At 52.2% G+C, this 70,687-nt stretch overlaps 3 protein-coding genes across 6 annotated transcripts; all 3 read right to left on the bottom strand.

Moving 5' to 3' along the window:
* Nucleotides 1–16,786: 16,786 nt before the first annotated feature.
* Nucleotides 16,787–24,269, bottom strand: cysltr3 (cysteinyl leukotriene receptor 3). 2 transcript variants are annotated; one of them, XM_088911399.1, is made up of 2 exons: nt 24,076–24,269; nt 16,787–19,877 (listed from the first exon to the last, which is right to left on the bottom strand). In XM_088911399.1, the coding sequence occupies exons 1-2, from the start codon at nt 24,083–24,085 to the stop codon at nt 18,676–18,678; spliced, it is 1,212 nt and encodes a 403-aa protein (XP_088767525.1). In that variant the 5' UTR covers nt 24,086–24,269; the 3' UTR covers nt 16,787–18,675. The 2 variants fall into 2 exon arrangements, with proteins under 2 accessions (XP_088767525.1, XP_088767527.1); XM_088911401.1 differs by lacking the exon at nt 24,076–24,269 and adding an exon at nt 23,553–23,737 and having other exon boundaries at nt 18,596–19,877.
* Nucleotides 24,270–33,122: 8,853 nt separating this feature from the next.
* On the bottom strand, nt 33,123–47,799 carry srrt (serrate RNA effector molecule homolog (Arabidopsis)). Of its 3 annotated transcripts, XM_088909887.1 has the most exons (20): nt 47,665–47,799; nt 45,415–45,577; nt 44,461–44,589; nt 44,175–44,324; nt 43,767–43,955; nt 40,684–40,853; nt 40,124–40,302; nt 39,670–39,771; nt 39,347–39,497; nt 38,616–38,800; nt 38,068–38,129; nt 37,893–37,971; nt 36,563–36,757; nt 36,296–36,466; nt 35,387–35,540; nt 34,734–34,927; nt 34,466–34,622; nt 34,155–34,247; nt 33,556–33,658; nt 33,123–33,424 (listed from the first exon to the last, which is right to left on the bottom strand). In XM_088909887.1, exons 2-20 carry the CDS (start codon nt 45,531–45,533, stop codon nt 33,349–33,351), a joined length of 2,658 nt encoding a protein of 885 aa, XP_088766013.1. In that variant the 5' UTR covers nt 45,534–45,577; nt 47,665–47,799; the 3' UTR covers nt 33,123–33,348. The 3 variants fall into 3 exon arrangements, with proteins under 3 accessions (XP_088766013.1, XP_088766011.1, XP_088766012.1); XM_088909885.1 differs by having other exon boundaries at nt 36,296–36,757; nt 47,665–47,796; XM_088909886.1 differs by having other exon boundaries at nt 36,296–36,757; nt 45,415–45,641; nt 47,665–47,791.
* Nucleotides 47,800–48,773: 974 nt separating this feature from the next.
* LOC148838291 (uncharacterized) lies at nt 48,774–52,885 on the bottom strand. The gene is made up of 3 exons (XM_088909889.1): nt 52,691–52,885; nt 50,270–50,345; nt 48,774–50,003 (listed from the first exon to the last, which is right to left on the bottom strand). Exons 1-3 carry the CDS (start codon nt 52,868–52,870, stop codon nt 49,963–49,965), a joined length of 297 nt encoding a protein of 98 aa, XP_088766015.1. The 5' UTR covers nt 52,871–52,885; the 3' UTR covers nt 48,774–49,962.
* Between the last annotated feature and the right edge of the window lie 17,802 nt (nt 52,886–70,687).

Here is a 70,687-nt window from a genome sequence, read left to right as displayed (position 1 = left end):
ATGCTCCCCTCTGCCTGTCTCCGGCCCTGTTCAGCCCCTAAATTCACTCAGACTAGTCTTCCTCCTCCTCACCCTCCTCCTCCACAGCCCAGAGAAGAGTCGCTCCCGGAGTTGGGGAGAGAAGGATGATGACCTTTTGGTTTGCTCCTGAAGCGCAGCCTGCAGCCCTCCAGCCCACTCCTGGCACCTGCTTCCATTGTGTGCGGAGTGTGGGCAGGATCCGTGCGGAGAGGGATTAGACGGAGTCGGAGCAGCGGGAAGGCTTGGAAAGGAGACTGTGAGAGCAACACTCCAGGACGGGCTCGTTAGCAGCCAGCTAATTAACGGCAACACCTCAGGAGGGAAGCCAGGGATATTGGGGTTCTCTGAGCCACCTGGTGGTGACTCATTCTGTACGGTTTGATTTCTATGTTCTGGCTAATTAATGGTAATTAATTAACATTCTTTTCCCCTTGGCTCAGACAAAGAGGGGAACAATCCTTCCACAGTCGAATCAAACGCTTAGTAACGCGTGTGACTAATTTTTCAGTAATTCACTGCGGCAGGCAAAAGTATTCACCCCTTCCCCTTCCCATGATGCCTGGTTTTGTTGAATTCCAAGTGATGTGTTTATAAGCGGGGGGTGGGCGAAGACTCACACAGCCCTCGTCTTGGGTTTTCATCGCCGCTACGGCTGACATTTACCTCCCCTTGCCCATTAAAAGTGTTCAGTCTGAGCATTCAAGTTTCAGATTAAATTTTCACTTTAAAACAACGTGGACACGTCATTTGTAATTCAATCCGATGAAACGCCATTTGAAGAGGGTGAATAATTTTGCAAGGCGCTCAGTATCTGCATTTCTGTACTTCGCAGATCAGTCCATCTGTTTCCTAACCTCTTTGTTTAATTCAGGGTCACGGGGGAGTCCTGACCAGCAATGGGCACAACTCAGGGTCCAGCCTGGACAGGACACCAGTGCCTCACAGTCCTGCGCAGTACAGAGCAGACACACACACTCACTCCAGGGCCAGTTTCCCCACAAGCCAATTAACACACCAGCACGTCGTCTTTGGACTGTGGGAGGAAACCCACACAAACCAGGGGAGAACACGCAAACTCCACACAGACAGCAGCCCAGGAGATAAACCCACAGTCCCTGCACTGCAAGGCTGAGGTGCTAACCACTTCACCACCTTGCCACCCACCTTTATGCTTTATCCTTTATCCTAAGGATATCAGTCACCTTCTCCAAACTCCATCAAATCCAGACTCAAAACCTTCTTCTTTAGAAGAGCCTTTACTGAACTGGTTCCATTCTTCACCCCTCTGCTCCTACTGTATCCCCCATCTGCTGGCTCCTCTCATTGTGTATTCTCATTGTGTATATCTTGAGTGTTTTTTTTTTGTTGTTCTGTAAAGCGCTTTGAGAAGCTTTGAGAAGACCATCAGACTGCAATTATAATAATTATTATTATTATTTTATGCATCTATATTAAAATACTTGGTTGTGGAGGATGTTTGTTCACTCACTGTGCAAAATATCACTACCCGCCAAACGCACTCCCCAGTGCTGTGCTGGCCTTCAGCAAGCGTCACCAATAGGGGAAGTATCTGTGGCTCCTGTCCTCCCCTGTTCCTTTAGCCTCAAGATGAGGTTGTGATGTGGGGAATGAGCAGCTCCATCAGAGATCTGTGCCTGGCCCTGCCACTTAGGGTATGGGGCTTCCTAATTCTTTGGCTTGTGAATGTGGTGGTTTTTCTGTGTGAATGGGCTCACTGATCAATGTGCACAGACGAGCTGGTTCGCATGGTTGTCATGTGTGAGTTGTAGAGGGAAGGCCTGTAGTATAACACTCAAAACTAGGGTGTTGTGTAGTTTGTTGCCCACTCCCACCACCCTTTGAGTAAAGAAAGGCCTCCTATTCTGTATTTTTAAAACACTTCCACATAGTTTCCACTTGTGTCCTCTGGGTAGTGTTTCACTGTTCATTCAGTCCTTTGGGCTGAGTGTGATGATGCCTTGAGGAGTTTGGTTATTTGTCTCAGGTCCCTTCCTAGTCTTTCCTTGAAGACGCCTGAATCAAATCTCCTGTAGACGCCTGAGTCACATCCTCTGAAGACGCCTGAATCAGATCTCATGAAGGTGCCTGAATCAGATCTCATGAAGACGCCTGAGTCAGATCTCATGAAGGCGCCTGAATCAGATCTCATGAAGACGCCTGAATCAGATCTCATGAAGACGCCTAAATCAGATCTCATGAAGGCGCCTGAATCAGATCTCATGAAGACGCCTGAATCAGATCCTCTGAAGACACCTGAATCAGATCTCATGGAGACGCCTGAATCAGATCTCATGAAGGCGCCTGAATCAGATCCTCTGAAGACGCCTGAATCAGATCTCATGAAGACGCCTGAGTCACATCCTCTGAAGACACCTGAATCAGATCTCATGAAGACGCCTGAATCAGATCCTCTGAAGACACCTGAATCAGATCTCATGGAGACGCCTGAATCAGATCTCATGAAGGCGCCTGAATCAGATCTCATGAAGACGCCTGAGTCACATCCTCTGAAGACGCCTGAATCAGATCTCATGAAGGCGCCTGAATCAGATCTCATGAAGGCGCCTGAATCAGATCTCATGAAGGTGCCTGTATCAGATCTCATGAAGACGCCTGAATCAGATCTCATGAAGATGCCTGAATCAGATCTCATGAAGACGCCTGAATCAGATCTCATGAAGACGCCTGAATCAGATCCTCTGAAGACACCTGAATCAGATCTCATGAAGACGCCTGAATCAGATCTCATGAAGGTGCTTGAATCAGATCTCATGAAGGCGCCTGAATCAGATCTCATGAAGGTGCTTGAATCAGATCCTCTGAAGACACCTGAATCAGCTGGTCTTCTCTGCTCAGGACTAAAGAGATTCAGTACCCTGGCTCCGTCAGTGTCCCCGCCTCTGCATCTCTCTCTCTCTGCACTCTCTTCCTCTTCCCTCTCTCAGCCTCTGTCTCTCGTAGGCTCTCCCCCCACCCCCCTCTCCCTCCTCTCTCTGTCCGTCTCCACTGACCTGGAATGGGAATGCCATGGAATGACGTCCGAGGAGGCAGGAGACCCACGACAGCAGAGGAGGAGGAAGGGGGGGCACACAGGGCTGTTGATGCTGAGAGGAAGGCCCAGCCACGCGGGGGTTAATCAGCAGCAATAAAAGGGAGCGAGCAGGCGCGTCCCGGGCCCCGTCTCCATTGTCCCAGGACAGCGCGGGGTGATGAATGAGCCACTGGCTGGCCGGCTTGTCACACAGCAATGGGCTGTTTTATGGGCCCCCCCCCCCCCTCTGACGCACATCAGCCCCCGCGCTGGCGCATTCCTCCTGTCGCGCACAATGAGGGGCGCCCCCCCGGCCCCGGGACGGGGGAGTGCGTCACTGCCCCAGCACTGCCGGGAGACCCCGAACCCCCACCCTGCACGTGCCGCAGCGTCAGTGCGTCTTGTGTCCCCTGAGCCGACCTGCTTCATAAGGCTTCGGATTCCTGTCGGAATCAAGACTCCAGGAGATCCTCTCTGCTCGCGACGGAAGAGCTCCGGCATCCCGGCCCCTCTCCAGTGTCATTTTCACTCACGAGAAAGACTCAGGTGTTCGTGACCCTGTGGGGCAGAAGTGAAAAGCCAACAGACCATCAGACTGCGTTCAGTACGTACTGTGCAACATCGGGCGCCGTGCTGTAGGAAAGATATTGACCTGAACCCAGGCCAGAGAAGAACAACTTGATACATTCCTGGGTGTAAAGGAAATCTCCTACAACTGACAGGAACTGAACCTTTTTAGTTTGCAAAAGAGAACATGTGACCTTTACTGCGCTGCATCTCAGGGGTCCGGAGGTTTTTATATCCATGAAATACATTTTGTATTTATACAATATAAATACAATAGGGATCATAAACAATATACATACTGTTTATGTTGAAATAAAGTGTTAAATGTTTATCAGTTTATCAAGTTTATATTGAATTTATTAAAAATTAATTAATAATCAGACATTCACACTCAGACACACACAGATATAATCAGATATTCACACCCAGATACACCTGGACGTAATCAGACATTCACACTCAGACACACCTGGACATAATCATATATTCACACTCAGACACACCCGGACATAATCAGACATTCACACTCAGACACACCTGGACATAATCAGATATTCACACTCAGACACACCCGGACATAATCAGACATTCACACTCAGACACACCTGGACATAATCATATATTCACACTCAGACACACCCGGACATAATCAGACATTCACACTCAGACACACCTGGACATAATCATATATTCACACTCAGACACACCCGGACATAATCAGATATTCACACTCAGACACACCTGGACATAATCAGACATTCACACTCAGACACACCCGGACATAATCAGATATTCAAACTCAGACACACCTGAACATAATCAGATATTCACACCCAGATACACCTGAACGTAATCAGACATTCACACTCAGACACACCTGGACATAATCAGACATTCACACTCAGACACACCTGAACATAATCAGATATTCACACTCAGACACACCCAGATATAATCAGATATTCACACTCAGACACACCCAGATATAATCAGATATTCACACAGACACAGCTGATATAATCTGATATTCACACCCAGACACGCTCGGCGATTCATATACAGTGTCAGCCTGAGGTGACATTTGTTCCATCTGTCCCTTGTAAAATCTCTTTATCCAGTACAGGGGTGACACACACACACACACTGGACAGGACACCAGTCCATCACAGGGCAGACACACACGAACATGCACTCACTCACGGCAGGGACGGTTTTCCCAGAAGCCAGTTCGCTCACCAGTGTGTATGTGGACTGTGGGAGAAAGCCCCAGGGGTTGGGCCACTACCCCAGCGCTGCAGGCAGCAGAGCTAACCACTGCACCTCCCTCTGTCTACCACTTTCCCTCTTTATTTCTGTCTGCAAGACTGGCCACCACTATTAAACATGATGGTGATGGCATCCTGCGATGTTCACGTATAGCAGGGGTTCCCATCCCTTTCTGTCAGCTGAACCCCTTCAATAAATGTAGATAAATGCTACAGCACCCCACCTTACCTGCTTCTTTTCACTCTGTAAAATATCAATATTACTACTGTTGTATTTCTTATTCTTATTATGACACTGTTATTTATTAATAGGACTATTTAATTTGACATTGACGATTCTGTCACAACCTCACGAACCCCCCGGTTAGGAACCCCTGACGTATATGATCATGTTATTCAGTGTGTGTTTCCTTGTTTTTTAAATGAACAGGTCTTCTGCAGGGTAGAAGACAGATGACCTCTGGTGTGTCCGGTGGTCTTCTTCACAGTCAACAGGACGCAGAGGACACAGGTGGAAACTATGTGCATGTAAAACCGAGGACAGCGGGCACTCCTTTACACAAAGGGTGGTGGGAGAATGGAACTTGTTGTTGTAGCTGATACCCTGGATTCATCTGGGACACTGGATGAGATCCTGGACAATAACTCCCCAACAGGGTACCTCAGTTGAACTGCCTTCTCTTGTCACAGTCGTAGAGACGCCTGTAATGAGCTGGATTAGGTTGTTAAGTGGAGGTCTGGAATGAAACCCAGAGCCACAGACCAGCTCTCCAAGCCAGGACTGAGATCGGAGGATCAGAGCTCAGGGGAGGCACGTGGCGCACACAGCTGCACACCCACAGTGTCGTTCAGTCCACAAGGGGCTCCCCATCTTTTCCCACGGCTCCTGAGGAAAGGCGCAGGTGGAGCCCCAGTAGAGTCTCTCTCCGCAGACTGCCGGTGCAGCCCGGCGCATTGTGTGGCTTCACACATACTCACCCCCAACAAGGGCCAAGATCAGAGCTGTAAACAGGGGGCTCAGGCTACGCGCCTGGCGACCGTTGCTAAGATACCAACAGCCCCTGACTAAAACCCCCAAGTCCCCCTTTCCAGCCCCCTCTGCCATTGACGTCAGCTGAGGGCAGGGAGGGGCGGGGTGGCCCGGGGTTTCCACGGTAACGCCATTCCTCCCGGCTGCCATTTTACCTGAGACCCGCGTGGTGATCCTCCTCTGGGCTCATCTCTCATCAATAACAGACCCCCCAGCAGACAGTCCAGAGGAACAGCCGGGGACTCTGCCAGTGTCCTGGTCGTCCACACTCTGACAGGCCTGCACACCTCCCGAACCCCCCGAAATCCCCAGACACCCACAGAAACAGCCAGACACCCTCCAACACTGCCAGACCCCCAAATATCCCACTGTCTTGAGAAACTCCCAGACATCCTGAGACACCCCCCCAGATAACCCGAAAGACTCCCAGACACCACCCCAGATAACCCCAGAGACTCCCAGACACCACCCCAGATAACCCCAAAGACTTCCAAGCACCACCTCAGATAACCCCCAGACACCCTCAGATAACCCCAAAGACTCCCAGACACCACCCCAGATAACCCCACTCTGCTGGGTGCTCGGCAGCCGCTCCTGCTGAGCCCTCGCTTCTGTCCCGCAGCGCCGTCACAGAGGATTTCAGGCTAGGAGGTGTTTCTGGACTGTGCAGCCCTGCGCCTTTCCTGACAGAGACAGTGCCATCGTGTGGCCACACGCGGTACTGCCGAGTCGGCTGGGGCAAAGTTTCCTCGTCCTGGTTCTCCTCATCCCAATGTTTGGAGGCTCCTGTCAAGGCTCTGAAGTATAATACTCTGTTTGAAAGAAAAGCAAGAATACAGAGATTAAAAGTTAAAAATAAATCAAATTAGACAATTTTACACAGAGAGGGCAGTTCATTCATGTTTAAACTTCACGAGTAGCACTACATTAACAACTGGAACTAGTTATAGTTCAATCTGGGGTCTTTCCAGAAAAAGACTGAACTAGATCCTGGGATCAGTAGACATTCCAGGCTCCGTGACCACAGCCTGGACACAGACAGACCCGTCTATCCAGAGAGGACAGGCTCAGTGACGTCTGTGTGGAGAGGACAGGCTCTCTAGATGGGCCTGGGTTGTGCTGGGAGCTATGACTGCAAGTGACTGGGAACCCTTTCGGGCAGCTCTGTCCTAAAACCTTGTATCCTCTTCTTCCTGCAGGATCCTCAGACTGTCAGTCCATGTCCACCTCACAGCCAGGCACTTTCTTGGTTCTGCGCGCCACCCCCTCACCACTCTCTGTGTAAACAAGCCCCTCCTGTCCTCAGTCCCAAAGGCACCAGTTCAACCACCCTGAGGATGTTCAGTCCCATCTCTTTGGTATCCCTCCCAGTTTCTGGTCAGGCCATGGGCTGACAGCAGCCGGTGTACAATTAGAAACCAGTCTGGGGATGGACAGAGCTGCATGGTTTTCCAGCAGCTTTCTCCAGTCAGGAAAGCACGCTATATAGAACAGGGACAGCGCCTCTCTTTTGTTTTAACATCCCTGTTAGGGAGTGATTTATGGTTCAAGTGTGGAACTGAAGCTGGCCTGGAACACAGTCCAGGAGGTGTGTGGGGTCCCAGGACTGACTGATCCTGAGACTGACTCAATTCAAGGTGCTTTATTGGCATGACTAATAAGTACAATCAGTGTTGCCAAAGCAAATAAAAATAAAATTAACATGAAACAAAACAAAAAGTCTACAGACATTTACAACAGAGACATATCATAAAATATTTATATTAAAACATACTGTAAACATATTGAGCGTTATTGGGAGACAGACTCACTGTTCCTCAGGCTGTGACAGGAGATCGCATACTGGGCTGCCAGTTCAACTGAGTTCCCTCCTCCCTCTCCCAGTAGGATTAGGAGTTGTTGTGATTCTGGCAGGTGTGGGAATTCTGGGTTTAGATTTGTAAATGTAGGGAAGACTGTTTCTCTAATTCCAGAGTATCTGTTACAGTGCAGTAGGAAGTGCACCTCTGTCTCTATTTCTCCCCGCTGGCAGTAGGAGCACAGCCTGTCCTCTCTGATTCACTCCAGACTATGCTCATAGTATGAACTGTACGACAGGCTCACCCTTCTCATGAAAAAAAGACCATCTGATTCACTATTAAGCAGTGTGAGAAGGCATGGAACAAGGTTATAGATTTGTGCATAACGTGCTATAAGAGTGTCACCCTCAAGTTCCTCACTGGGATTGTCCCGCTGGGGGACTTCATGAACTACATTTCCCAACAGGCCATGGGTCAGAATGGTAGCCAACAGAGTACTTGCCCTGGGTTTGAAAAGCAGAATTGTTGCCAAGTAAAGCCTGCCTTCAGGGTGTATAAGAAGAGTGTGGCAAGCCACAGCTCAATATGTTTTGTTTGAAGTTTCCTTGAAAGCAGAAACATGTTGGTATTAGTTTAGCTTTTGTGGCTTTGTTTTGGATCAAAGCTTTTTTCGGGGGGTGGTAAGAAAAAAATGCTTGAAACTCAATAAAAGGTGTGTTAATGGTAAGTGGAGCACTTTCTGAGTAATGTTGAATTCTTGCTAATATCTGTCTTTACAGGCTGTAGTGCCTGTTCAAGGCAAGGCAAGATTCCACCGAAGGAGGGTTTGATAGCAATGTCTTTCTGTAGGTACGACTGCATGTAAGTGTTGGTCAGCTGGGTGTGGACAGTCTCTAGGTCTGAGTTCCTCTTGCAATGAGAGGCTGATGAGGAGGGCAAAGCTATCTCTTGATCTCCGCAGGAACCGGCGCCTATCCCAGAGTCCCACAACGGGACCATATTCTGCATGGACCACCAGCCCACTGTGGGGGGGGGGGGTACATTGGTCATCATGGAAGGAGACCAGAACACAAAATCTCTAGTTAGAGGCAGAACGTGCAAACTCCACACGGAAAGTGTCCCAGTGCAGGATCAAACCCAGAGCTCCTGAGCAGCGAGGGAGAGCTGGGTGACTAATGAATTGTTTGGTAGCTGCAGCGGCTCGTCAGTGTTGCATACGTGGAGTAACAGGCAAAACCACATTCAGCGTCGGGGCCAAATTTAAACCGTGGGAAGCAGCCACTGGCCTGTTTGCACAGCGCTCTATAGCAACACTTTTTAAAGCTGTTACCCAAGACTTGCAATTTTAAGGAAAAATATGCAAAGATACATACATATAGATGTATATATATGGAACAAGTAATAGGTTTATTCCATGCTGAAAAAAAGAAGAAAAGGAACACAACGTTTCAGGTGAAGAAGGCTCCACGGCCGAAACGTTGTGTTCTCTTTCTTCTTTTTTTCAGCATGGAATACTCCTATTACTTGTTCCTTTGCAGCCTACGCATGCTGACGCAGCTCCCCACCTGAACTACTTATATATATGTTATGGAGGAATAACGTATGCTTCATGTACTGTTGGGTGGAATGTGATATATTGACCAGGGTCCCTGTTCCTGTGGGAGGGCACTGGGCTGGAGCCTGTGCAGTAAGAGACAGAGGCTGAGCTCTGCTGAGGTGGCTCTCTTGTGGGACACAGCAGGGAAGGTGCTCTGCGTGCTCTGCGTGCTCTGTCTGGGGGTTTTGGGGAGGCCTATATGCTGTATGCCACCTCCTAAATTAGGACCTTTTTAAGGGTCCTTTCTGATTGTGGACGGGCTCAGTGTGGCATGAACTGAGTACGTGTGGGAAGAGCCAGCCCTGTGACAGGGAAGATCTTCAGGGCCCGGAATCTGTACGTGGGACGTCAAGGGCCAGTGTTCCCTTGACTGAGCCAAACACTCACCTAAGGGAGAAGCTGTTCTTAAGGCAGGTGGTCCGTGCTTTAATGGTGCGGAACCGCTTGTCAGAGCGCAGGGGGGAGAACAGTTTGTGGCCGGGATGGTTGGGATAATGAATGATGGGTGTGGGCTTCATTGCGAAACCGGGTGGTGCGAATCTTACCGATTGATGGTAAATGGCATACTGTAGTCCTCTGTGCCGTTGCCTCTGGCCTTTGTCGTGCATCTCTGTCATGCATGGTAGTATTGCTCTACCACACAGTGATGGCACTAGCGAGGACACTGTCTGTGGTGCTGTGGTAAAAGATCACGAGGAGCTGCTTCCCCATACCGCATTTCTTCAAGCACCGCGGAAAGCGTAGGTGCTGTTGTGCCTATTTCAGCCTGGCTACAGTGTTGTGAGCCCAAGTCAAGTTGGTGGAGATCTGCAGACCGAGGAACCTGAAGCAGCTGATGGGGCGTGACTCCCTCTGGGTCTCCTGAAGTCCACAATGAGTTCTTCTGTCTTGATGACATTCAAGGCCAGATTGTAGTCAAGGCACCATCTTGTAAGATGCTCCACCTCACTCCTTTATGCGGAGCCCGTAATTGTGATCTCACAGACGAGCTGGACTGCCTGTATTCATATTACCTGCAGATGGTGATGATGGAATGTTATGATGTATATGTCATACATATGGAGTGATAGTTAATCTTCAGGTGACATGCACTGAGTTTTTTTTTTACATTATCTACTGTTTTAACAATTATACAGTTAAATTAGAGATGAGTTGGACTACATTTCCTTATATTATCTACTGATCTGATCATCACGGAATGTGAACGTACAGATGAGCTGGACTGAGTGTCTTTACAGTCTCTACAGATCTGATGGTGATGAGTGTGAGTGTGAAGATACAGATGAGCTGGACTGAGTGTCTTTACAGTCTCTACAGATCTGATGGTGATGAGTGTGAATGTGAAGTTCTCCAGAACGGTGCAGTCCTGACTCCTTATGCTCCCAAACTAAATGAATTTGAAATGAAACACTGAGATCTTTAATTTAATACCCCTTATTAAATGAAAGCTTGAAGACTTAATGATCTCCTGCACCTTCAAACGTGGGTTTCCAGTATATTACAACACAAGGGTTTCAATACCACACATTTTCAAAAACATCTCCAAATTGGTCAAGCTAGGCTTCTTAAACTAACTGAATGTGAAAGTACAGGCAGAGACCTTTCATTTAACAAGACTTTCCCCCACTATTAAGCCTCAATTGCTGCCTACATCCTCAAAAATGGTTGTGCAATGTATCTGAATACAGGGCGCACAAACATAATTTACCTCAACACAGGGGGCCCCGTTTACTGTCCTTAATGGCGACGTTAAGCAGGGAATTAATTCCATTAAGAAACTGTGGAAATAAGAGTTATTTGGACGAGAGGACATAAATATTCCTAGGAGGACGTTAATTGCGATATATTTCTCCATAAGAATCAATGTATTTCAACAGTAATACAGACCATGACGACGCTTGTCTACAGGAGTGTACACTGAAGTTTCCAGTCATGACCCACGAAGATGAGCACCTCAATGTAATTTAATCTTCTCTGAAACTCAGAATCTGAAAATGAAGGAGGAGACAGAGGTCGCGCGCTGCTGGCTGTGCAGGAGTCGTCAAACTCTCCGCCGCCCGCGCGCAGGCCGGATCCGGGTTCGGACGAGTGCTCGCGCGCCGCGCAGGCGGGGCCACTAGATGGCGCCACTGTAGACGCGACCGGCAACACCTTCATTCCGATCGAATCGCGGTATTGCGCTCTCCGCGACGAGCAGACACACAAAGCTGCGACAAATGATTGAACAGGACAGATACGACACGAGTGATCACGACTGCCATAATCAGTGGTGCCTGACCCTGGTGGTGGGGAGGGACACAGTCCTGCATGTTTTACAGACTGAATTCACTAAAATCCCATTTACTTTTCCTAATTAAGCCACTGCCACTAAACCATTCAGGGATCCACTGGATGGACTCCCTGGGCCAGGACTGGAAGGCTGACGCGACTGGACTACAAACCGATTATTATACCGATTATTCTTAAACCTGGGCCAAATCTATTGATCTGCATAGACGAAGCATAAACTTGCAGAACTGCATCTTTAAGCCTTTAAATGTGAATGTTAGATTCAAGGAGTCTGATATTATGTTATATTTTTAAAGATGTTCTATGGAACATTAACATTTATACCACATAGAAGAAAGAGAACACAACGTTTCGGCCGTGGAGCCTTCTTCAGGTGTGAGAGAGACAGGGCAGTAGGCAAAGGTAAAGTAGCGGGAGAACAAAGGTTGGGAGGGAGGAGGAGTGAGAGGCGGGAGCAGGGGACAGAAAGAGAGGCCAATCAAGAGGTGTGAAGTCAGAATGGGTGCAGAGAGGTGTGAAATGAAACTTCCAATGAATGGAGAAAATTTAAAAGAACAGTAGTCTGTCGTTAAGGGAAGGGAGAAGGTGTGATCCTAGCTGCAGAATAATTTTAGTTTCGGTGGTCTTTCTGATGTATGAGTTTGGAAAACCGTCTTTGAGAACACAGACGGAGAGATTAGAGTGGTCGTGGCCGTCAGAGGTGAAATGAGAAACAATGGGCTTGGAGAGATCTTTAATCTTTACAGCCCTGACGTGTTCTCTGAAACGGTCTCCGAGTCTCCTTCCTGTTTCTCCAATGTAGATGGCTGGGCATTTACTGCAAGAGATACAGTAAACAAGGTTGCTGGAGGTACAAGATGCTGTCTGGGTGATCCGGAATTGTCCTGATGGGCCTTGAATGAGTGTGGTGGTGGCTGTGTATTTGCAGGTGATACAGCGAGCTCTGTTGCAAGGGAAAGTGCCTGGTGTGGATGGTTGTTGAGGGCGGTCAAGGGAGCTGTGAACAAGGAGGTTACGCAGATTAGGTGGTCGGCGATATGAGATGATAGGGCGATCAGAAAAGAGGGCCCCAATGGAGGGATCATCCTGTAGGATGGAAAAGTTGTGGTTAATGGTCCTGGGGATAGGAAGTGTGTTAGGGTGGTAAGGAAGCACCAGAGGAATGCGGTTGTTACGGCGGGAGTTCCTGATCGGGTTGATGGTCCGGGGGGTGTTTTTGGCTCGGGCAAGGGCCCTGTCAATCACACTGCTGGGGTATCCTCTGTTGATGAAAAATGAGTACATTTCGAGGGCTTGGTTCTCGAAGTCGATGTCGTCGCTGCATAATCGTCGTAACCTAAGGAACTGTGAAAAAGGAAGAGAGTTTTTAGTGTGGTTGGGGTGAAATGAGCTGTACAGGAGGTAGCTGTGTGAATCCGTGGGTTTGTAATAAACTGAAGTGGACAGTCGGGGGTAGTTGATAGACAAGTGGATGTCTAGAAACGGAAGAGTAGTGGAAGATATGTTAATCGTATATTTGAGGGACGGGTGGAAGTTGGTGAAATGGTGCAGGAAGAACTCAAGCTGATCGTTGGAGCATGTGGCGGCACCGACGCAGTCATCAATATATCGTTTGTAGAGGTCAGGGACATAGCCAGTGTAGGAAGCGAAGAAGCGTTCTTCTACCCAGCCGACAAAAATGTTGGCATAGCTGGGTCCCATTCTGGTGCCCATGGCAACTCCACTGACCTGTTGGTAAAAAAGATTATTGAAAGAGAATGCGTTCAGTGTGAGGACCAATTCTGCAAGGCGTACCAGGGTGTGGGTCGGTGGATCAAGCACTGTGCGTTTGTCCAGCATGTGCTTGAGTGCTGTAAGGCCGTCATTATGGGGAATGACGGTGTACAGAGATGTGATGTCCATGGTAAAAATGTAGCATTCGGTACCCTGAAATTGGAAATCATTAAAAAGTTGGAGCGCGTGGTTGGTGTCTTTGATGTATGAGGGAAGATCTTCAACCAGCGGTCTCATGAGGCTGTCGAGAAAGGCTGAGATGTAAGTAGTTGGACAGTTACATGCTGATACGATGGGGCGTCCAGGGGTGTCCGGTTTGTGGATTTTGGGGAGGAGGTAAAATTGAGATACCTGTGGATGTTCCATGATGAGCCGGTTTGCCTCCTGGGGGAGCTCATTACTGCTGATAAGAAGAGAAATGGTGGATACCACTTCCTTTTGGTAGTCAGTGGTAGGGTCCTGTTGGAGAGGGAGGTAGGCAGAAGTGTCAGTTAGTTGTCTAGAGGCTTCAGAGATGTATAGATCCTTACGCCACACCACAACAGCGCCTCCTTTGTCCGCTGGTTTGATGACGATATCATCCCTGTTGCGGAGAGACTGGAGCGCCTGATTTTCTCCTTGGGTGAGGTTAGACCTATGTTTACTGGGTATAGAGAGTGCCTTGGGAGCTTGATTAGTGCATTGGTTGATGAAATAATAAACTGGTGGAAAACGGCCAGAGGAGGGAGTCCAACAGCTCTGTTTGGGATTAATGTTGTTAATGACATCAATAACCGGGTTGTTATCAGCTGCCTGTGAAGAGGAATTGTCGGCAAAATGTGCTCTGAGACGGATCCTGCGGTAAAAGCGGTTAAGGTCGACATTGGTCTGGGGGATGTCCAGCTTCCTGGGAACTGGTACAAAACTGAGCCCTTTGCTGAGGAGGGATCGCTCATCCTGTGAAAGGGAAAGGTCAGAAGGTATGGTGACAACAAGGTTAGGGTTGGTGAGGGTGTTCGGGGTGTTGATGTACGATATATTGATGACTGCGTCGGTGCCGCCACGTGCTCCAACGATCAGCTTGAGTTCTTCCTGCACCATTTCACCAACTTCCACCCGTCCCTCAAATATACGATTAACATATCTTCCACTACTCTTCCGTTTCTAGACATCCACTTGTCTATCAACTACCCCCGACTGTCCACTTCAGTTTATTACAAACCCACGGATTCACACAGCTACCTCCTGTACAGCTCATTTCACCCCAACCACACTAAAAACTCTCTTCCTTTTTCACAGTTCCTTAGGTTACGACGATTATGCAGCGACGACATCGACTTCGAGAACCAAGCCCTCGAAATGTACTCATTTTTCATCAACAGAGGATACCCCAGCAGTGTGATTGACAGGGCCCTTGCCCGAGCCAAAAACACCCCCCGGACCATCAACCCGATCAGGAACTCCCGCCGTAACAACCGCATTCCTCTGGTGCTTCCTTACCACCCTAACACACTTCCTATCCCCAGGACCATTAACCACAACTTTTCCATCCTACAGGATGATCCCTCCATTGGGGCCCTCTTTTCTGATCGCCCTATCATCTCATATCGCCGACCACCTAATCTGCGTAACCTCCTTGTTCACAGCTCCCTTGACCGCCCTCAACAACCATCCACACCAGGCACTTTCCCTTGCAACAGAGCTCGCTGTATCACCTGCAAATACACAGCCACCACCACACTCATTCAAGGCCCCTCAGGACAATTCCGGATCACCCAGACAGCATCTTGTACCTCCAGCAACCTTGTTTACTGTATCTCTTGCAGTAAATGCCCAGCCATCTACATTGGAGAAACAGGAAGGAGACTCGGAGACCGTTTCAGAGAACACGTCAGGGCTGTAAAGATTAAAGATCTCTCCAAGCCCATTGTTTCTCATTTCACCTCTGACGGCCACGACCACTCTAATCTCTCCGTCTGTGTTCTCAAAGACGGTTTTCCAAACTCATACATCAGAAAGACCACCGAAACTAAAATTATTCTGCAGCTAGGATCACACCTTCTCCCTTCCCTTAACGACAGACTACTGTTCTTTTAAATTTTCTCCATTCATTGGAAGTTTCATTTCACACCTCTCTGCCCCCTTTCTGACTTCACACCTCTTGATTGGCCTCTCTTTCTGTCCCCTGCTCCCGCCTCTCACTCCTCCTCCCTCCCAACCTTTGTTCTCCCGCTACTTTACCTTTGCCTACTGCCCTGTCTCTCTCACACCTGAAGAAGGCTCCACGGCCGAAACGTTGTGTTCTCTTTCTTCTTTTTTTCAGCATGGAATAAACCTATTACTTGTTCCTTTGCAGCCTACGCATGCTGACGCAGCTACCCACCTGAATTTATACCACATGTGTACCTGGTAGATATATTGTTCAAAATGGTCTCATGCTACTCTCTCCTTTAATGCTTATAAGATGGAAATGTAATATGACTTGAACAGCATTAAAATCCCGAAAAATAAATGAGAAACAGCTGATGCGTGTAAAAATCTCATTGCGATCTGATGTGTCATGACCTCTGGCAGCGTACTGTTCTGTGTTTTGTCTTCAATCCAATTTTTGGATTCCCTTTCTCTTTTGTTTGTATTCTTTGACGTTAAATAAACGTGTGTGGAATAATCCCCTCGCTGCGCAATACAAAAATCTCCCCCCCCCCAGGTTCCTGTTTGTTTCTTTCGCGAGCTCGTCAGCGACACGGTCTCAGTCCTCACTCCCGGAACTACTGCGCCATTTTTTAAATTAACGGCCGCCAACGTATGATGAACCGTCAAGGCTCGTCTTTACCACGTCTGACAAAAAACACACACACACATCCTTAACACCGGCCATTATGGGGTTTGTATTGAGAAACCCCGTACTCCGCGGGCCTGAGTGGGCAGGAGACCGAGCGGGTGTAACGCCCGGGTCTCGCGCCTTCTTCACTGCGTGCGCGCCTGCCGTCACGGGAAGCCCGGATGCGGAAACTGGGGATGGCTGTGGTTTACGTGCTGTGTTTTGGGAAAGAAATGCCTTGTTTTTGCCCTGTCTCAATTATCACAAATTATAACATCCTACAGGGATGGGTGGGGTTTAAGTTGAATGTTCTTTCCAGGAAACGCAGCTTTCCATTGACAATTTTTTTAGTGTTTTTTAATCTTTGAAGGAACGTGTTTCCTCTTCTTTGTCAACAATCTTTTTTGTGTTTTTGCAAGATCTTCCATACCCCCATCACCGTTTGTGTACAGACGATTGTATACATGTCCACATTCTTCCAGCTTGTGTCCTCTGGCTCATGATTTTGATTGGGTCTTTAAGGGTTCTGAAAGACACGTCTTGCTAGATATGTGAATTGATCAGAAAGGACCAAGAACCGGGTGCAGTACTGGAAGAAAATTTCACGGCTTTATTTTTCTCATTTCAGAAGATTAAGATGCTTCTGATGTTCTAATGGTTGTGGATTCATTGTGCTCCTGTTCAACGAGAGAGAGGAGTTGTAGATGGAGGGGAGAAGAGGAGGAGAGGAAACAGGAGGGAGGAGGAGATGGAGCAGGAGGAACAGGGGAGAGAGGAGGGGAACAGGAGAGAGAGGAGCAGTAGGAGGAGATGGAGCAGGAGGAACAGGAGAGAGGAGGGGAACAGGAGAGAGAGGAGCAGTAGGAGGAGATGGAGCAGGAGGAACAGGAGAGAGAGGAGGGGAACAGGAGAGAGAGGAGCAGTAGGAGGAGAGAGAGGAGGAGATGGGAGTCCTGGACAGAGAGAAACAGTTATGCAATGTGCAGAGTGAGGTGATATGGTATGTCACAGGTATATATTATACATCTAGCATAGACACAAGATTCTTTAAAAATATAATGAGTCATATATAAAAGTAATAAATACACACTCTACAAGCTCTGTGAGCACCTGCTCCAAGCCCTTCTGACGGAACAGGTGCAAACAGTCCTTCGTCGTGGAGAGTCTTCATCGTTCCACACAGCGGCAGTCAGCCGCGCAGCTCAGGTCCCAGACAGCGCAGGAGGGCCGAGGGCCGAACTCCTGCCCTGACGCGAGAGGGTGGGTCACGTCCAGCAGAGCAGAGCCCGGAGCCGCAGACAGGAGCTCCACTGCAGGGTGCGTACAGGGCCCGCACGCACGGACACACAGCGTGCCCACACACACTGCTTGAATCTCCACACAGGAGGCCCCAGGACCGAAACAGCGGCTCCCAGTCACTGCACTTCCGTACGGGAGGCGGGTTCGATCTGACCGATTAGGGCTCGGTGGTGATCAGGTGACCTCCCTCCTCCGGGCAGGTGGCAAAGCCTGGCCTGGAATCCAACTGCAGCGCAACGGGAGCCTGGCTGTCAGAAACCCGGCTGCGGCCGGCTCATGGTGGGCTTGGGGACGTGGGAAGGTTTACCTCCGGGTGTCCAGGGAGGGTGAGGGTGGGCATCGTACAGAGCACGCACTGCGCAGCGCGGGCACACAGACGCCGTGTTGGAGCAGTGCTGGTGAGCTCTCCTGGGGGCCGGGCCGTGCCGGGGCGCTTGGTGCTGTGCAGGGTTCATCACAGACGTACCTGTGGAAGACTGAGGGACAGGGACTCTTGGGAAGGGTCAGGACAGTGACAGTGACAGTGACAGGACAGTTATCCCGTTTGTTTATGTTTGACAGACTTCAGTGATTGTCTTGTGCCTTGTGTGTTTGTTTGAGAAGTCTCGGCTACACTTACAGTATAAAAGGAGAAGTGTCACTAGTCGAGCGAGGAGGTTTACTGAGTACTAGGGGGAACCCCGACTCTCTGCTATGCTCCCTTTTAGCTGATTGAATAAAGATCTCTGTGCTGGGGTATGAGGTGCAGTGCTGGGGTATCCAGTGCAGTGCTGGGGTACGAGGTGCAGTGCTGGGGTGTCCTGTCCTGTGCTGGGGTACGAGATGCTGTGCTGGGGTGTCCAGTGCAGTGCTGGGGTACGAGGTGCAGTGCTGGGGTGTCCTGTCCTGTGCTGGGGTACGAGATGCTGTGCTGGGGTGTCCAGTGCAGTGCTGGGGTACGAGGTGCAGTGCTGGGGTGTCCTGTCCTGTGCTGGGGTACGAGGTGCAGTGCTGGGGTGTCCTGTCCTGTGCTGGGGTACGTGGCGCAGTGCTGGGGTACGTGGCACAGTGCTGGGGTGTCCTGTCCTGTGCTGGGGTACGTGGCGCAGTGCTGGGGTGTCCTGTCCTGTGCTGGGGTACGAGGTGCAGTGCTGGGGTGTCCTGTCCTGTGCTGGGGTACGTGGCGCAGTGCTGCGGTGTCCCGTCACAGTTCCGTGCAGTCCAAGACCACAGAGTTGCCGGGCAGCGGGCCCTTCTGGCTGCCCGGCAGCGAGCCGGAGCGCGCGAGGCGGCCCGCCAGCAGGCTGAGGTTGTTCTGCGACAGGAAGGAGCTGCGGGAGCGGCGGCTGGAGGCGCGGCGGGCGGCCGTGCGGAAGGACTCTCCGGCGAAGTAGTAGAGCAGGGGGTTGAAGCAGCTGTTGCAGGCGGCCAGGCAGAGCGTGACCACCAGCACCTTCTGCAGCAGCTCGGTGAGCGCGCAGTCCTCGGGGTGGTCGGGCCGCTGGCCCACGCGGTGGTGCAGGTGCACGGTGCGCAGGACGTGGTAGGGCAGGAAGCAGCACAGGAAGGTGCTCATGATGATGGAGATGAGCTGCACGGAGCGCCGGCGGCTCCGGCGCCGGCTGTGCCGCAGCTTGGCCCCGGCCCACAGCAGCTGGCGCAGGATGAGCCCGTAGCAGCCCAGGATGGTGAGGAAGGGCAGCAGGAAGCCCGCCACCAGCGCCACGTAGTTCATGGCCAGGATGCGGTGCCAGGACCGGCTGCCGTGCGGCTCGAAGCACCGCGTCTTGCCGCCGCACTGGTAGGTCCCAGAGAAGAGGAAGTGGGTGGAGGAGAGGGCCACGAAGGCCCAGATGCCCACGCAGGCGCCGGCCGCCCGCCGCACGGACAGGAAGACCCGGTTCCTCATGGGGTGCAGCACGGCCACGTAGCGCAGGACGCTGAGCGCGGTGAGGAAGAGCACGCTGGTGTAGAGGTTGACGTAGAAGGAGAAGACGCAGAGGCGGCACAGCCAGTCCGGGAAGGGCCAGTCGCCGTCCCGCAGGTAGTAGACGAGGCGCAGGGGCAGGGTCAGGGAGAAGCCCAGGTCCGACAGGGCCAGGTTGATCATGAAGACGGTGTTGGCCGACTTCTTGGGGGTCAGGCGCAGGAAGACGTACAGGGCCACCATGTTGCTCAGCAGCCCCACGGGGAACACCAGGCTGTAGGTCACGGTGTACGACAGGAACTTGAAGCGGTCGTTGTTGCCGCACGTCTGGTTCCCCCCGCAGGGCCCCGCCGGCGCCGACAGGTTCATCGCCGTGGCATTGCCCAGGTCAGGGGTCGTGGGGAGCAGGCAGGGGTGGCCTGAGGAGGGGGCAGGGGAGACGGCAGGCAGGGAGGGGGGATACTCTGGGAGCCAGGGAGCTGGGGGGGGAGTGGGAAGGAGGGGAAAGACAAAGAGGGATGAAGGAGATCAAAGAGGGAGTAGGGAGGGAGAAGGGAGGGGTGGAGATGGATGATGGAGGGGTGGAGGGAGAAGGGAGGGGTGGAGATGGATGGTGGAGGGAGGGAGAAGGGAGGGGTGGAGATAGATGGTGGAGGGAGGAGAAGGGAGGGGTGGAGATAGATGGTGGAGGGGTGGAGGGAGAAGGGAGGGGTGGAGATAGATGGTGGAGGGGTGGAGGGAGAAGGGAGGGGTGGAGATAGATGGTGGAGGGGGAGGGAGAAGGGAGGGGTGGAGATAGATGGTGGAGGGAGGGAGAAGGGAGGGGTGGAGATGGATGGTGGAGGGGTGGAGGGAGAAGGGAGGGGTGGAGATAGATGGTGGAGGGAGGAGAAGGGAGGGGTGGAGATAGATGGTGGAGGGAGGGAGAAGGGAGGGGTGGAGATAGATGGTGGAGGGGGGAGGAGAAGGGAGGGGTGGAGATAGATGGTGGAGGGGGGGAGAAGGGAGGGGTGGAGATAGATGGTGGAGGGGGGAGGAGAAGGGAGGGGTGGAGATAGATGGTGGAGGGGGGAGGAGAAGGGAGGGGTGGAGATAGATGGTGGAGGGAGGGAGAAGGGAGGGGTGGAGATAGATGGTGGAGGGTGGAGGAGAAGGGAGGGGTGGAGATAGATGGTGGAGGGGGGAGGAGAAGGGAGGGGTGGAGATAGATGGTGGAGGGGTGGAGGGAGAAGGGAGGGGTGGAGATAGATGGTGGAGGGGGGAGAAGGGGAGAAGGGAGGGGTGGAGATAGATGGTGGAGGGAGGGAGAAGGGAGGGGTGGAGATGGATGGTGGAGGGGTGGAGGGAGAAGGGAGGGGTGGAGTAAGATGGTGGAGGGAGGGAGAAGGGAGGGGTGGAGATAGATGGTGGAGGGAGGGAGAAGGGAGGGGTGGAGATAGATGGTGGAGGGGGGGAGAAGGGAGGGGTGGAGAAAGATGGTGGAGGGGGGAGGAGAAGGGAGGGGTGGAGATAGATGGTGGAGGGGGGGAGAAGGGAGGGGTGGAGATAGATGGTGGAGGGGGGGAGAAGGGAGGGGTGGAGATGGAGGGGGGGAGAAGGGAGGGGTGGAGATAGATGGTGGAGGGAGGGAGAAGGGAGGGGTGGAGATAGATGGTGGAGGGAGGGAGAAGGGAGGGGTGGAGATGGATGGTGGAGGGGTGGAGGGAGAAGGGAGGGGTGGAGATGGTGGAGGGAGGGAGAAGGGAGGGGTGGAGATGGATGGTGGAGGGGTGGAGGGAGAAGGGAGGGGTGGAGATAGATGGTGGAGGGAGGGAGAAGGGAGGGGTGGAGATGGATGGTGGAGGGGTGGAGGGAGAAGGGAGGGGTGGAGATAGATGGTGGAGGGAGGGAGAAGGGAGGGGTGGAGATAGATGGTGGAGGGAGGGAGAAGGGAGGGGTGGAGATGGATGGTGGAGGGGTGGAGGGAGAAGGGAGGGGTGGAGATAGATGGTGGAGGGAGGGAGAAGGGAGGGGTGGAGATGGACGGTGGAGGGAGGGAGAAGGGAGGGGTGGAGATAGATGGTGGAGGGAGGGAGAAGGGAGGGGTGGAGATGGTGGAGGGAGGGAGAAGGGAGGGGTGGAGATGGACGGTGGAGGGAGGGAGAAGGGAGGGGTGGAGATAGATGGTGGAGGGGCAGGGAGAAGGGAGGGGTGGAGAGAAGGAGGAGGGGGTAAGGGAGATGGAAGGAAGGGGGAGGTGTAGAGAGGAAAGGAGATCCCAGAAAGAACAAGAGAGAAACAGAAACAACAGGGAGGGGAAAGGAGAACAACATAAAAAGATCAGCCACGTGCAACAACACTTTAAAAATCACAGCGGCCACACGTTTAGAAGCAGAGCCCCAGGAGGGGGGGGGGGGTGACCCCAGAATCCCCACACCCAGTCGTGACCGTCGGGGGGGGGCAAACAGGTGCAAGAGCTGGGCCCCATTGCAGAGAAATCCCCCCCCACCACCACCCCACATCGCTGGGCCAACAGGCCGCCCGCCGCTTCTCCAGGGAGCGGCTCCCATAAAACTGAAAGCAGCTGAAAGCAGCCGACTCCTAAGGGTGGTAATAAATTATGCAAACGCTCAGCACAAAGCAGGGGGTTCTTCTGAAGGCACGTGGTGATGGTGATGGCGTACGGGAGGAGGAGGGAGGGTAGGTGGAACAGCGGAGCCGAGCCGCGCGAGGTCGCTCACCTGCAAAATGGCAGGCGACCCGTGCGCTCGAGGACACACGACAATGGGCCCTGTGTGTCGGCGCGCGCGCGAGGGACGCTCGCGCATGCAAATCCGGCCCTGGCAGGGAAATGAGGAGGAGCAGGAAGCGATCTGTACATACAGCTTCCATCGGGCCGTCGACAGAGCCGTTAGACAGTCAAACAGGCAGTTTTATCACTGCCCTGATAAAACCCTCAAGGACGATAACGGCACACCGGGCGGTGCGCGGTTCCTATACAACCAAGCGCCAGGCGCAATGACGGACGCGCACACACAGTTGTAAACACACACAGCTGGGCCAACAGAAACGGACACAATACACCCTGTTAAGATCAACACCATGAACAAACAACAATAATCTTATCGAACGGCCGTCTGTCTGGGTTCGTCTTCCGGCGCAATGATTCAGCGGCAGCGGAGCGTCCGAAACAGAGAGAAAAACAGAGCCCCCTGAGCCAGCGGGTCCTGAGGATCACTGACCTGAGCCGCACCGACACCAGCCAGCCTCAGGACAGCACTGCTAGAGCACCACAACTCAGACTCACGCACATCACAGCACAGATCAAACAGCAATATCTCACACACTGGGACACACACACAAGCACAACATGAACTGGAATGCTACAGAACCCTAAACAGATAGTACACACTAGCTGAATATTTAAACAAGATAAGAAACAGCAAAAAGAAACAGACCCTGACGAAGTACAGGCTCAGTGACCACAGCCTGGCCATAGAAACTGGGCGACACAGGCAGACCTGGCTGCCCAGAGAGGACAGGCTGTGCTCCCACTGCCAGCGGGGAGAAATAGAGACAGAGGTGCACTTCCTACTGCACTGTGACAGATACTCTGGGATTAGAGAAACAGTCTTCCCTAAATTCAGAAATCGAATCCCAGAGTTCCCACACCTGCCAGAATCACAACGGGTCCCAATCCTACTGGGAGAGGGAGGAGGGAACTCAGTTGAACTGGCAGCCCAGTATGTGATCTCCTGTCACAGCCTGAGGAACAGTGAGTCTGTCTCCCAATAACGCTCAATATGTTTACAGTATATGTAAATATTTTATGACATGCGTTTGTTGTAGATGTCTGTAATATGTCTGTAGATTTTATTTTACTTTTATTTGGTGTTAATTTTATTATTTTTTTCTTGCTTTGGCAACACTGATTGTACCCATCGGTCATGCTAATAAAGCAGCTTGAATTGAAAATAAAGCAGCCGCACAGGTTGGGAGTTCAGACACGAACATCGCCGTCCCGTGAAAACACCACCAGTTGTCGAGCGAGCTCTCTCAACGACCGAACGGCGGTAACGCGCTTTTTCTCCAAGAGAAATAACCTGCCGCTCGGTGCCCGCAACCCCGACAGGACACGTTCTGTTACATGAAGTAGTAAAAACCGCGAAGATTACCCGTGATCACGTAGTTTTGACGCGGTCTGACTCCCGAAACTCCGCCGTTCTCTCACCGCTGGTGGTCGACGGAACCTTTTGCGCGCCCGCAGAGACGTCGGCGTCGAGAAGTATTTGTCAAAACCTCGACAACAGCAAAAAAAAAAATAAACCGTATTTGTCAAAAAGACAACACCAACGCTACGGCTATCGGACTCCCAAAAAAAAAAAACCACTACTTCTCCATCGACTGCAGGAGCACAGTATCGGTACAGCGTTACGCCTCCTGCTTCAGAGAAGACCAGGATGCTAAGACTTCACTAGGAAATGTTAATGATTATCTATTAACTCTTATCAAAACAGGACAGGCGAGTCGCGCAGGCTCGCAGCCTCAACTAACTCGGCGATTCGGTCACCGGTCCCGTATCCGCGTGCCTACATACCGGTGGGACCTGACACGACCTTGCGAAACAGAGATCGATAACTCCGCCACGCACACTCCCCGAGCCGGGCGCCCACAGGTGACAGACGAAAGTCTTCTCACCTGTCATCATCCTTCATGGTCCCGGATCCACTCGGGGGGACATCGGTCGTGTAGGTGCGGTGCTCTCTTCCCGCACCGCCAAGGAAATTCGCTCTCTGCCGCCGACAGCGAGGGAGATAAACAGTCTGAGACAAGAGCTTGGAGCGTCTTTCTCCCTCCCTCCGGCTCTCGGAGCCCAGCTGCTCTCCCTCCCTCTGTGTAGCAAAGCACGGTGAAAATGAGGGGAAAGTGCGGTAAAGGCCAGGGCAGCCAGGGCAATAAGCACAGTAAAAGCAGGGTAAAAGCACAGTAAAGCCAAGGGGAATCGGGGTAAAAGGACCGTAAATTCAAGGTAAAAGCACAGTAAAATCAGTGTAAAGTCATGGTAAAATCGGGGTTACAGCACAGTAAAGCCCAGGGGAATCAGGGTGAGAGCACAGTAAAATAAGGGTAAAAGTACACTAAAGCCCGGTGAAATCAGGGTTACAGCACAGTAAAAGCACAGGAAAGCCAAATGATGAAAACAAAGTAAATCTCTGAGTGTAGAGGAAACTCACAGATGAAAAGCAGTGTCCTCTGTGCGATAAGATCTCCCGCTGAGTGCGTACACAACAGGAAGTCCCTTCGGCTGCCGCCGTCGGGCTGGATGAGATCTGGGGATAAGGGCAGACTCACATTCCAGCGGGCAAGACGATGCACCCTTCGGATTTTAACTTCACAATCGCGGAATGTTAATTAACGTTATCGTTACGTAAGGCAGATATGTATGTAGCATCGATGTTCCTGCTAACTTTACTCATCAGTGTCCATTAACGAACGTGCATAACATCTGTTACCTCCAGAGCAATCCTTTCTTCTCCCCGTTATCGTTCCGTTTTCCTCAGGAGACAGTTTCTGATTAATGCAGTAGTAGTCGTAATTCCACAGTAAGAAAGGCTGACTGTGGCCGTGTATACTCCTCAATAAACTTCACCAGGTTTAAAAAATAAACTTGTTTTATTCACATTCACGTTGGTTTCGATAACAAACAAAAAAAGGAGAAGTTTTCCACAATACCAGAACTATTCCACAAAGTTCAAGTAAACTGAACACGCACCTACATAAGCACATCAGACCCTTCCTCACAGCACTCCTTTGGGAAACAGCACCTTGCTGATCTGGTGTGTCTTACTGTAGTGTAGTACTGTCCATGAATGTGTCTTACTGTAGTACAGTCCATGAATGTGTCTCACTGTAGTGTAGTACCTGTACATGAGTGTCTTACTGTAGTGTAGTACTGTCCATGAATGTGTCTTACTGTAGTGTAGTACTGTCTACGAATGTGTCTTACTGTAGTGTAATACCTGTACCTGAGTGTCTTACTATCATGTAGTACTGTACATGACTGTGTCTTACTGTAGTGTACTATTGTATCTGAGTGTCTTACTGTAGTGTAGTACTGTACCCGAGTGTCTTACTGTAGTGTAGTTTTCTACCTGAGTGTCTTACTGTAGTGTAGTACTGTCTACGAATGTGTCTTACTGTAGTGTAGTACTGTACCCGAGTGTCTTACTGTAGTGTAGTACCCTTGTATTACTATAGTATAGTGTTCTACCTGAGTGTCTTACTGTAGTGTAGTACTGTCTACGAATGTGTCTTACTGTAGTGTAGTACTGTACCCGAGTGTCTTACTGTAGTGTAGTACCCTTGTATTACTATAGTATAGTGTTCTACCTGAGTGTCTTACTGTAGTGTAGTACTGTACCCAAGTGTCTTATTGTAGTGTAATAAGACACTACATGTAATTGTAGTGTCACTGTACCCGAGTGTCTTACTCTCATGTAGTACTGTCAAGACTGTGTTTTACTGTAGTGTACTATTGTACCTGAATGTCTTACTGTAGTGTAGTACTAAACATAAGTGTGTCTTGCTATAGTGTAGTATTACAGTATTTGTGAGTATTACTGTAGTTCAGTATTACAGCATATGTGAGTGTTATTGTAGTGCAGCACTGCAGAATATATGAGTGTTACTGTAGTACAGCACTACAGTATATGTGAGTGTTATTGTAGTGCAGTGCTGTATGTGCATTACTGTATTGTAGTATTACAGTATATCTGAGTGTTACTGTAGTGCAGTACCACAGTATATGTATCACTGTAGTGCAGTTCTGTATGTGAGTGTTACTGTAGTGTAGGGTTGTATGTATGGGTTATTATAATGCAGCTCTCTACCTACTGTTATTGTAGTGCAGTGGCAGTCCAGTGGCTGTGGCTGGAAGGTTGCCGGTTCGTATCCCGCGGCCAGCAGAGAAATTCTACTCCGTTGGGCCCCTGAGCAAGGCCCTTAACCCCAGCTGCTCCAGGGGCGCCATATAAATGGCTGACCCTGCGCTCTGACCCCAAGCTTCTCTCCCTGCCTGTGTGTCTCATGGAGAGCAAGCTGGGGTCTGCGAAAAGACAAATTCCCAATACAAGAAATTGTATATGGCCAATAAAGTGATCTTATCTTATCGTAAGTGTTACTTTAAGGGAGTACTACAGTATATGTATTACTGTAGTGCAGTGTTGTGTTATTGTGGTGCAGTGTTGTATGCTTGTGTAATGCAGATTCTGCCTTTATGTGTGTCTTACTGTAGTGCAGTGCTGCACGTGTGTGTGTGTTTCTGTAGAACAGTTACATATATGCTCTTTTCTGACCAGAGGGGAACAATGCCTTATCTGTTGTGTCCAAAGGCAGTTTGCCAGTAATTCAAACGCACCGTGCAGCTGGCAGAGCCATGCAAATATTCCTCTGCTCTCAGCGAGAGCCTCTCTGCAGTCACTCCCTCTCACTTGCTCAGTCTTGCTTGCTCACCCCCTGCTGAGCTGGTTCTGCCAGGTTGGAGAGTTGAACATACAGCGTAGAGGAGAGCAAACACTTTCACTCTGATATCACTCACATCTTGAGTGAGCTGCTAGGATGCGAGGAGCACAGCATACAGATACCAAGCCAGGTAAAGAGAGAGGAATGAGGGACAGAGGGCTCACACTGCCTCCCTCAGCTCTAACCACTGACCCACACTGCCTCTCTCTCAGCTCTAACCACTGACCCACACTGCCTCTCTCTCAGCTCTAACCACTGACCACACTGCCTCTCTCAGCTCTAACCACTGACCACACTGCCTCTCTCTCAGCTCTAACCACTGACCACACTGCCTCTCTCTCAGCTCTAACCACTGACCACACTGTCTCTCTCTCAGCTCTAACCACTGACCACACTGCCTCTCTCTCAGCTCTAACCACTGACCACACTGTCTCTCTCAGCTCTAACCACTGACCACACTGCCTCTCTCTCAGCTCTAACCACTGACCACACTGCCTCTCTCTCAGCTCTAACCACTGACCACACTGTCTCTCTCTCAGCTCTAACCACTGACCACACTGCCTCTCTCTCAGCTCTAACCACTGACCCACACTGCCTCTCTCAGCTCTAACCACTGCCTCTCTCTCAGCTCTAACCACTGACCCACACTGCCTCTCTCTCAGCTCTAACCACTGACCACACTGCCTCTCTCTCAGCTCTAACCACTGACCACACTGCCTCTCCCTCAGCTCTAACCACTGACCACACTGCCTCTCTCTCAGCTCTAACCACTGACCCACACTGCCTCTCTCAGCTCTAACCACTGACCACACTGTCTCTCTCAGCTCTAACCACTGACCACACTGTCTCTCTCTCAGCTCTAACCACTGACCCACACTGCCTCTCTCAGCTCTAACCACTGACCACACTGCCTCTCTCTCAGCTCTAACCACTGACCCACACTGCCTCTCTCTCAGCTCTAACCACTGACCCACACTGCCTCTCTCTCAGCTCTAACCACTGACCCACACTGTCTCTCTCTCAGCTCTAACCACTGACCACACTGCCTCTCTCTCAGCTCTAACCACTGACCCACACTGCCTCTCTCTCAGCTCTAACCACTGACCACACTGCCTCTCTCTCAGCTCTAACCACTGACCCACACTGCCTCTCTCTCAGCTCTAACCACTGACCCACACTGCCTCTCTCAGCTCTAACCACTGACCACACTGCCTCTCTCTCAGCTCTAACCACTGACCACACTGCCTCTCTCTCAGCTCTAACCACTGACCCACACTGCCTCTCTCAGCTCTAACCACTGACCACACTGCCTCTCTCTCAGCTCTAACCACTGACCACACTGCCTCTCTCTCAGCTCTAACCACTGACCCACACTGCCTCTCTCTCAGCTCTAACCACTGACCACACTGCCTCTCTCTCAGCTCAGTAACTGGCAGGGTCAGAGATACTCTTCAGGAGGAGTAATGGGCAGGGTCAGAGATACTCTTCAGGAGGAGTAACTGGCAGAGCAAGAGATGCTCTTCAGGAGGAGTAACAGGCAGGGTCAGAGATACTCTTTAGGAGGAGTAACGGGCAGGGTCAGAGATGTTCTTCAGGAGTAACAGCCAGGGTCAGAGGTACTCTTCAGCAGGAGTAATGGGCAGGGTCAGAGTTAATCTTCAGGAGGAGTAACGGGCAGGGTCAGAGATGCTCTTCAGGAGGAGTAACTGGCAGGGTCAGGGATACTCTTGAGGAGGAGTAACAGCCAGGGTTAGAGGTACTCTTCAGCAGGAGTAATGGGCAGGGTCAGAGTTAATCTTCAGGAGTAATGGGCAGGATATAGAGATACTGAGATCACACGTGCTGGGAGTTTCCTTCTAACAGAGTACCCAGTGGTGGGACAGTTCAGCTGCATATGCAGGCATCTCCTCAGGACCATGTTGTGTGGTTTTTTGACTCTGTCGTCACCTCGCCTTGTGTAAAGTCTTGCTCTTGGTCATTTATTTGACTGTTGTCTTTATCCAAAGTCACATGCTTTTTTTGTACCCTTTTACACAGCTGGACATGTACCTGGATGCTTGAGGGTACAACAGCTGTGCTTTACTTTGAATTTGAACCTGCAACCTGCCACCGTGGAGCTCAGAGCCTTGACCATTGCTGCTCAGTGTTTCTCTAACCATGGCCTCCCACAGGCGTCAGAGGGCTGGAGACCTGTGTCAGTGATGTGCTATAACATGCAGCTCGCCAGCCTCCTTACAGAGACAGCAAGCCTTTCTTCCATCATCCAAATAGAGCTGTTTTTCTATATATAGGCATTCAGGGGAATTATGTTGATGTCTGTCTGGGAATACCAAAAGTGGGGGCGGAGAGCAGCTCGTAGCCAGCGATGTTGTCCAGACTGAGCCCTTGCAGGCCAGGCCCTGCAGTGTACGCAGAGCACTTGAACCAAGAACCAGCTGGTTAGGTCATTCAGATCTCAGCGGGACTGGAAACCTGCGCTTTGGGCCGAGCACAGCAGCAGAGACAGGGGTGCGATCCAGGCCCGGGCCGTGGCCCGCTGCTGGAGCAGGGGTCTCCAATCCTCCCTTCACAGCCTGACAGGACAAATCTGCCACCTCCTCCCATACTGTTCACAGTGCACTGCCCCCCCTCTCCCCCCAGCCCCTCGAAAGAGACAAATTGTTCCCCTTATTTGCTCTTCTCTCGATTCCGCTCTATGTCCTTGTTTTAAGAAAAAACATCCTGCTGCACCTGTGCTGTTGACAGCGCTTTGAGCACACAGGGTGCTGTTCCGGCTCTGCAGCTCTTACTGGGAGACTGGTCACCGCTGCCTGACGGCAAACTCTCTCTCTCCCCCCCAGTGGATGGAGCCAGCTGCTGCCCGTCCACACGGCTGGGCGAGGGCAGCACTGTCCGACGTCCGACACCAGAGCTGAGGAAGCCGCGCTTCTGGAGAACTGACTCCAAAACCGGGGAGACAGCGTGGACAGGGAGTGGACACCGGAACCAAAGAGATAATGTTTGGGAAACGGACAGCAGAAGTGAGGAACCTGGTTCTGCCGAATCGACACTAGAAGTGGAGAGACAGAGGTTCTGGAGAGTCAACACCAGAACCGGCAGGGCAGGCAGGGGAGGAGACAGCGTGGACCTGGGGCTTCATCTGCAGAGGTGCATTCAAAACATTCTCCCCTTGTACGTGGTAGAGGAATGGAAATGTGTTATCCCAACCGCACCACGTGTGCTTGCCAGTGATTATGACTGGACACCGACACGGGGACGCGAAGTCTCCTCTCTTCACACAGGTACACCCACTCGCTTTCACATCGAGCCACCATTCCATTAGGGCGTCGCCGCAATAGTGCCGCCTCCTTCGTTCCCTCTCCTGTGTAAATTCAGTTTGTGCAACGTGCACTATGATAATGACAAGGCCTGGCTGCCCCCAACGAAAACATTTCATCTTCACAGAACAGGCTCTGTGCATCGTCACAGCCGCGAGACAAAACCTGTCACACCTGAACTGTAGCACAAAGAGCCCAGCTGTTCCGCACAGGGACAAGAGCCTGCACTGACAGCAGCTGTCACACAGGGATCTGACACACACACACACAGATTGCACAACACCAAGCACGACGAGGAGGCCGCGTTAACACCAGTTCTCAAACTGGGATCTGACACACAAACACACAGATTGCACAACACGTAGGCCACCCTAACACAGCCGTTCTCACACAAACGTTGTATTCCAGATACACTCCGTTTTCCAGTGGAGACCTACCATTGACTCTCATTCTATTTTTATCTTCCAGTCTTTGCTTACATTGTGGAGACGCCTTGACGTCTGTCAAGAGTGACTGTCCGTGCACAGACATTCTCAGATTAAGACGCTGCATTGACAGTAACACACCCCCACAGACTGTACAACACCAAGCCTGGGAAGGAGGAGACTCAAACACCAGCTCTCAAACAGTACACACACAAGACCCCTGGAGGAACAAAGGGATACTATTTGCCACTCCATGTGGGCATCAGTCTGCAGCAGAGCTCAGGCCCACCCGCGACGCATCGACAACACGGGTTTCGAACTGTCACCCATGTGATTTTGGCCAGTCGGGCCCGAACAGTGGGGATAACAACGTCCTGCAGCCCCTCCTCCTGTACCTGCGGCTCTCGTGCAAGCACACCGTCACCAGCCCGCTGAGAATTCGTCTGTGATGAAGGGAGCGCCGAGAGCCTCCTGAAACAGGTGACACAGCAAAGCTCCGCTCATCAGCTGTGCGAGATTTACCTGCCGGGGTCCCGAACTGCAGGTCCTCTGGATTAGCTCTGTCCAGGCGTACCTGCAGCACAAGCCAGGCGTGTGGGTCTGTGACGACGACGCCCAGGGCTCTGGTGCAGCTCTGTCACCCTCCCTGTGGACGGGCCCTGGGCTTGACCGCTGTCTGCAGTGACTGCGGGGCGGATTCTGGTCGTGGCCTGTCCAGCACCTGGTCTGGGCCGCGGAGGCGTCAGCTGTGGCCTGCCTGCCTCCTGCCGCTGTGCCAGCAGTATATCACGCCCGGGGTTACTCTCTCCGGTGAGCAAGGGCCGGTGCCTGGTGCCGTCCCCACGTCCACACTCTCCCATGTCACGTAGCACTAATTCCAGGGAAAGACCGCCTCTGCTCCCTGGAAATCGTAAAAACCACTATTCCCTCATGGGGAGTTGAACCCTTCGGCACGTCACCCATGCTCGGAATTCCATCCATCGGCTTTCCACTGGATGGACAGTCCACTCTTGGGAACCACGGGAGTTGCCGTCGACCACCAGGAGTGTGGACCTCTGGGAGAAGGAGATGAATCCCTGGGCCATGTGTTTGCAGGAACGGAAAAAAAAAATTAAAAGGCACCGTTTTTTTCAGCACTTGGGAAAGAGATTCCCATGGCATTCCATAGTGAATATGCAGCTCTCCAGGGAAAGGGTTGGGATGAGTCCGTCAGGCATCCGGGTGCGTTCCAGGAACGGAGGGGCAGATGGACAGAAGGATGAAAGAGACGAGGAGCCGGACTGCAGGGGTCACCTCGCTACAGAGGGACCAGGCGGTTTTTCCGAGCAAAAGACAAGCAGCTTATCTCCTCCGCTGGACACGTCAGCGTGCTGTTTTCACTGGTGTAACAGTGAGACCTAGACTGCATACCAACAGGATCCTGGGAGTGGGAACACACACCGGGGGGCTTGACAACCCCAACTGTGTCCACAATGCACATATACCCCTGTCCACGGCAGTGTGCTCCTGGTGTCCACTGTGTGTTCACGTCAGTGGCTTCCTGGTGTCCACTCTGTCCATAGCAGTGAGCTCCCTATGGTCCTGTCTGAGTGTGGACCCAGTCTGTCTGCTCTACAGTGCCCAGTCCTCCCCACACAGGACAACTGACTGTAAGAGTCCCTGTGGGCATTGGTGATGAAGCGCCCCGTGGTGTCCACTGTCTGTCCCTGGCAGCGTGTTCCCTGCGTGAACTCCGTCTTCATTCACTACACAGGAAGCCGACACTTCACTGGCACGCTGTACGCACACTCACCCCGTCAGCCGCCCAGCTTCCCATAGCTCAGAAAAAAAGGGGGGACAGCAGAGTCCTCAGGGAGCCGGGGCATCCGGAGCAGGCTGCCCCCGCACTCTGGACGTGCACAGTGCTGCTGTAAACAGTCCAAATGTTACTGCCAAAATTCGCTAAAGGAATGTTATTTGAAATTTTGTGGTCTTGCACTTGGCAAACAACTGACAACACCTTGTTGGTGCTGAACATGGAACGGAGACGGGAGTACCAGGAGGGAGGAGAGAGAGGCAGGAGGAACCTCCATAGAGCTGCAGTTCAGTGTGTGATCTCCCATCCCAGCCCAATGAACAGTGAGCCTGTCTCTCAATAATAATAATACAGTGTGTGATCTCCTGTCACAGCCTGGGGAACAGTGAGCCTGTCTCTCAATAATAATAATACAGTGTGTGATCTCCTGTCACAGCCTGAGGAACAGTGAGCCTGTCTCTCAATAATAATAATATAGTGTGTGATCTCCTGTAATTCATCCATCATGCCAAAAAAGCTCTTTAAACTTAAGGGGGAGACGAGCACCAGCAGAATGGAGGACAGAGCAAGATGGGAGCACAGAACAGACGGGAGTAGGGATAGGAGAGCAAACACAGAAGGCAGAGGGAGGAAAAGGCTCTCGAGAAATGCAAACAGACGCCCCAAGAACTCTCCTCACGCAGTGGGTGTGGATCCAATGTTTATTTTTATTAATGGAAAATGGCAGGGATACAACTCTAAGTGGCCAAGATATTTAATAAAGACGAACAGAACGCACACAGATGCTCTGATATGGTGCAGCTGCACTGTGTAAACTTACCATACAGAAAGGGAGGGGGAGGACAAAAGAAACAAAAACCAAAACTTAATTAAAAATAGAAAGCGAACGTGTCCGGAGACAGTAAAAACAGGGCTAAAAAAAGTCAACGTCGTCAGGAGCGTCGAGGTCGCGGTACTCGATGATGGCGCGCGGGTCGCCGCGGATCATCCTGTGGGGGAGGGGGGCAGGAGAGAGACAGACGGGGCGTGAGAGGAGCAGGAGGATCCGTCTCAAATACACCTCCGCAAGGATTTAGCCCCGGGCCTGACCCTCGGTGGGAGGCGCTCCGGAGACACTGACCTGTTGTTTCGGGGTTTCCCAGGGTATCCCCCCTGTCCTCTGAAGGAGTCGTAGTTCCCCCGGCCGCCCCCATACTGGTTCGGTGGGTACGGAGGGCCCCCTCCTGGACAGAGAAAGGCAGTGCGGGTCAGTGACCTGCTACAGCAGGAACGGACGGCTGAATCACTGCATTACAGCCTGGCGTCACACTGCTTCAGCACACACACGGAGCACAGGAAAGGCCACAGGCGAGACCACCCAGCCAGTTTGGTTTTCAATCCAGCTGCAGCTATCAGCTTCAACGACTGGCTTCAGTGGACTGCTTGTGCCCCACTCCCACCACCCTTTGTGTAAGGATCCATTCTTGGTCTTCCATCACCCTTCACCCAAGGAAGGACGTTTTGCTGTAGCCGGTACAGCCTACGGGGACCCGAGAAACTGATTTGTTTGGAGGGTGTGAAGCCGCTCCACGCCATCAGGGTCCTGATGGGGATTTTCTAACGAGGCAGCTTCATGGACAGACGGTTGCTGCTGGTAAGCGGCAGAACCCGTGCGCCTATACGGGCCTCCGGAGGCTCCGGACCAGACAAGATCGGCGGCATTTCAACGTAAACCCTTACCTCCGTAGCCCAGGACTGGCGGACGGGGCTGGCCGTATCCCATCAGCCCCTGGGGCGACTGGTGGGGGTATGGCAGCCCTGGGCTGAGCACGCCTGTCGGAGAGAGTCACAGTTCAGCGCTTCTGAGCTTCCTGACGTCCCAGGGTTTGTACACACAGTAGACACACTGTACAGCCTGTACAGTGCTTAACAAAACAATAAACTTCCCGCACATCAGCCACCTGCGTGCAAATCCAGTCCCCAGCGACCACATGGTATTGCTGTGCGTGGGGGCAATGAGGAGGAGGAAGACGGTGGCGAAGAAGACTCACCCTGGCCGGGCCCGGGGGGCGGCGGGGCCTTGATTTCGGGCAGGGAGGGGCGCTTGGCGTCCATCAGGAAGTTGTTGAAGAAGAGCACCTCCTTCTTCACCTCCTCGATCTTCTCGCCGTGCTTGTTGAAGATGTGCTTGCGCACGAACTCGGGGCCCTGCGGGGACAGGAACCCGTGTGAGCCTTGCTGTTATGGGGCCGCCCTTCGCTGGGCTCGCGCTGCAGGCGGACCGGGAGGGGGCAGCAGGGGGCGCCGGCGAGCACGCACCTTGAACTTCTTGCCGCTCAGGGGGCACAGCCACTTGTCCTTGCCCAGCTCCTGCGTGTTGGCCGAGACGAACTTCTCCACCTCCTGCTCCGGGACCTTGCGGCCCATCTTCACGGCCTCCTCCTCGGACAGCGACTCCCGCACGTTGAAGAGAGGGGTCAGCTTCTCCTCGAAGGTCTTCTGCCACTCAGCCACTGTGGAGGAGGAGGAGGAGGAAGGGTCAGGGATGGACGTGCCGCCAAGCACATGAGGAGGAGTTCGTGGGGAGGGAGTCGCACACTGAGTAGAGTATGAGTAGTATGGGAGTAGGCTTCACCCATGCGTGATGTGGTTGGGAGGGAGGGGGGTAGTAGTACACTGGGAGTAGTGTGCAAGTTGGTCTAACCCTCACAATGAATGATATGGCTCAGGGGGAGGGAGTAATAACTGTGAGTAGTGTGGGAGAAATTCTCACCCGTCTGCAGTGGTTTGGGAAGAGGAAAACTGTGTGTAGCATGCGAGTACGCCTTACCCTCGAGATTGTCTTGGGCAGTTCAGGGGGATGGGTTTAGAGCACTGTGAGTAGTGTGATGCGGTATGGAGGGTGGGAGTAGTACACTGTGAGTACTGTGATTCTGTACGGAGGGCGGGAGTATTGTGTGAGAAGGCCTCACCCTCGCCATGCGTGATGCGGTTCGGGGGGATGGGCCCTCGGACGTGGATGATGCCACAGCGGTTGGGCATCTCGTCCTCGCTGGGGTACTCGCAGGTGTTGTAGTAGTCGATGGAGTGAACAATGCGCAGGTACAGCAGGAGACGATCCAGCACCTGCATTATAGAAGACAGAGCGTGGATCCAGGGTGCAAAGCATGTGAAACTGTGTCACTAAGACACATCAGAGTGTGTTACAGCACGACAGACCCTGACCTTGGCCAGCCTGTCGTCTCTCTGCAGTGTGTTACAGCACAACACACACTGACCTTGGCCAGCCTGTCGTCTCTCTCCACAGTGCGTTACAGCACAACACACACTGACCTTGGCCAGCCTGTCGTCTCTCTGCACAGTGCGTTACAGCACGACACACACTGACCTTGGCCAGCCTGTCGTCTCTCTGCACAGTGCGTTACAGCACGACACACCCTGACCTTGGCCAGCCTGTCGTCTCTCTGCAGTGTGTTACAGCACAACACACACTGACCTTGGCCAGCCTGTCGTCTCTCTGCACAGTGCGTTACAGCACGACACACACTGACCTTGGCCAGCCTGTCGTCTCTCTGCACAGTGCGTTACAGCACGACACACCCTGACCTTGGCCAGCCTGTCGTCTCTCTGCACAGTGCGTTACAGCACGACACACACTGACCTTGGCCAGCCTGTCGTCTCTCTCCACAGTGCGTTACAGCACAACACACACTGACCTTGGCCAGCCTGTAGTCTCTCTCCACAGTGCGTTACAGCACGACACACACTGACCTTGGCCAGCCTGTCGTCTCTCTCCACAGTGCTTTACAGCACGACACACACTGACCTTGGCCAGCCTGTCGTCTCTCTCCACAGTGCTTTACAGCACGACACACACTGACCTTGACCAGCTTGTCGTCTCTCTCCACGGTGATCTCCGCAGGGTTGCCCTCCTTCACGCCCTCCTCCGGCTCCCCGCCCCCGGCACTGCCCAGCAGCTCCTCCTCCTCCGCGCTCACCTCCTCGATCAGGTAGTCCGTGATGTTCTTCAGGATCGGGTTCTGGGCCGGTAGCTGCAGGCGGCGAGAGAGGAGACGGGGCGTGAGCCTGGCGGCAGGAAGAGGGGCGTTGCGGACGGGCCGCGAGGCGACACGCGGCGGGGCGCTGACCTCCAGCAGCGAGCTCTCGCCGCGCTCCCTCGGCGCTCCCCACAGCCTCTCTCGCTCGTCCAGCGCGTGGATCAGCTTGGCTGCCAGCTTAATGTCATTGCGCAGGACCTGCTTGTGCTGCGTGATGCCGTTCACGTTCCGCACGCGGCGCGCCAGATCCCTGTTCACACCCGGGCTGAGCTCACAGTCTCGCAGCTGCAGAGAGAGAGGGGTTAATACAGACACACTGGACACTACAGTCCATTAACACTGCACTGAGAGAGAGAGGGGTTAATACAGACACACTGGACACTACAGTACATTAACACTGCACTGAGAGAGAGAGGGGTTAATACAGACACACTGGACACTACAGTCCATTAACACTGCACTGAGAGAGAGAGGGGTTAATACAGACACACTGGACACTACAGTACATTAACACTGCACTGAGAGAGAGAGGGGTTAATACAGACACACTGGACACTACAGTCCATTAACACTGCACTGAGAGAGAGAGAGGTTAATACAGACACACTGGACACTACAGTACATTAACACTGCACTGAGAGAGAGAGGGGTTAATACAGACACACTGGACACTACAGTCCATTAACACTGCACTGAGAGAGAGAGAGGTTAATACAGACACACTGGACACTACAGTCCATTAACACTGCACTGAGAGAGAGGTTAATACAGACACACTGGACACTACAGTCCATTAACACTGCACTGAGAGAGAGGGGTTAATACAGACACACTGGACACTACAGTCCATTAACACTGCACTGAGAGAGAGGGGTTAATACAGACACACTGGACACTACAGCACATTAACACTGCACTGAGAGAGAGAGGTTAATACAGACACACTGGACACTACAGCACATTAACACTGCACTGAGAGAGAGGGGTTAATACAGACACACTGGACACTACAGTCCATTAACACTGCACTGAGAGAGAGGGGTTAATACAGACACACTGGACACTACAGCACATTAACACTGCACTGAGAGAGAGAGGGGTTAATACAGACACACTGGACACTACAGCACATTAACACTGCACTGAGAGAGAGAGGGGTTAATACAGACACACTGGACACTACAGTACATTAACACTGCACTGAGAGAGAGAGGGGGGTTAATACAGACACACTGGACACTACAGCACATTAACACTGCACTGAGAGAGAGAGGGGGGTTAATACAGACACACTAGACACTACAGCACATTAACACTGCACTGAGAGAGAGAGAGGGGTTAATACAGACACACTGGACACTACAGTACATTAACACTGCACTGAGAGAGAGAGGGGTTAATACAGACACACTGGACTCACCCGGATGTTCTGCAGGTTCCAGCAGGTCTCCTTGATGTTGACGCTGCGGTCGAAGGTTACCCAGCAGCGCCGGTAGAACCTGAGAGAGACAGGAAGGCAGGTCCAGGGCTGTTACTGAGGCCGAGGACCTGGAAACTAAAACACCTCCAGGTAGGAACAGGTGCAGGAGACTCACCTGCGCTCAGGCTGGGGTTCTGACAGGGCCACTCGCATAAACCCAGGATACCGCCGACACAGCTGCAGGGGAGACACAGGAGAGTGAGACAAGGGGAGGGGATTTCACAGGCAGAGATCCCAGCACGCTACGTCTTTCAAAACGGTAATCAGAGCTTCAGAACTGGCAGGATGAGGGATTTCTGCAGCAGGACTGAAGATACAGGGGGCAGTACAGGCGCCTGCTAGCTTTGGTAACCGAGTTACTGGGGCACAGTGACCATCCCAGCATCAGTCACGGGGAGTTTAAAAGGGAGGATTAATGTAGAACTGACAACACGCGGTGCTTCTAAATCATGGTCAAGCAGCAAGGTGGCAGCACCAAGACAGCACTGACAGACACTTACTGCTATGATCCCTGCTGTAGAGATGGAGAGACACAGCTAGAGGGCAGTGCAGAGACTGGCAGTGTTCAGAGGCAACAGGGACTCACTGCAATGATCTCTGCTGCAGGGATGGAGAGACAACTACAGGCAGCCCGGGGGGTGTTCAGGGGCGACAGGGACTCACAGCAACAATCTCTGCCTTGGAGATGGTAGGGGCGATGCTCCTCATGAACAAGGAGCAGGTCTTGTGCAGCGGCCGGGGGGGTGGTATCTCCACCTCCTTCTCCTTCACTTTCTTCTCCTCCCTCTCTCGCTCTCTCTCCTTCTCCCGGTCCTTCAGCTTCTCCTCCTTCCTCTCCTTCACCACCACTGAGAAGATTTGAAACACACTCAGTCCAGCTCATCTGTATCTTCACATTCACACTCATCCCCATCAGATCTGTAGAGACTGTAAAGACACTCAGTCCAGCTCATCTGTATCTTCACATTCACACTCATCCCCATCACATCTGTAGAGACTGTAAAGACACTCAGTCCAGCTCATCTATATCTTCACATTCACACTCATCACCATCAGATCTGTAGAGACTGTAAAGACACTCAGTCCAGCTCATCTGTATCTTCACATTCACACTCATCACCATCAGATCTGTAGAGACTGTAAAGACACTCAGTCCAGCTCATCTGTATCTTCACATTCACACTCATCACCATCAGATCTGTAGAGACTGTAAAGACACTCAGTCCAGCTCATCTGTATCTTCACATTCACACTCATCACCATCAGATCTGTAGAGACTGTAAAGACACTCAGTCCAGCTCCTCTGTATCTTCACATTCACACTCATCACCATCAGATCTGTAGAGACTGTAAAGACACTCAGTCCAGCTCATCTGGCTCTGCAGCAGACTCACCCTCCTCCTTCTCCTCATCCTCCTCCTCATCCTCCCTTTCCTCATCTCTGGCCGGTTTCTCGCTCCCGGATTCCGAGTCGGAGTCGCTGTCGGAGGCGCTGGGCTCATCCTCGCTGTCTCCGCTGCGTTTCCTCTTCCTCTTCTTGCTCAGCTGCGAGGAGGACCACGGGGAGGTGGGGGTTAAAAGCAAACCACTGCTCCTGTGCCTCACTGCTGCTCTACAGGGAGGACAGTCCGCCGGCGTGGTCTGGACTGCAGCGAGAGGCCCGGGCCGCCTCCCCGCGAGAGGGCTGTGCCCAGACCGAGCCGCAGGGAACACGTACCTTCTTGGGCTCAGACTCCTCCTTCGCGCTGGACTTCTCCCCCTGCTCCTCTTCTCCTCCTTTCTTCAGCTTCTCCTCCCCACTGCCTCCCCCGCTATCGCCCTGGGGCAGAGAGGACACAAGCGTCAGAGCCGGAGAGGTCAGGTGCGGCCCGTGCGCTCGGTCAGTAGCCAGTACGAGGCCCGCACTGGTGGGCCCCGGGTCTCTGCAGGGTTTGAAGGTTCTTTTAAAGCAGCAGCACCCGAACAGCTGGGAGAAGCTGTTCGATTGCGACAGATAAGCCCGTGATGAGCTCACTGAACGAGCTGGGTTAGAGCTAAAACCTGCAGAGACACGCCCGGCCCTCCAGGACTGGGAAGCGATCCCTCGATCACATCTTCCTGCCAGGAACTGGCTCCAACGGCACAGCCTTGTGTCAAAGACCCTTGTGTCCCCTGCTCCCTGTCTGGGTTACCTTCTTCTCCTTGTCCTCTTTGTCAGCGGGGGGCTTCCGCTCGCTGTCCCCACCGCGCGCCTCCTCCCTCTTGGCCGGCTCGGCTGCCCCCCCGCCCCCGCCTCGCTCCTCCTCTTCCTCCGTGGGCTGCTCCAGGATCCGCAGGTCGTTCTCCGTCCCCCCCTCCATCTTGATCACAGCTGAGAGCGAGAGAGAGAGAGGCTGGTAAAAGAAGGGACTGCAGCATCACTAGTAAACTACTGACACAAGCGCGCACTGCAGCAGCGCGGCGCTCTCTAAAGCGTAAGGTTGCGGGTTCAAATCCCAGGAAACACACTGCTGCCATCCCCCTGAGCAAGGTGCATCACCTGTCCTGCTCCGGTAGAACACCCAGCTCTACAAAAGGCCGCAAACCTTGAGTTGCTCTGGTTGCATTTTCTAATTATTTTCCACCAAATCAGAAAACAGTACAAACACAAAAGAGCACAGCACACCCCACTCCCTCTCCGGCCCTCATGAAGATGGCAGGCGCCCGGCTGTCCCAGGAACCCCCCCCGCCTCCCCTGCCCCCCTCCTCGTACCGGCGTCCAGGATCTTGATGATGGCTGGCGCGCGGTCGATGTCCAGGGAGATGTTGTCCAGCCAGCCGTTCTCCAGCAGGTACATGAAGACGCCCAGGCGGTTCTGCAGGGCGCTGTGGGCCTCCGCCTTCCTGCGGCCGACCTCGTCGGGGTGGTACTTGGACCGGAACCTGAAAACCCATAAGAACCCGAGCAGGCCGGGCCGAGCCGGGTCAGGGGCGGGAGTAGGGAGAAGGAAAGGGAGAGACGCCTTGTGAGAAATCGCGGGATTGGCGCAGGAATAAATCATTACTCCTCTACAGAGGCCAGGTGCTGGAGTTAATCAGTTAAAGCTGCAAATTGTATACAGAGCGACTCTGGGAGACCAACGGGGGGCTGGATGAGCAACGGTATCCTTAGCAATGGCTTCTTGTAAAGGAGGTTCAGGGTCTTGCTTTGGGAGGGCAGGAGGGATCCGTTTAAAAATCAGATCCAAACTCCACCCCCGGACCCGCCTGATCTCGGCACTGACAAACAGAGGCCTGGCGCTCCAGGGTCCTACCTGCACCACCACACCCCCCCCCAGGCAAGATCCGAACCTCCTCGTGTCCCGTCTGTTGGACCGGCCCAAGATCCGGCCGGCGGTACCACAGCTCTGCCCGCCCCCGGGTCTCCCAAGACCCGGTCTGGATTAGAGTCACTGCTACGCTGGAATTACGTGTGGGATGATTCATCTGCTCAGACTGCGCACCTGTTTTCCCCACCACCCATGGCTAAAGCTCACAGAGTACAGGCCACTAGAGGAATGGCTCGAAAAAGTAAAAAAGAAACAAATTCCCCAACACTGAGCGCTGCTACTCACACGCACGCTCTCTCTCACTCTCTCAGAACACAGGCTCTCCGTCTCGGGGACCCAGGCATGCATTATTCCTAATTCCTCCTGATTACAGTCCAAGTTTCTGCGGAAGGACAGAGTCGGGGCTTCCCAGTAATATCTGGACTTCAAAGGGGGATGCTCTCTGGAGCCCAGGGCGGGACGTGTGCTGGCAGAGGACGGGACTGCTTGTGCTTCTCGACACGCGGACAGACGGGAGAGCTCACTGGTGCTGGCAAGGGGCTACACACACACTCGCACAAACAACAGGGCCGCAAGAAACTAAAATGGAACTTGCCGTTCGGGGAGGCAAATGAGCACAGCCGCTTAAACAGACTCCCACTGCGCAGCAGTCCAATCCACTCCGGGTTTTACCAGTCGCAGAAAAGCTCCTGTAAGCCCCTGCTTTGCCGCTTCAGTGAGACAAGTTTGAACGCAAGGCTCCTGCACCTGGTAAAACCCGGAGTGGATCGGACTGCTACGGAACGGGACCGCGATGGGCGTTTCTGGGTCAGCGACGTCTCCCGTCTCAGCCTCTCCATCTCGGCCCCCGAGGACAGAGCTACAATATACTGGGAAGCCCTGATCTCGCCCCACCTCATCGCTTCAAAAAAAATTGCCCAACAATTAAAGCAATATTGAGGAAGACAAAAAAAAAAACTAGTAACTGAAAGAAACAGTATAAGAATACAAAGAACAAGAGATGTGCCACGTTCTCGACCAATTTACCTTTGTGTTTACAACACACATTTACTGAGAGAGGGGCGCTTCTGCCCCTCGGCGCCGATCACACTTTCCAAGGTTCGCCCAATTTTGTGAGTTGTGGGAGAGATAGGGTCTGTTTGTTTTTTGTTTTTTTTGATGGGGAAGGGAGGAGGGCACCTTTGGTTCTGTGGTCTGGGTTTGGTTTTGGAAAGAAACGCGGCGAACGGCCCTGTCTGACTAAAAGCCCTGGCACTGTGGTTTCTAGAGCGCTGCATTGTGCGCAGCGACAGCCCTGTCTGCCTGAACGCCCGGCTCCCTCGAGGACTCCTGCAGATCTGACTGTGTGTTTGGCATCTTCCACAGCCTTGATTGTGGAGGAGGAGGAGGAGGAGGAGGAGGATGAAGGAAAGGAAGGAGGGAGGGGAGGGGAGGGGAGGGGGAGAAGGGAGGTTGCAGTCAATTTGAACAAAAGAAAAAATGAAAATTAAAAAGAATTATATACAGTCACAATCCCGGACACTGACACAGCGATCACCTCGTTTATTTTGTTAAGACAGCTGCAGGTACGAAGTACTGGCCCTCCCCCTGGCCTGACACAGGCATGGTTACTGCCTGGTCGAATTCGGCACGAGCGCTGCGGAGGATGTCTTGTTGCTGGAACCTTCGGCGGCTGCAGGTACGAGGTTCAATTTGACTCGTTAAGACTCTGGCGGGGAGGAGGGGGGGGGGAGGGGACTGCGGCCTGCAGCTGTTCAAACACAGTGGTGTCTCTCCAGCATCCTGACCCTAAACTCAACTTTAACCCTCTACCTCAGATCCTATCCTAACCCCCCTAATTCTCCAGCCCTAACCCCTAGCGTGACCCCAAACGTGTGTGTGTGGGTGCAAGAAAACACGCCTCGCTGGCCACGTGAGGCCCAGGCTTCAGTCGGCACCCCCGTGGACACGCTAACTCCTGACAGGTGCTGCTGGGACGTCCCCACAGTGGATGTGACTAGCCCACCGGCAACAACACACTGGCACTACAGAGTGCTTGCCTCTCAGTCGGAACAGTATGAGAATCCATGGGAATTTCCCACAAATACAGAAACGAGCACCAGTGAGTGCGTCAGCTCCCTACCCAGCGTCCTCTCCAGCTCTCCCTGCCCCTCCATGCGGCTCTCTCGGGGTGTGGTGTGATGTCTGCTGTTCCCTCCCTCCGTTCCTCTGCAGTGCACTAAATGCTGTTCCCTCTCTCTGCCTCTTCTGGTGTGTGATGTGATGCCCATCAATCCCTCCCTGCCTTTCTTGCAGTGCCCTAACTGGTGTTCCCTTTCTATGCGTCTCTTAACGTGCAGTGCGCTGTCTGCTGTTCACTCCCTCTGCCCGTCTCGGAGCGCAGTGCGCTGACTACTGTTTCCCCCCCCGCCTTTCTTGGCCTGCTGTGCGCTGCCTGCCCGTCCCTCCCTCTGCCTGTCTTGGCACCCGGCTCGCCGACTGCCGTTCCCTGCCTCTGCCTCTCTCGGCGTGAGGTGCGCTGCCTTACCACTCTTCGTCCTTGTGCGCCAGGAAGAAGTCCTGCATCTGCTGCCGGCGGAAGTCCAGCTTGTAGTCGTTGTAGCGCTTGACCGCCTCGGTCTCGTCCACGGAGTCGTCCAGGGACAGCAGGAACTCCTTGAAGCTCTTCATGACGGGCGCCGGGGGGCCCAGCTCCAGGTCGTGCACGTTGCCCAGCCTGCCGGACGACGGGGGTTGGTGGGGAGAAACAGGACAGGCAAGGGCAGGATAAAAACGAAGCATGGGATGAGTTACTGGGGATCCCCTCAGTGGCCCTCTCTTTCTGCAGCAGCTGCAGCGCAGTTCTGGGGTGCAACGAGCAGTAACTTATGGGTGCAGCTCTAGGAAGCAGTCGCCAGCAGGCCTTCCTGCCCCACCCCACCCCTGCCCCCCTCACCTGGCCTGGATGGGAATGCCATGATGCGGCTGCATGAGGTGGATATCGGGGTGTCCCCAGGGCTGGGGGGGGGCGTAGCTGGGGCCCCCGCCGCCCCCATATGGCAGGTCATACCCTCCGCCGTGATACGGGTCTCCACCGTGGTCGTCCCTGAAAGAGAGAGAGGCAGCACTGAGCTGAGCGCTGGGCACCACTGCACACGACACTAACAGAGAGAGACAGAGAGACAGAGAGACAGAGAGACGGGGGGGAGTGACGAGGGTCACGCGTCAGGAAACGGCCTCACCAGTCCCTCCTCATGCGTTTCTGCTGTGGGCTCAGGTCGTGCCGCGGCGGGGAGAACCTCTCCCGGCGCCCCCTATCGTAATCGCGGTACTCCCCACGACTCCGCCGCTCCCTGCCCCGGTCCCACTCCCTGCGAGGAGAGAGAGAGAGAGAGAGAGGAGCACGTGAGCTCGTCCTGGCGCACACTCGAAACAGGCCCAGGCCCGCTGGAGACCACAGAGGCCCAGGCTCACCCTGCAGGGGGCGACGTCAAGCCTTGCTCAGCCAGTTCAAGACTCAGAGCTGCGCTGTGTACCCCCACCTCCCCCAAAACACAACGTTAAACACTCTGCTTGCTCTTCACACACCCATCAGAAAATCACACCTGCTACAGAGACCAGTTCATTCAGCCTAGCCTGCCTGATCCAAGGACCCATCCGACAAAGCAACGGCTTCAAGAAGAAGCCTGGGCTGCCTGTTCCAGCCTCCTACTGCCCTTTGTGCAAAGCAGTCTTCTCAAGCTGACTTCCCAATTGTGTTCTCACTTGTTTCTATTCAAGGCAGCCTTGGGATCCATGGAGAATCGGCAATAGCAAACACTGACACAGAACAAAGGCTGCAGAGGACAGGAGGTTTTTTTAACACACCAAGTCGGATCACCAACAAAGCAAAGCCCAGAGGACACGGGTGAAAACCAAGAAGAAGTGTACTGAGCATTAGTAACAGGAGGCTCTTTATACACAGAGTGGTGGGTGCCTGGAACAAGCTGCCCAGGCATGTTTGTAGCAGCAGATGCCCTGGGATCAATGACTGGTAAGCAGAGGAAAGTTGAGATGATCCAATTGCTCCATCAATCCACAGTTATCTTCCGGAATCAAGGCGATTCAGGCTTCTGCCAGCTCAGCCAGACCAGGGCTAGAGACCACGACCCCCGTGGCTGGCAGCGCACCAGCCCGCCCGCCCCGCGACCCCTGACCTGTCGTTCCAGTCATCCCGGCGCCGGTCCTCCCTCTCCCGGGACCGGTCGTAGTCACTCCGCTCACGCCGGAACTTGTCGCGCCGCCGGCGGTCGTATTCGTCATCGCTGTCAGCCATCGCCCTGCCCGGCCCGGTCTGCACAGCGCACACGGACGACGCGCCTGGGAGGCGAAACAGCGGCGGGATGAGCAGGGGGCAGTCAAGACGTCGCCAAGTGCACAACAGCTGCCGGAACACACGAGCGCGAACAGAGGGCCTTACGCGTCGCCAGTGGCCGCAGCAGCGCTAGGGGGCCTCGGGGCAGGGACCGTGGGGAGACCCCCTGCAGTTAGGGACCAAAAAGATCTATAACAGGTACGAACCAGGCAAGTCATACTTGAATAGCAAAACTCTTAAGGGGACTTCATTTAACAAATCGCTTGCTTGACTGGCCACACACAAATAATAATAATAATAACAATAACAGCATCACTTTATTAACCCTTTACAATTTCTTGCATTAGGAATTTGTTTTTTCCGCAGACCCCAGCTTGCTCTCCATGAGACACACAGGCAGGGAGAGAAGCTTGGGGTCAGAGCGCAGGGTCAGCCATTGTACAGCGCCCCTGGAGCAGTTGGGGTTAAGGGCCTTGCTCAGGGGCCCAACGGAGTAGGATTCCTCTGCCGGCTGTGGGATTTGAACCAGCAACCTCCCAGCCACAGAGCCACCGCTCCGCCCCAAGCCTCCTTGCTTGGAGCAAAGAGCTCCAAGTCACTAGAAACTGGCAATGTAATGGTGACCCACAAACATGCTGGACTGGGGTTCCCCAGGAACAGGGCTGGAGACCCCCCGGTTCAGAGTACAGTACAGTCACAGTCTCGGAGCCCAGGCCGCAGGGTAACTCCAGCAGCCCAAGACACTGCTCTCTCAGTGCCATCTTCTGGTCCAATTCACGCAAAAAAAACTACTTGGACTGTTTTCCAGGACACATCAGCAAGGCGCTTGATTGCACGCCAGGCTCTCTCCCAAACGCGCAGCTCCTGGCTAACTCACAGTGAAGTTTCACATCTCTGCCAAAAACAGAGGAGGCTTAGCCAGAACCTGCCCACCCACGGCCTCTCTTAGGGTCATGAGACTCTGGCCTCTTAAAACAACCGTCTCCAGGGGTTGAACTTCCGCTCTGTGAGCGCTCTGCGCCCTGTACCTCTTCCCCACTGCCCGCTACAGCTACGCGAGCCTCTCGGTTTAAAAGTGCATCGTGCTGGCTACACACAGGAGAAGACCATTCGCTCATAACCAGCACTGAGTAGTCATGCTGGAAACGACGCCCTCTCTCGGAAAGAGAAATTCACAACAGGCAAACAAAACTACCCCAGCCCCACCGAGGAAGCGAATTCGGGACTGCGGACAAGCGGCGCTCCTTTACACAAAGAGTGGCGGGGGTCCGGAACAAGCTGTCCCAGCCACATACCCCGACCTCTTTCAAGAAACTGTAAAGACGGGCTGAATGTGTTCCCTCTCCTCCACCATCTCCCATACCTGTAAACTTCCTGCGGTACCGTCAACTTTCACATAAGAAATATGGCGGGCCTGAAAACTTAAGTGTCCCCCTGCGAAGCGAATGAGCCCGCCACTAACCTTCCAGTGTTGCACAGAAACCAGAGAAAATAAACCAGGCCGGTACCGGGGGGGAGCCCGGTAGGTTCGGCGACCGCAGGCTCTGTCAGTAAACGCCGAAGCCCCACGTCATTCATTCATTCATTCATCGCACCGCTGCCCCACAAAAGACGGCCGCAGCGATCACTCGCGGCGAGACACCTTCCCGATCAACTTCCTCTTAAACGCGAACAATACTGCGTGCACCGTGAAACAGAGTCCGTATCGAACCGCTTTCGGCGCCCACGAGTACAATGCCGCGGCCTCTTCCGCCTCGCAGCCCGGGCACTTGCAGCAGGAACACAGACGGCCCAGAGAGCTCTCTTTCTCACGGGCAACGGGACGCGGGAGCCATTCCCTCCAGGTCATTCAGAAACGTCAAGTGCCCAAGCTGCGTTTCGCCCTCTTTTCCCGGACAAACTGCACAGAAGCCGCCTTCATCCGCGGAATCCTACACCGGTTTACACCGCCTCCGCTTCCAGAGCCACCGCCGCCTCCGAGCTCATCTATCCCTGCAGAGTCAACATCCCAGACCGCGGCTTCACCGGTAGATCCCAAGGCCTTAATTTACCCCCAATAAAACAAAACATGACTTATTTTTCGATAACTTACCCGCTCGGCTTAAGTCCCGGGAAAACCTTCGCACCTCCAGAGAAAGGCGATAATTTCTTTAATTAATTAAATTCCCACCGCGTCGCAATCCTTCCTCCCACTGCTCCAGCGGGCCTACAGCGAGAGAGAAGACCCGGATGTGGCCTCTAGAGAAGTCTTGGTCCCCTCCTCTTCGCCCGCACCACCAGCCGACAGCGCCCCCTAACGCCCGGAGGTCTGCATGGCCTTTACGGCTGAAAAAAGGTGCAATATTAAATCACACGCTTAGGAGTCCCGACAAGTCTCAGCACCAGTGTTTGATATACCTGACGCTACTAGAATTAAAATTGAACAGAAAATTATTTTATACGTTTCAAGGATAATCAGATGCATTCAAAGAATAATGATTCAGCTACAGTGACTCAGGACTTCAATGAAAAAAAAAACATTGGTGTCATGAAACTCGTAAAAAATAGTTTTCCATTCATGCAAAGGAAAACTTTGCAGAGTGCGTGCTTTGAATCTGGCCAGAATTCTATTTTTCAGCAGCACACAATTCCCCCCTGAGTCTTTGGGAAACAAGACCTTGCCAGTGTTCCCTAGACTCTCCAGTCTCTCATCTGTAGACATCAGCCCAGATTCAGGGACAGGTCATAAAGAGTCAGCTACATGTCCCCCAATTCGAAATTGCCCATTTTAAGACTAGCAACAAATATTGCAGTCTCTCTGGAGAAAATGAGATGCATGGGCCTATTCATCCAGTACAACCCACCCTGTCAGATCACTCACCCTGGGACTCTGCACAGAGCCTGACAGGAGAGTGAGGACTGTGCACACCCTCCTGTGACACCCCGTCAGATCACTCACCCTGGGACTCTGCAGAGCCTGACAGGAGAGTGAGGACTGTGCACACCCTCCACTGACACCCCCTGTCAGATCACTCACCCTGGGACTCTGCACAGACTCTGACAGGAGAGTGAGGACTGTGCACACCCTCCTCTGACACCCCCTGTCAGATCACTCACCCTGGGACTCTGCACAGAGCCTGACAGGAGAGCAGGGACTGAATAGTCCAGCTTGACAGTAGGATCAGCTGATTTTTTTATTTAAAAAAACACAGCACAGACATGTTTTTTTTTGAGAAAATATTTTAATTTGTATAAAACCATTGCATAGCATCTGTAGAAGAGTAGGCAGTGGTCTAGGTGGAGTGGGTGTAGTAGGAGGGTGGTTTCACAGCAGGGAAGGAAAATAGGGAATTTCAGAAGGACAGTGGATTTATTTACAGTGATAGAAAAGGCAAACTGAACTGAAGAGCTCCCTCAAAACAACAGGGAGATAATGAAATATAAAAATGAGCAGGTGAGTAAGAAAGGAAGTTAAAAATCAAATGAAGGACGTGTCTGCCTGCAGGGGGTGCTCAGGGTCAGCTGCTCTTGTTGCACAGCGAAGTCTGGGTCGAACATAAGAAATACACTGCCAGGGACAGACAGTGGACATCAGGGGGCGCTTCATCACCAGTATCCACAGGGGGCTCTCGAAGTCACATGTCCTGTGTGGAGAGGACTGGGCACTGTGGAGCAGAGAGATTGGGTCCACACTCAGACAGGACCATAGGGAACTGACTGACATGAACAGACAGTGTGGACACCGAACAGTTTCCTACAGTTGTACTGTACATACTGTATCCACTGCCTGCTGGTCACACGGACCGGAAGCAGCGCCCCCTGGTGGACTCCATCAGTCCCCATGGCCCCACTCTTGACTATACAGCTGGCTCTAGAGCAGGACCCCCCAGTCCAGGGCTGTCTGACGCCTGGGTCTAGCAGGTCCATCTGAGTTCTTACTTCAGTCCCAGATGTAACAATGTATTTGCCCTTTGTTTGTTTTTGAATTGTCAGTTCGGGAACAGTCAAAAGAGATTTTTATTTTTAAATAACAGCGAGAATGTGGAGAGTGGGAAGCAATTACAAAGGTCTAGTTAATCAGATCAGTAGTGAAGGGATCACATTAAGCTCCCAGGAGAAAAGGTGAAAAGCACCAGTGGGAAATGGGGTACCCAGAAGTGGGATTGAGAAGCCCTACTTGGTAAGATCCAGGATGTTAAATGAGGCTCAGAACAAACAGAATTTGGAACCCCCAGATCGAACCTGAGCCTTGGGGCAGTTTCCTACTCACAGGGGTGCCTTCTGAGAGGGTCAGACTTTAATGGAGGAAGAGGAGGAGAGCAGGACAGTGAGGGATGGGGTGGGCAGGTAGCTTCTGGCAGGTGTTCATTCCCAGAGACAGCTCCTCCTGCAGCGCAGCGCGGCTTGGCTCTCATGCGCCCTGACGAATACTCTGGATGATCTGGAAGATGGCTGAGGATAGAACGAGAGGAGGGTCAGAATGAGGAGGGTCAGAGAGCGTCAGAGGTCAGAGAGAGAGGATGGCAGGTAGGAGAGCATCACAGAGAGAGGATAGCAAGCCAGAGAGCATTAAAGAGAAAGGGAAGTAGGTCAGAGTATTAAAGAGAGGATGGTGGGTCAGAGAGAGAGGAGGTCAGGTCAGAGAGCATCAGAGAGCGAGAGGGGGGGAGGGTCAGAGGTTTTTAGGATGAGAGAGCACGTTGGCATCAGAGACCTACCAGAGCCGCACACGACGAAGACGAACAGCGCCAGAAGCCAAGGGCCCACCGGAGAGTGGTCCTCACTGACTGTGCGCTGGAACACAGGGAGAGGAGAACAGCATGTCACAGCTGGACTGCAGTATCACCTTATACAGCACATCACAGATGATATCAACTTAAGGGGCCCAGAGAGCCCCAGTCCAGTCAGTAAAGGGGTCTCCAGCCCTAGTCCAGTAAATAAAGGTGTCTCTTGTCCCACTACAGTCAGTACAGGGTCTCCAGCCCTAGTCCAGTCAGTACAGGGGTCTCTAGTCCCACTACAGCCAGTACAGGGTCTCCAGCACTGGTCCAGTGAGTACAAGGGTCTCTAGTCCCACTACAGCCAGTACAGGGTCTCCAGCACTGGTCCAGTCAGTACAGGGGTCTCTAGTCCACTACAGCCAGTACAAGGGTCCCACTCCCACTCGAGTCAGTACGGGGCTCCCCAACACCAGTCCAGTCAGTACTGTGTCAGTATTCATGTGCAGCGGCGAGTGTGTGTGTCAGTATCCGTGTGTATCGATGAGTGTGTGTGTCGGTATCGGTGTGTAGCGGGGAGTGTGTGTGTGTCAGTATCGGTGTGTATCGATGAGTGTGTGTGTCAGTATCCGTGTGTATCGGTGTGTAGCGGGGAGTGTGTGTGTCAGTATCCGTGTGTATCGATGAGTGTGTGTGTCGGTATCGGTGTGTGGCGGGGAGTGTGTGTCGGTATCGGTGTGTAGCGGGGAGTGTGTGTATCAGTATCGGTGTGTATCGATGAGTGTGTGTGTGTCAGTATCCGTGTGTAGCGGTGTGTAGCGGGGAGTGTACCGTGGTTTTCTGGACGTGTCCCCGCTGGGTGATGGTCTTGCTGTGCTTCTCGTTAGCGACTTTCATCCGCTGCACCGCCGACATACTGAAGCAACACTCAGGCGCCCGCCAGGAAATAAACACGACGGAATAAATATATATTTTTAAAAGATTCTGAGTTTAAAACCGAAACCCGGTGACACTGACTAGCGATGTTAAGTAATATTTCGTAAAAGCGTACAATTTCAACCACTCCGAACGACTCCACACCGAACAGCTGCAACTATGCCAACGGAAAAGGAAGGCGAAGCGAAGGCACACGTGACCAGGGTTCGGGCCGCTCACCTATCACGTGACGTGGGTCTGTCGCTCGTATTTTTTTTAATCACCTGGAAATACCTCACGTCCTCACGTCCGGGCGACGATTCTAAAGTCTTCTTTCCAAACTCTGTACACGACGTCTTAAGCAACATTTCTTTACGTAAGACTAACTCTTGGACTTAGCAATTTGTCCGTGTGTAAAAAAAAACAAACAGATACAACGTTTCCTTATTCCGCGTCCGCCTGTTCCAGACACCCACAACTCTTTGTGTAGAGAGGTGTTTCCTGTTCTCTGTTTTCGCGTTTCCCCTTACTTACCAGTCGCGGCTCGTGTTCTTGTTTCGCTGCTGAGAGTGAAATAATGCCCTGCTTTTACATCGGAAGCCAGACAGCGGAGGTAAAAGATGTTGCCAACGGGCACCATTTGGAAATAAAAACTCAAGTTACCAGTTTTCATAATCAGAGCCAATAATTTATTCATGTAGCCCTGCGCTGGTGTGCACGCTGCAATGGACGTCTTGGGAAATGACGCCTTATGCGCTTTATACCTTCTTGTGTCTCTTTTTGAATACTATGTTTTGGAATATAAAGTGGAAATTAATTTGGACAATTGCTGATAGATACTGTCTTACAAATAAAGTTAAAGAAATATCATTTTAGACCGTTCCTAGATTTTATCCTGTTAGACTGACACGAACAAGATGACTAATGTGTATTTTGTAACAATGAGAAGGAATCTTTGTTTTTTTGTGAATTGCGTATATACAAAATTGTTCTGGCTAGATTAGCAAAATGTTATTGTTAAACTAAATGTTAAATATTGTTAATGTCTAAATGTTAAATTTAGAGATTTAGATATTATTTTATATTTTGTTAGACCTGATTTGGATGAAAGGTATGTTTTTATTATTAATCTGTTAATCCACAAACGTAAATGGTCTAATACTGCTCCCTCTATTAATGATTTTAAGGTAGAAATCCTTTTTTGTTTAAATTCTATTAGAAATTTGAAGAATCAAAAAGGCAAGACATACAATGGAAATATGTACACAGGTTAATTTTCAGCTTTTATAATTGTGAATTCTTCTAGCTGTGAAAGTGTGTTTATTTCTGTATCGGTTTTAATATTTTTTTCTTCTGTTTTTTTATTTCTGATGTTTAAATAAAAACTGAACATCCTCTCGACGCATCATGACCGGCGGTAACAGCACAGCGCGTCTGAGTCAGGGCGCCCCCTGCAGGCCGCCCGTGGTCAGCGCAGGCCTGCTCTTGCTGAAGCGGGGGGCCTACCTCATCTCCGTGCTCCTCCAGCACGGTCACCCGCAGTTCAGCCATCAGCCGCTCGCAGGCCTCCTCGACACCGCCGTCCGCCGGCGGCTCCGGGCCCTCTGGCCTCCGGGCCCGCAGGATCCGCTCGGTGTTGCTGGGAAGCGTCTTCCCGAGAAAGCGCTGCCCTCCCTCGGCCGACATCCGGGCGACAGCAGCGGCGAAAACAACAACAACAACAATAATAACAGCAAGTGGTATTCTGTCGGTTGGTTAGTCTGCGGAATTATAGAACGTTTTTCAAAAATTTGAAAAAACTGCCAATCGCTGCTTATGTTATTCCCATACTGCTATATCTATCCATCTTCTAACCCCTTTATTTAATAGATTAATAACCACTAATCTATACATTATTTTCTCGTCTTATTCGCGTTTTCTATGACTCTGTAACTGAATTGTAATGTCCTAATGTTCAAGGCAGGTCGGGCCCATAAGGCAGTTTTTAATTGGACTTCCTACAACTAAATAACGTGGGGATACTTGGGATAAACACGCCTTTCTGATGTCATGCGTGGAGATCTGCAACAAAAACCCCGGAGCCTGTAGTATAAGTGTGATATTGAATACTGCTCTACCGGGCAGCGGATCGTCATGGGCCCCACACGGCTACGTCACACGTACAGCGACGCGTTGAGACGATTTCATTCCGCACTTTCCACTTAGTACATTTGGTACAGTCACAAATAAACAGTGCAAGCAATTTTTCAGTTCTATAACGCAGTTTTATTGAGGGCAGCCAGGCCAGCGGCCAGCAGGGGGCAGTGCAGCTGAGCTGGCAGCTCCTGCCAGAAGTGCTCCAGCTGTATTAATGGTGCCTCCTGGTCCTCCTCCTCCTCCTGCGGCGCTTCACACTGGACCTCCTGACTCGCCTCCTCCTGCGCACTGGACGGGACGCTCGTCTTCGCCTCTTGGCCATGTCTGCGGTCTGTCCGGAAGGCGGCGCTGTGCGCTTTTTAAAGTTTTCAAGGGGCGTGACGTGGTAACGTCATCTTTTACGTCACTAACCATCGTTATGACGCTATATTTACTTCACCTTAAACTGAGAATTACAACGGGATTTCTATAATTGTAATGAATTGTAATGAATGAGAGATTGTCGCCGCCCTTCGACAATCGATGTGATGGTCAGATTGCAGGGCTGCAGTGTTCAGCGCAGGAGCGCTCCAGGGATCTGGGCTCTCCTCTCCCCGTCTCGGACACAGCAACACCCCCCGGACCGTCCCACACGCGTTCACGCCTCCTACTGCTCTTGTCACACCGGCAAAGCATGGCCCCGGGAGCTAGATCCAGTATCTTTCCGATACTGGCCACAGAAATCGGGTTCTCCAGTGGCTGTGACTACAGTCGCGGAGCATGCCCGCACGACGAGAAGACGACAGCAGCAGGTGTGTGTGCGAACAGAGATCACCACACCGGCCCCCCGGCGAGAGAGCGATAGTCCAGGGAGCTGGGAATGAAAGCACGACGCGGCCAGCTACCGCAAGGGTGTGAGTCGAGAGACTTTTAATCGGGGTTTAAGACCAGAGCGGCATGTCCACATGAACGGAGAACTCAGTTATGGCGAGAGCCACAGCGCCCTCTGGCGGAGAGTCCCCCGCAGTGCAGAGCCGCGCTAGGCTGTGGTGACGGGGCGCCGCCTCTTGCCGAGTCCCCGCAGAGCGGCCGCGGTCCGGACTCGAGGTTTCGGGCTCAGCCTTCTCCTCTTCCGTCCGGACCTGGGCTTGATAAAGCTCTTCGCCTCCATTTCTCTGAACAGGCGCTGTCTGGGCCTTGCAGTCTCGTTGGTGTAGCGGCAGGCTTTATCACTCATTAAATTCTAGTCGTCGGAATCGACAATTGCTAATTGCCTGCAGCAATCGTACGGTTAATCTCACTAAGTTCTGAAGCCAATTTCTTAAACTTTGCGTCATCGGCCCACAGAGAGCTACAAACCTCGGCGCCAAGACGATGTAGTGTTCAAAGGAGAAGACTTCATTGAAATACAAATGTTGTTTAATCATATTTGTTAAAGAACAAATTTATTTGGACCACACTCTGCTCCGCGCACAGCTACATAAGCCCACATTCCTCTAAATATTTATGTTTCACGAAGTTAACAGCTTCCTGTGTATACAAAGATAACTGTCGGGCGTGTTTATCTTGACATATTCCAGACATCTCGGAGTGCAGAGCTCTAGATGATTAGTTCCAGCTTTTGCAGTAGCTTTAGTTCTCCGATGGTCGCAGGGAGCAGATGTCTGAAGCCCGTGTCGAGGAAATATCACAAAGGAATGAGAGCTGACATCTGAATTAGTTTCTCTACAAAACCACGCGGTTCCCGAGAGGGGATCGGAGATAGATTGATCTTGTCTGGGTGTGATCGGCGCTCGGCGCCCTCACAGCCTTCTGTTTTCGCTGTTAACTGTATCCCGTTGTGTAAACAAAGAATATGTTCGCTAAACTTATTACACATTACACCGAGATCATTAACACAATCTTTCAGTCTGGCTGTTAATGAAGGACAATACTTGCGCTGTGTGTCCACGGTAGACGACATTTCTGGGCCATGTTTGTCCCTCATGTCCAGCAAGAGGGCCTCCTGGGGCCCACGGCTCTCTGCACTTCTCCTCCTCGGCAGGAACTGTTCTTCTGTCCGTCTTCTCGGTTGTTTTTGAAATAAATGTTTCACTGAAAGCAGGCCGGATCTGGGATGTGCTCTGACTCCTGGTCATCGTCCCCCTGGTTTGAGACCCTGACAACCGGTCAACTGGTCAAGTGTTCGGCCGCAGGGTTTCACTGACCACTCAGGGGGTCCTTGGCCACGTCTGCCTCCGGTGAAGGGGGCACCCTCGGCATCACCTATGACATCACCCAGTGATGTCACAGTGACATCGTCGCCAGTGTGTTTCCATCTACAGCTAAATATAAAATCATTTCTAGATTTATTTAGCGCACAGGAGGGAATCACCTTTGCTCAGTGTACAACAGCACTGGCCCACAAAACCAAACCCACAGCCGTTCGGTTTGACTTATTATGTAAATATTGCCAGGCTACGTCCTATGTTACCACTAACTGCTGCTGAAAAGCTGATCAACACAATTGTCTTCTCCCGAATTGACTACTGTAATGCTCTACTCGCTGGGGTTTCTAAATCCACACTGACCAAACTCCAGTATGTCTAAATTTCAGCAGTCAAAACCCTGACCAGGTCTAAGTGATCACATTACTCCTGTCCTGGAGTCCTTGCACTGGCTTCCTGTCAGGTTATGTGTCGACTTCAAAATCCTCCTGCTCACCTATAAGGCTCTGCATGGCTGGGCGCCTCAGTACCTGTCTGAACTATTATCGCCCTACTCCCCACCTCACAACCTTCGCTCCTCTCATTCTGCTCTCCTTACTGTCCCCCAAGCCTGTCTACATTGTATGGGGGACAGGGCCTTCTCCTGTTATGCCCCCAAGCTCTGGAACTCTCTCCCCAAGGATATCAGAGAGTCACCTTCTCTAAACTCCTTCAAATCCAGACTCAAAACCCTCTTCTTCAGAAGAGCCTTTACTGAACTGGTTCCATTCTTCACCCCTCTGCTCCTGCTCTATTCAGTACCTCCAGCTACTGTCTCCTCTCACTGTGTACAGGTATGTCTCCTGTGGTTTGTGTTGTTCTGTAAAGCACTTTGAGAAGCCACCTTTAAAGGCGCTATATAAAATAAAGTTATTATTAATAATAATATTATCGTTATATTCCAGCACTCCTCCACACCACTGGCACAGGAAGCTCCGGCCCTGAAGAGGCTCCTACTCTCGACCAGCGGTAACGGGTCGTTTGGACCGGTACTGGACCCGTTTCTCCGGGTCGCTCGGCCAGCCCCGAGTGTGAAAGATACCCGACTGCAGGGGAGCCTTGCCCCAGGCTCTCGGGTTTCTGATCACACAGCTGCTGCTGTGTGCCCGGCCGCTCCGGGCTGGGGAGGCACGGCTGAGCACGCGGTCGGCCAGATCAACCTGACGTCATGGCGGGATCGGCGCCTTCAAGACAGAGCTGTTGTTTTAGGCGTCGATTGCCGAAGGAGGCGAAGCAGGGCGCTGTGCTCTTATAACTGCCATTCATACATTTATATGACCATTCATACATTTCTACTGTGTGTTTCCACCGGCTCGGCCGGCTCCGGCGCACCTCTAACCCCGCTACCCCATCCATCAGCGCCGGCCCGAGCGCCCAGCCTGCCCCCCCGGGCTGCCCCTCTCGGCGCACACAATGGGAGCGGGGTCCGGAGCGCCTGACCTCTGGGGGCTGGCTGCGCGCCCGCCCGGATAAACAACAGCGGCGCTCCGGCGCTGGAACAATGCGCGCCCCCCCGGCCGCGAGCCGGGCAGCGCAGGCGAGAGGGGAAGCGGCTGCACGCGGGCCAAGAGCCGCGCTTCCTGACAGGAGAGGGTTGTGGGTAAACTCTCTGCCCTCGGCGATGGGCGCAAAAAATCCATCTTTGTTGAAGATGCTGGAGAGGCAGATCCATTATATCCGGCTATTATTATCATCATTTAAAGGAAACCGTGTGGCCAGTCTCCTCTGGACTCATTCCAAAGCAGCGATATAGTTTTTTTTTAACTATGTCCAAACCTAGATAAGCTATTTCACATGAGGTCTGACTGATGCCAATGGAAAAAAATACTACTTCACACAAACACAACACACAACACTACTCACACAAACATAAGACAAATGACACAACACTGTCTCACACAAACATAGCACTCCCTTACACAACACAACTCTACCTCAAACAAACAGCACTAAAGCACACAACAGTACCTTAACTACACACAACACAACTCAGCACACGCAACAATACCTCACACAACAACCCTGATACCAGCCAGCCTCAGGACAGCACTGCTACAACACTGCCTCACACAAACACGACACTACCTCTCCCACTGGTACACACACACAAACACAGCACATATAACACTAACTCACCACTGGTACACACAACACACACAACACTACCTCTCCCACTGGTACACACAACACACACGACACTACCTCTCCCACTGGTACACACACACACAAACACAGCACATATAACACTAACTCACCACTGGTACACACAACACTACCTCTCCCACTGGTACACACAACACACACGACACTACCTCTCCCACTGGTACACACACACACAAACACAGCACATATAACACTAACTCACCACTGGTACACACAACACACACAACACTACCTCTCCCACTGGTACACACAACACACACAACACTACCTATCCCACTGGTACACACAACACACACAACACTACCTCTCCCACTGGTACATACACAGAATCACAACACATACTGGAACACTACTGGCCCTGAAAAGACAACACACGCTTGTAACTGATCACAGTGACAGACAACAAAGAGAAACAGCTACTGATGAAGTAGAGGCTCAGTGACCACAGCCTGGACACAGACACTGGACACAGACAGACCAGGCTGTATAGAGAGGACAGGTTCATTGACCCTAGCCTGGACATAGACACTGGACACAGGCAGACCAGGCTGCCCAGAGAGGACAGGCTCAGTGACCACAGCCTGGACACAAACTGGACACAGGCAGACCAGGCTGCCCAGAGAGGACAGGCTCAGTGACCACAGCCTGGACACAGACACTGGACACAGGCAGACCTGGCTGTATAGAGAGGACAGGTTCATTGACCCTAGCCTGGACATAGACACTGGACACAGGCAGACCAGGCTGCCCAGAGAGGACAGGCTCAGTGACCACAGCCTGGACACAGACACTGGACACAGGCAGACCTGGCTGTATAGAGAGGACAGGTTCATTGACCCTAGCCTGGACATAGACACTGGACACAGGCAGACCAGGCTGCCCAGAGAGGACAGGCTCAGTGACCACAGCCTGGACACAGACACTGGACACAGACAGACCAGGCTGTATAGAGAGGACAGGCTCAGTGACCACAGCCTGGACACAGACACTGGACACAGACAGACCTGGCTGTATAGAGAGGACAGGTTCATTGACCCTAGCCTGGACATAGACACTGGACACAGACAGACCAGGCTGTCCAGAGAGGACAGGCTCAGTGACCACAGCCTGGACACAGACACTGGACACAGGCAGACCAGGCTGCCCAGAGAGGACAGGCTCAGTGACCACAGCCTGGACACAGACACTGGACACAGGCAGACCAGGCTGCCCAGAGAGGACAGGCTCAGTGACCACAGCCTGGACACAGACACTGGACACAGGCAGACCAGGCTGCCCAGAGAGGACAGGCTCAGTGACCACAGCCTGGACACAGACACTGGACACAGGCAGACCAGGCTGCCCAGAGAGGACAGGCTCAGTGACCACAGCCTGGACACAGACACTGGACACAGGCAGACCTGGCTGTCCAGAGAGGACAGGCTCAGTGACCACAGCCTGGACACAAACTGGACACAGACAGATCTGGCTGTCCAGAGAGGACAGACTAAGTGACCCAAGCCCTGGACACAAACTGGACACAGGCGGACCTGGCTGTCCAGAGAGGACAGGCTCAGTGACCACACTTTCTGCTGCTCTGCAGTAAATACTCTGGGATAAACAAACATTGTTCCCTAAAATAATTAACCTAACCTCAGAATTCCCACTCCTGCCAGAATCACAGCCGTTTCCAGACTCAACAGAGCTGCAGCAGCGTGTGATCTCCTGTCCCAGCCTGAGCAGCAGAGTTGCCTCTCCAATAACAGGAACACGTTTGTCCTGCTGTTGTTTCTGCTTTGGCAGCTCTCTCGCCGCTCAGGCGTGCCAGTGAAGCCGGAGGAATGTGTCCTCGTGAGGCAGAGCCCCCGTTCCCCGTCCCGATGTGAAAAGGGCTCCAGTCTCACACGGCCGCAGCGCCGGCAGCCCCTGCAGGTCCGACCCGCGCGGCTTCCTGCCCCGGCGATCCCGTGGGAGGGAGCGCGAGGTCGGCCGACCGCGTTTCTCCCAGGGAGCGAAGCCAGCGCCCCCCGCGCGGTCCACTTTATCACCGCCTCGCGGGGGGTCACGCAGTTGTCTCCCCCCCCCCCCCCGGCCGTCTGGGCTCCGAGCATGACGCGTCCCCTCTCCCCTCGCGGCCGGGCACGGCCACTGTCCCACACTATCCCACTCCCGTTCACCGGCAGATCTGTCACCCTGCAGCTCACCGCTGGCAGCCCACTGGAGCTCCGCAGGTGTGAGCCTGGTCAGTACCAGGGTGGGAGACCTCCTGGGAAAAACTAAGGTTGCTGCTGGAAGAGGTGTTAGTGGGGTCAGCAGGGGGCGCTCACCCTCCAGTCCATGTGGGTCCTAATGCCCAGTATAGTGACGGGGACACTATACTGTAAACAGGCGCCGTCCTTCGGATGAGACGTAAAACCGAGGTCCTGACTCTCTGTGGTCATTAAAAATCCCGGGGCGTTTCTCGAAAAGAGTAGGGGTGTAACCCTGGCATCCTGGCCAAATTTCCCATTGGCCCTTACCAATCTTGGCCTCCTAATAATCCCCATCACTGTGTTGTTCTCCCCAGTGATAGCTGATGTACTGGCGCAACATCCAGGTGCGGCTGCACATTGTTGATGGTGGAGGGGAGTCCCCATTACCTGTAAAGCGCTATGTAAGTGTAAGGAATTATTATTATTATATAGCCCTTACAGCAGCGGTATGTGGCCATCACTGAAGTGCAGAAGAAGAAAAACAAACCGCTCCCACCTGAAGTTCCACGGGTGAACACCAGGGGGCGACATCACCTCGGTTCTGGCACCAACCTCGAGCTGGGGCGCTGTCGTCCTTGCGGAAAATCCTGGAAACAGGAGTCAAAATCCCCGACTTAGATTTAGGCAGTCGACATGTTGAGTGTTCCGCGGTGTCAGCCATAGTGCGGTTGTGTGTCTGCAGTGTTTGCACAGGGCTCCTCCGCAGCCAGCTGTGACATGAGAAAAGCCTGCGGTCTGGGCCTCATGAGCGTGAGAGTCAGGGCTGGTCTGGTCTGGGATCTCCCAGGGAATCCAGAGGGATTCCAGCGGATCTCTCCACACTGTGAGAACAGGTCTGGTCTGGGATCTCCCAGGGAATCCAGAGGGATTCCAGCGGATCTCTCCGCACTGTGAGAACAGGTCTGGTCTGGGATCTCCAGGGAAGTCAGAGGGATTCCAGCGGATCAGTCCACACTGAGAGTGCTGGTCTGGTCTGGGGATTGTGGTGACCAGTCTGTCTCCTTCATCCTCTCCCTCTGCACTCTCTCACCCACCAGCCCTTTCTCCCTCCCCATGCCCATCCAGCTACCACAGCACACAGGCACTGGCACTGGTGCTGACACACACGTTAACACACTGACACACACACTGTGACACAGACACTGATACTGACACACACGTTAACACACTGACACACACACACTGATACTGACACACACACTGTGACACAGATACTGATACTGACACACACGTTAACACACTGATGCACACATCGTGACACAGACACTGATACTGACACTGACATTAACACACTGATGCACACACCGTGACACAGACACTGATACTGACACACTGATATTAACACACTATGACACAGAAACAGATATTGATACACTGATATTAACACACTGATACACACACTGAGATACAGACATAGATACTGATACACACACTGCGCCTCAGACACTGAAACCGACACCCTGACATTAACACACAGATACACACACTGAAGCACACACCATGACACAGACATTGCTACTGACACTAACACACTGATACATGCTCTGATGCACACACTCTGACATATAGGCACTGGTACTGACACACTGAGACTAACACACACTACCGCACACACTCACAAAGATACACACTGATACTGATACAATGTGACACTAACACATTGAAAACCCTACAATCACACACAGACTCACAAATACACACAGTGCCTCACACACTGTCTGCATACAAATGCCTGAACTCCCACGCACACTGGCACACGGTCTGACAGAAACGCTCTCTCTCTGCTGCTGGACCAGGCATGTGTTGGGAGTTGTGGATGAGTGCTGTGCTGGAATCTCTCAGATCTGTGGAGACGATTAATAATTGCGGGTCTCACTGAGAGAACCTGCACAGCTGGGAGTCATTGGAGCAGACTGAAGGAAGCCCTGCATGCACACACACACCAGGACACACACACACACCAGAACACATCACACACACCACACACACCAGGACACACACACACACACCACACACACCAGGACACACACACACCAGAACACATCACACACACCACACACACCAGGACACACCACACACACCAGGACACACACACCACAAACACCCGAACACATACACCACACACACCACAAACACCCGAACACATGCACCACACACACCACAAACACCAGAACACATGCACCACACACCACACACACACCAGGACACACACTACATACACACACCACACATCAGAACACACACACTAGTAGACTACACACTAAACCATACACTACATCACACTACACACACCAGAACACACACACTAGACCACACAGTTTACAGTACCACACAGTACTCACATACAAGGCCACACATCACACATGTACACACATCACACACCACAGACACACACTAGACACACGCACACCAGATATCACACATGCACACACACTAAACACACATATATATATACATACACCACACTTGCTCACACTTCACACACCATGCACACAGGTGCCTGGTCTTCAAAGCCAGTCCACCTTGACCCCTGATTGGTGTGAGGCAGACCAATGAACTTAAGTATTGGTTTTCTGACACAGGAAAACCCCCTCGATAATTTACATCTTTTTAGCCCAGACTGTTATACACTCCCTGTACAAAGCAGAGGGAATGGCCTAGCCTGTGGGGTGCTCCATGATTCCTGTGGGCTGTAAAGTAGTAGCAGACCAGACCTCTTCCTTGGTGTGCTGCACTGTTTGAGAGCAGCACTATAGAGGGTCATTGATTGGCGGTGTCTCCGGAAGACAATCAAAATCATCAAAGACAACAGCAGACCTGGCTCATGTGCCACGTTCAAGCAGCCTCAGGGGTTTACCGTTGCCAGGTCTCTCCATGTCCTGAGAATGCCTGGGAGGTTGTGGAAACCCCCCTCAGACATGACTCACTGCTGCCTGCATCTGCCGCAGAGCTGCGTCAACGGCTGTGGGCTGAGTGAGTGAGTCCCACGGTGTGCTGATGGGCCAGCATGGGAGAGGAATGGCCGCTTTCTCTTCAGCACTGGGAGCCTGTGGCCCTCCTGCCCTGCTGTGCTGGGACCCAATTCCAGCATCATGTTCAGTGCTGTGCCAGCGGTCTGCTCTAAGTGGGAGACTGGGGGGGTGACATTGCAAGGAAAGAGTGATTCTGGGGATAGCCTAGCCACTTAAAAAAACAAGGGTGAATGCACAAGGGAAGTGGTTGTCTATGGAGATGGGTTGTTGTGCTGTGGAGAAGGAGCTCTGTGCTGTGGGGGAGGAGCTGTGCGGTTTAGGGGTGGGGCTGTGTGTTGTGTGGGAGGAGCTTGTGATATAGGGGTGGGGTTGTGTATTGCGGGGGAGGAGCTGTGTGATATAGGGGTGGGACTTTGTGCTGTGGGGGAGGAGCTGTGTGATAAAGGGGTGAAGCTGTGCGATATAGGGGTGGGGTTGTGTGCTGTTGGGGTGGGGCTGTGTGATATAGGGGTGGGGTACTGTGCCGTGTGGGTGGGGGGGAAGTGTGTTGTGGTGGAGGGTCTGTGGGCTGTAAAACTACTATACAAGCTGTGAAAGTGAGGGTTCAGGCCACAAAACTGGGTGCTGTGAGGTGTGAGGGTGGGGTTTGGGGGTCGAGGGTCAAGGGTCACTGTTTAACACAACGCAGAAAAGTGACTGTGTGTTGGGAACTGTTTTGCACAAATACATTGAAGGTGTGTTTTTGTGCTTTGACTTTTAATTAAGGAGTTATACAATCTCTTTCACTCTCTCACTGGTTTAAAGGAAACACTTAATCCAGAAAAGGAGGTAAAAAAAATAAAGCTCTCTCTCTCTGTGAGTCCACAGCACTGAGAGAGAGCAGCTGTCATAACATTGAGACCAGGACACAGGGAGAGAGCGAGACCAGGACACAGGGAGAGAGAGAGAGAGACCAGGACACAGGGAGAGAGAGAGAGAGACCAGGACACAGGGAGAGAGAAAGAGAGAGACCAGGACACAGGGAGAGAGAGAGACCAGGTAACAGGGAGAGAGAGAGAGAGAGAGAGAGAGACCAGGACACGGGGAGTGAGAGAGAGAGACCAGGACACAGGGAGAGAGCAAGACCAGGACACAGGGAGAGAGAGAGAGAGAGAGAGAGAGAGACCAGGACACAGGGAGAGAGAAAGAGAGAGACCAGGACACAGGGAGAGAGAGAGAGAGAGACCAGGACACAGGGAGAGAGGAAAAGAAGGAGAGAGAAGGGTGTGTCACCCTGGTCACCCAGAAACTGGGTGACACAGTTAGACCTGGCTGTCCAGAGAGGATAGGCTCAGTCACCACAGCCTGGATATTAAAACTGGACACAGGCAGACCTGGCTGTAATGAGAGGACCGTCAGAGACAAAGATGCACTTTCTGCTGCACTGAGAGAAATACTCCACTATTAGACGACCGTTCTTCCTTAAAATCACTATCTAAATCAAAAATCTAAACCCAGAATTCTCACGCCTGCCAGAATCACAACAGCTACCGGCCCTGCTGTGGAAGGAAACTCAACAGAGCCGCTGTTCAGTATGAGATCTCCTATCACAGCCCGAGGAACAGAGAGTCAGCCTCTCCAACAAGAAGAATTTTCCATCGTCCAGTCCATGGGTGCACATCTCTTTCTAATTGTTACTGCTTTGACTCTGAATCAGAATTGAAGGGGCTGTGTCCGTCATCTGGTCATTATTTCATCTGTGACTTTGCTGTGCCACCATCCATCATCCGACCTCACACTTTGGCAGTTTATGGCTTATTCTCCGGGTGTAGTTCATTCTCAACCTGGAGACCATGGGCAGGGATTCTCTTGCCCAACAGGACTCCCAGAATTCCACCCCCTTCCTTCCTCGGATTCGGCACCTATGTGCCAGTTAAGGACCGCCCGTCTCCCGCTGGTGCGTGCAAACACGGGGTGCTGTGCCTCTGTGACTTTCCTAACGAGGAGCCGTGCTCGAACTTCAGGGATAAGAGAGCAAGAAGCTAATTCACCCTGACGGCCCCCCACCTCACTGCCTCCTGGGATATTTTGGGGTCATAAACAACCAACCGCAGAAAATTGCCCCCTTAATTGCTCTCGATTAAGACCCTTCCGCTCAGAGGCCCAGGAGAAGACAGCGGGCGAACTGGAGACAGAAGAGAGAGAGGAGAGAGAAGAGAGAGCAGAGAGAGCAGAGAGAGGAGAGAGAGCAGAGAGAGAGGAGACAAAGAAGAGACAGAAGAGAGAGAGGAGAGAGAGCAGAGAGAAAGGAGACAAAGAAGAGAGAGAGGAAAGAGAGGAGAGAGAGAGGAGAAAGAGGAGAGAGAGCAGAGAGAGAAGCCAGGAGTTTTGTCACCTCAAGACCCTGCTGAGCCCAGAGAAGAGCCCCCTCAGCCAGCTGGTCCTGAAGCTCACTGACCTGAACTACACTGCCTCACACAACACCATGCACAAACACTACCACAACACACACAACACTGCCTCTGACCAGCCTAAGGCAGCACTGCTACACACAACAGATCACAGACCACAGAACACAACACAAACAGCACTTACTCACTTACTGGTACACACACACAACACAAACTCAACCTCACCCACTGGTACACACATACACAAACACTACACTCAGAACGCTAACACCAACCAGCCTCAGGACAGCACTTCTACGACACTGCCTCACACAACACAGCACGCACAATGCAACCACAATACAATACACAATCCTGACTTGTACAACAGTGATTCACAACACAACACAAACTGCAACACTACACTCTGCTCCCAGCACAGGGCTGAGGCACACATACTGCTCCCACAGCACAGGGCTGAGACACTCAGAGGGGACACATCAGACTGTCCCCCACAGCACATTACTGAGAGACACAGAGTGGACACGTCAGACTGTCCCCACAGCACAGAGCTGAGACACACAGAGGGGACACATCAGACTGTCCCCACAGCACATTACTGAGAGAGACAGAGTGGACACGTCAGACTGTCCCCACAGCACATTACTGAGAGACACAGAGTGGACACGTCAGACTGTCCCCACAGCACAGAGCTGAGACATACAGAGGGGACACATCAGACTGTCCCACAGCACATTACTGAGAGAGACAGAGTGGACACGTCAGACTGTCCCCACAGCACATTACTGAGAGAGGGACACACTCAGAAAGACACAGGGAGAGTCTATGCTGTCTGATTGGTGGGGATTTGTCTGTTGTATTAATTGCCCCGTCTGCTAGCAGAATCAGTTGTTTTAATAGGTTAGTCTGCTTCCAGACAGCATGCAGCCAGATGAAGAGGATATCCTACTCCCTGTACTCTGCTAATTAGGCAGGCGTGTCTAGTTGCCCTGGTAAAACAATTGACATATGCGTGTTAGTGTCTATCAGTGTCAGCATGGTGTGTCAGTGTGTGTATTTATCAGTGTTAGCGTGTACATCAGTGTCAGCGTGGTGTGTCAGTGTGTGTTCATGAGTGTCTATCAATGTCAGTGTGTGTATTTATCAGTCTCAGTGTGTGTGTGTTAGTATGCATTTATCAGTATCTGTGCGTGTATGTATTTATCAGTGTCAGTGTGTGTGTTACTCTGTATTTAGCGGTTACAGTATGTGTCAGTATGAGCAGTGTGTGTTAGTGTGTATTTAGCAGTGTGTCAGAGTGTATTTGTCAGTGTCAGTGTGTGTGAGGGACAGAGTGTGCCAGTGGGTGTTTGTACGTAAGGGCGCTCCATTGTGTGTCTGAGGTTTCAGCCAATCTATAAGTGTCAGTGTGTGATACAGGTGTGTCTGGGGTCTGAAAGTGTCAGTGTGCGTGTTATTGTGTGTGTGATACAGGTGTGTCTGGGGTCTGAAAGTGCCAGTGTGCTTGTTATTTTGTGTGTGTGTCCCAGGTGTGTCTGGGGTATCAGATGTTGTCTAAAAATGTCAGTGTGTGTGTTTTTCTTGGTATGTCAAGGGTTTCAGATGTTGTCTGATAGTGTCAGTGTTATTGAGTGTGTTTTCTCCAGGGTGTGTCTGAGGTACTGCATGCTGTTTTAAAGTGTCAGTGTGTGTTATTATGTGTGTGTTTTCCATGGTGTGTATAAGATATTGGATGCTGTCTGAAAGCGCAGTTTGTGTTATTGTGTGTGAATGATATATTGGATGCTGTCTGAAAGCGTCAGTTTGTGTGTTATTGTGTGTGTGTTTTCCAGGGTGTGTATGAGATATTGGATGCTGTCTGAAAGCGTGTTTGTGTGTTAATGTGTGTGTGATTTCCAGGGTGTGTCTGAGGTACTGGATGCTGTCTGAAAGCGTCAGTTTGCGTGTTAATGTGTGTGTGATTTCCAGGGTGTGCCTGAGGTACTGGATGCTGTCTGAAAGCTGAGTCTTTGTGCTCCAAGGCTCAGTATTGTACCAGGAGACAACAGCAGATCTCCCTGCTTCCGCCTGTATTGTTCCTCTTTGTTGAAGAGGAGCCTGATGTGGGATCGTCACCGTGAACGGGTCACGCCTCTGCCACGCCCTAACCACTGGGCAGAGCCTGGCATGGCATGCCACCCTTTCAGATCATGTTACAGCTCCAGAAAGGGCCCTGCACTTAAAAACCCTCATTTACACCCCAAGCCAAAGAAAAAGGCGTATCCTCAGGGCTCGATTGTTAATGTCTGGAAATAAGAACACCAGAAATGTCCCGATTGAGTTCAGCTCCTTTGGTTTCTCCGGCGATGATAGATCCCAGAGGCTTCCCATCCAGATTTTTCTTGAAGGATCCTAGGGAATCGGTTTCAACAACATGCCTGGGCAGCTTGTTCAAGACCCCCACCACCCTTTGTGTAAAGACGGTTCTCCTGTACTGTGCCCGGTAGGTGTGCAGAGAGGTCAGAGAGAGGTCGCTGTCCTGGAGCTAGCAGTGAACGGCTGTGTCGGTGGGGGAGGGCATCCGAGGGGCGTGTCTAAGAGATCTGAATCCTGAAACAGGCAGGAGCACAATTAAACAAGCAATTCCAGGTGTGGGTCACGGCACCCCAGAGCCCATTCTGGAAACAGGGTGTTGAGAGGGTCTCTGTGAACTTTGTACACACTTTTCTGGCAGAAGATGCAATATTTTATAAGGTGGACATTCAGAACTGGTTTGAACTGGACTGGGGGAATGCTGGACACTTGGGCTGCTGTGTAATTCTATCCTGTTACATAGGAATGTGTGCTACGAAGTTAAGTAACTAATTGTATTCAAAGAAGTAGGAAGATGTGTGTGATTTTGGAACACTGCCAATCTTGTAAGCACAGGAAAGCATGATAGAAAACTATTTAAGGACTGGTCTAGTTTAAATCTTTGAGTATTTCACGCCCATGTGCATGAAATAAAAACTTCTTTTAACTGCTGAGACGGACTCCTGACTGTCTTTTAAAGGGAAGGGGAAAAAATTCTCCAACAACAGAGTGCAAAGCAGGGTTCCATCCTGGACGGGACACCAGGCCATCACAGAGTGAAAACACACACACACGGACAACTGAGAGATATCACCTGTGTCTTGGGGAGGTTGGAGGAAACCCATGCTGACACAGGGAGAACACACAAACTCCACACGGAAGGGTCTCTGCTGCACTAACTGCCACCTCACCGTGCTGCCCAATCAGCAGCTCCAAATTGAAAAACAAAGGCCGATGAAGATACGCAGCAGTCTAATTCAGGGGATCACATGGGATGAACTCTGAACCCCCGATGGACAGCAGCTCTCGTTCCGCTGGGACGTCCACTCCGTGCACTCTGTCCACTCCACTGGGGTGTCCACTCCGAACACACTGTCCGCTCCCCTGGGGTGTCCACGCTGTGCACTCCGCTGGGTTGTCCACTCTGTCCACTCCGTGCACTCCGCTAAGGTGTCCACTCCGAACACTCTGCCATGTGAATACAGGTCCCAGGGGAGTCTGGGCTGGCAGGACTCCGCACCCTCAGGCTGAAAACAAATCTGAATTATTAATCCTCCCCCCCAGCAAACACGAACAGGAGCAGATTGCACTGAGCTGCTCCAGGCATGGGAGGCCTGCCTGGGGGCTCTAGAGACTCAGAGAAGTCTGGGATAAAGAGGGATAAAACCTGTCCGATAATTAAAAATTATTGTGAAAAAGAGGGGACTAATAGTCCCTCTGCCTGTGTATGCCCAATATGAACAGAAGCATTCTCCTTTCTCTTTCTATGTTGTTCTCTATTACTGCTCATTTCCCTGTCTGTCCCTCTATATCCACCTCTCTCCCTCTCTCTGTCCCACTGTCTCTTCCTGTGTCTCTCCAGCCTTGCTGTCTCAGTCCGATTCTGCTCTGTCTCACTCTCATCCTGCTCTGTCAGTCTGTCTCACGGTTACTACTGTCTCACTGTGATTGTGCAAGGCTAGCCAGCTGTTTCACACTGACTGGGCTCATCAGCAGGGTGTAGCTGTAGTACTGACACTCGCTGAAACGGCTCTGGTCACTACCAGCCTTACACTCTCTTTTTACCAGCTGTTCCATTCGTCCATCTGTCTGGCTGGTGTGAAATGTACAAACTGTAAAAAACAGCAAATCAACGATCTAATCCAAATATCAGACCATCGATGGATCTCCTGCCAATCAATCGGTTTTCACTTTGCAGCACATACACAAGCACACACAGCCGCCGTGCTGAATCAGACGGGCCTTTGTTACGATAAATCAGTGACCCAACACCAGGCACGATGCAATCTGACACAGGTACTCATGCAGAAGGTATGTTCTACCACTGTAGGAGTGCAGGACCTCGCAGAGCATTTTCTGAGCAATCTGTTTCCTATCAAAATCCTTCTTTCTGCACTTTCCCCTCCTCTGGTACTGAAATCAGACCTGACTACAGCCCTCCCTGGAGAGACACAGCGAGAGCTGCTGCACAGTATCTCCAGCCTCCAACCTGTCAGGTACCCCCACCACCGTCACCCCATTCCTCACTAAATACCTCCCAGATGTTACCCAAGCAGCTCGGGGGTCAAAGAAAAAGGAGAGAGACACCCCAGACTCTCCTGGAGAGCGAGCCAGGAGGGGGCCAGAGCAGGACAGGGAGACACATAGACGTAACGGCGACACAGGACGAGTTTTGAAAGCGCGGTCCAACCCTGTGCCCTATATTTGCCCTAAATGGGCCCAGAACCTCACAGTCGCCTGTAAAACATTCTTCACGTGCAGAGAAACATCTGAAAATGAGCACAGCACTGGATTCAGCCGATGCCCACTGCTGATCAGTGTACAGAGGAGAGCGATACGGTATTGGCGTCACCTGAAAAGCAGTGGCCAGAACTCCAGCCACCACAGGGCCCTGCTGGGCCAAGAGCTCCTGCAGCCAGCTGAGTCAACCTAAAACACTGCCTCGTGTGAAAACAACACACTCCAGCACAAGCCAAACAACACTACCCCCACCGCAGTACACATCCTCAACAGCTCTGCAGTGCCATAACACACATCTGTACTACCCACTTCTTACATGGTCTACCATCTTTTTGGCTCACTACTACATGTTTACTTATTTTTCCACAACATATTTATTGTTCCTGTTGTTATTTATTATGTCTGCACTGTGTGGTGTTGTCTGTTGTACTGTGTGTGTGTCCCGAGACTGTGTATCAGCACGATTAAGAATTCCAATGTATGTGTATATATGGCAATAAACTACTCTTCTACCTTACAGACTGGAACACACTCACAAACACAACACAAACGTGATGTTATAGGACCCTAAACAGGCAATATGCACTAGCTGAAT

The sequence above is a fragment of the Atractosteus spatula genome, chromosome 3 (genome assembly GCF_055471065.1).
Source record: "Atractosteus spatula isolate fAtrSpa1 chromosome 3, fAtrSpa1.hap1, whole genome shotgun sequence".
Classification (NCBI taxonomy): domain Eukaryota; kingdom Metazoa; phylum Chordata; class Actinopteri; order Semionotiformes; family Lepisosteidae; genus Atractosteus; species Atractosteus spatula.
This window is presented reverse-complemented; position numbering and strand designations above follow the sequence as displayed.

Excerpts from the sequence above, each read along its gene's own strand:
- srrt (XM_088909885.1), bottom strand. The coding sequence starts at position 45,533 with ATGGCTGACAGCGATGACGAATACGACCGCCGGCGGCGCGACAAGTTC. Across the intron at positions 36,758-37,892 it reads GGAACCTGCAGAACATCCGG|CTGCGAGACTGTGAGCTCAG; the intron begins GTGAGTCCAGTG and ends CTCTCTCTGCAG. Across the intron at positions 34,928-35,386 it reads CCGCATCACGCATGGCGAGG|TGGCTGAGTGGCAGAAGACC; the intron begins GTGAGGCCTTCT and ends CCTCCTCCACAG.
- LOC148838291 (XM_088909889.1), bottom strand. The coding sequence starts at position 52,870 with ATGTCGGCCGAGGGAGGGCAGCGCTTTCTCGGGAAGACGCTTCCCAGC. Across the intron at positions 50,346-52,690 it reads TGGAGGAGCACGGAGATGAG|CGCACAGTCAGTGAGGACCA; the intron begins GTAGGCCCCCCG and ends CCTGTGTTCCAG. Across the intron at positions 50,004-50,269 it reads CTTCGTCGTGTGCGGCTCTG|CCATCTTCCAGATCATCCAG; the intron begins GTAGGTCTCTGA and ends TTCTATCCTCAG.